The following is a 60948-nucleotide window of genomic DNA, read 5'->3' on the forward strand; positions in this document are numbered from 1 at the left end:
TTTCTCTACCGTGGACCATCTGAGCTCTCTGTCCTTAAGCTGGCGACTAATAAAACCGATAGGGTGTTCCTTACCCTTCTCATCTACTTGTGATAGTACAGCTCCTATCCCAGTGTCAGAGGCATCCGTCTGCACGATAAAAGGTCTTTGATAATCAGGGGCCCTGAGCACAGGGGCCTGGCAGAAGGAGTCTTTTAAGCCATTGAAGGCCTTCTCACACTCGTCGGTCCAAGTTACCTTCTTGGGTTTCTTCGGAGTTGTGAGGGCAGTCAGAGGAGCAGCTATGGTGCCATAGTCTGCCACAAAATTGCGATAATACCCCGTGAGTCCTAAGAAGGCTCTCACTTGGGTTTGCGTAGTGGGGGTAGGCCAGTCTTGTACTGCTTGTACTTTACTGGGTAGAGGCTGTATCCTCCCTCCACCTACTTCATGTCCAAGGTAAACCACTGAGCCTTGTCCAATCTGGCATTTACTAGCCTTTATGGTCAAGTGGGCTTTCTGAAGAGCCTGGAGCACAATCCTGAGGTGTTTCACATGGTCTTCCCAGGTGGCACTGAAAACTGCTATATCGTCCAGATATGCAAGACAGAATTCGTCCAACCCATTCAACACATGATTCACAAGCCTCTGGAAAGTGGCAGGTGCATTCTTCAACCCGAACGGCATTACCCGGAATTGGTAAAGGCCGTCTGGAGTAGAAAATGCTGTCTTCTCCTTGGCATGTTCTGCTAAAGCTATTTGCCAATAGCCAGCAGTGAGGTCAAACGTGCTGAGGTACTTGGAGGCACCCAAAGTATCCACCAGCTCATCTGTTCGAGGCAAGGGGTGTGCATCTGTCTTGGTGACAGCATTCAGAGCCCTGTAATCCACGCAGAACCTCAATTCAGAAGTGCCTGCCTTTGGAACCAACACCACAGGACTGGACCAAGGACTACTAGAGGGTTCAATCACCCCAAGGTCTAACATCTTGTTGACCTCGGTCTTAATATAAGACCGTACTTTATCTGACATCCTGTATCCCCTACTTTTGGTAGGTACACTGTCTCCTGTGTCAATGTTATGTTTGCACCAAGGTGTCAAACCAGGGGACTGTGAAAACAGGGGGGAAAACTGCCTAAGCAAACTTTTCACCTCAGCCTGCTGATCAGAAGTCAGGTGAGGGGCCACTCGGACACCCTCAACGGAGCTATCTGAAGGACCGCTCTGGAACAGGTCGGGAAGAGGTTCAGACTCCTCTTCCTCAACGTCTGACGCCAGTAGCAGTGCTGCGATTTCGACTCTTGGGACGAAAGCCTTCAGCCTATTCACGTGAAACACTTTTGGAGCCTGTCCAGGCCTTCCAAGGTCCACTAAATAGTTCACCTCACCCAGGGGCTCCACCACTGTGTAAGGGCCTGACCATTTGTCCTGTAAAGCGCGAGGCCTTATTGGATTCATGATCAGGACTTGCTGACCAGGTGTAAAGTTGATGAGGGAAGCTTTCTGGTCGTACCAATGTTTCACCAGCGCTTGCCCTGCCTTCAATTTATCACTAGCCAAGCCCATCAGAAGTACCATCCGTTTTCTGAGCCCTAGCACATAGTCAACTACATTGGTAGTAACAGGGGGAGTGGGCATCTCCCATCCCTCCTTGACAATGGCTAAGGGTCCCCGTACGGGATGACCGAACAGAAGTTCGAAGGGGCTGAAGCCAACACCCTCCTGTGGTACCTCTCGGTAGGCAAACAGCAAGCATGGTAAAAGAAGATCCCATTTTCTTCTCTGGGGCTCCTCCAGAGCCCCAATCATGCTCTTTAACGTTCTGTTGAAGCGTTCCACCAGACCATTGGTCTCGGGGTGGTATGCAGAAGAGAACTTGTAGGTGACCCCACATTCTTTCCACATAGCCTGCATATACTTCGACATAAAGTTGCTGCCACGATCTGACACAACTTCTTTAGGGAAGCCAACCCTAGTAAATATGCCGAGTAAAGCTTTTGCAACTGACTTGGCAGTTACAGTTTTCAATGGGATGGCCTCAGGATACCTGGTTGCATGGTCGACCAGCACCAGGATAAACCTATTGCCCGAGGATGTTTGCGGGTCAAGGGGACCGACGATGTCGATCCCTACCCTTTCAAATGGTACCCCCACAACTGGGAGCGGTACCAACGGAGCTTGGATTGTCGCGCCAACCTTACCAGACAACTGGCAGGAGGCGCAACTCCTGCAGTGACTTTCTACTTGCACCCCCATCTTGGGCCAGTAGAAGTGCATGGATAACCTTTGCTTGGTCCTCTTCATACCAAGGTGACCAGCAAGGGGAACTTCATGCGCCAACTGCAGGAGGAAGGGTCTAACAGCAAGGGGAACCACCAACCTCCTATGGTCTCCTTCTGTAGACTCTGTGGGCTCACTATACAGGAGTCCACCTTCCCAATAAATCCTATGCTTCCCAGGAGGTTCACCCTCAAGCTGGGAGCAGGCCTGTCTCCTTAGGCCTTCCAGAGATGGGCACTCACGTTGGCCTTTACTGAATTCGTCCCTATCAGGACCACCTTCAACTAACAAGTCTTTTAGTTCAGGATGATCGTTGGGGTCGAATACTTCAGGCATCGCCACCTCCTCGTCAGGCTCGGGCGATTGACCAACTTCCTCCACCGCAGTGGTAGGCGAGCTCGGGGGAATATTCTCTTTCCCCCGTCTTGACTTGTAGACTCCTTTCGCCTTGGGTTGCCCCTTCGGCTGGGGCGGCGTATTGGACTTGGACAATGCTGCCCGTGCTTGAGACCGTGTGTAGGGTCGTTCGGCAGTGTCTCCTACGAGCCCTAAAGCTCTGAGATCATTACCTAATAAGACCTTTCCCGGGACGTTTCTCTGAATGCTCACTGGAATCCTGACTGCTGTACCATTTAAAGTTAGATTAACAGGGATCACGGGAAACATACGGAGGGGGCCGTCAGCCAACTTAGTGGGCATCAGAGTAGCTCTGGCAACTTCCTCTGAGTCTACCAAGGTAGAATCCACTACAGTTCGACTGCACCCACTATCCCTAAGAGCTGGAGTATCCACTCCATTGATCAGCACACTGTCTTTAAAGTAGTGCTTGGTATTATCCGGAATCCTAGCATACGCCTCTGCGACTTTAGGCTCCCAGGAACCCAGGGACACTAAAACTACCTCGGCCTCTATTCCGCTGGGAAATGAGTCCGAGGAGAAGGATGCTCCTGTAATCTCTTCTTCCTCGTAGGAGGAGAAGGCCAGATTAGCGGAGTGGACCCCCAAAGGTCTAACCTTACAACGGGGATCCCCCTTCACATGGTCAGTTGCTCCACAAGAAAAACAAGCCCCAGTGGGTCTGTTTACGTAGGGAGGCTTATTGTAACCAGAGTTCTGTTTCGGAGGCGCACCTCCACTCCCCTGTGAGTTCTCTTGTGTCTTACCCTTGTTTTTCTTTTTGTGGCCCTTTTGGGAAGAAGATTTAGCAGATTCCCCACCCTCCATATCTTTGGACTTTTTCCCCTCCTCTTGCTTACCAGGATGAGTTTTGTCCTTATGGGACACTCGATGTGACACCCATAAGTCTGCTGCAATGACCAGCTTCTTAGGATCTATCTCCTTCGAATCGGCCAAATGCTGCTTAAGCTCCGGGGAAGAAGAAGCAAAAATGTGTTCCAGCATGACAAGATTTATCATGCCGTCGAAGGTAGAAACCTTATAGCCTTCGACCCAGCCAGTTAAGTTTTTCAAAGATTCAGCGACATAAGGTACCCAAGTACCACCTTCCTTTTTCTTATACTCTCGAAAACGCTTTAAATATTGGGCCGGAGTCTTCCCAAACTTTAAAATGAGAGTCTGCTTTAACATTGCGAAATCAGCCCGCTCAGCCTTCGACATTTCCATAATGGCACTACAGCCAGAATGGGGCAGTCTACTGAGCAACCACGCAATCTTATCAGCATTGTCAACTTCCTGGACCTCGCATGCATACTCAAACGCATTCAGCCAGTCCATAATGTCATTCCTCTCTTCATACACACTGAGCAGATCTTTTGGAAACCGTGGATGAGAGGAGGCCCCAGACCCATGTCCAGGACCCTTGGATCCATTTGCAACCTGAAGCTTGGCCAGTTCCAACTGGTGATCCCTATCTTTTTGTTTTTCTGCCTGTTCGATTTTTAGTTTGGCTATGCTGAATTCAAGCTCCTGCTGCCTAAACCGCAGCTCTTGCTTCTTGAATTCAAGCATAGCCTCCCCATCAGCACTGGCAGAGGAAACATTAGACATTACATCCTCCCTGTCCTCGTGGTCGCGATGGATCAGTGCAGCGGCAGAACCGTCGGTTCTGCCAGTGAGAGCAGCCCCACCACCTTCTGCACTGTCCTCGGAAGTTATAGCGTCAAGCTGCGCTTCCTGCCACGCCACGATTCTCTGGATCATTTCCAATTTCGTGCCTTGAGAGGAAACACCTCTCTCCGCACACATCTTTTTCAGCGTTTCTGATTTGGAAGCATTTAAAGTTAACAAGGTATTTGTTTCCATACTGTTTGATAGGACTATGGCCTTTTTAAAGTTATACTACAACAATTCACTACGTGTACTGGTTGGAATAACCTGAAATGCCTTAGTTCGAGCGCAACACTGGATACCTTCAGTCGTATCCCACCGCTGTACACCAATTTGTTGAGACGGATTTCTGAACTCTGTCCTGGTGGCGCAGAAGTTCAGAAGGCCAACCTAATTACTTGGAACAGGGTAACCTCTGGACGAGCCAGACCAATCAAGGTAGCGATCGCGGCGGTCAAGACTAGGTCTCAAGAGGGGTGAGGGTGACTGAAAGCCCGCAATGAGCACACAAAGCAAGAGCGCTTACAAACTGCTCCAAACAGTTGTTATATCAAAAATAGATACACATTTATTTTAAGGCCTTTAAAATAATGACCGTAGCGAGAAAATCACAATATCACAATATTAAACCAACACATACCATATCAACACAATATATATACAAATACACAGTCGCAAGCGTTTAAAGCACGAAATATGTAGTCCACCTGCCAGGGAAGGAAAACAGGCAGTGCGATAACGCTTTAGACTCAGTTCGCCTTCAGAGGCACCTAACTAGATGGAAGTCCGAGCCCTGCGAAGAGTGGAGCCTTGTGCTCAAAGTACCTGCCACGCCGGTGCCAACGGGCAAAAGGGGAAGCTCTTCGGAGGAAGTCAGGCAGTTCGGGTTAGTGCACAGCAGAAGGAGAACAGGTTCCGCAACTCAAGCGCAGCCTCCACAGCGGGCAGAAGCAGAGCGCGAGTACGGCCAAAAGGGTGCTGTTTTTACACAGCAGGGAAAGCAATGGGATACTGCAGGAGGGCGACCAGATCCTAGCTAAACTACTCACCGGTCCCCGAAGCAAGCAGACCCAGGCTTCTCCACGTTAGTTTCAGCAGCTGGCAGGTTCAGAAGAGCAGGGAACGCCTCGAAGTCGTGTAGAGCAAAAAGACGTCCCAATCGACGAAACCAGCACAGTTTGTTGCCGCAGCAGGACAACGGAGCGGCCGTGTGTATTCAAGTCAAATGTACACTCCTCCCTTCAGACTTGGGAACGCCAAGTGTACGAAGCGTGGGAGAGTGACAAGGACTCGAAATACAACACAACCTGGCGGCAGTTACAGAGCAGGACTCCCTTGTAAGCTGGTCAGTCAACTGGATGGCCCAGAGACGCTTCCGAAGGCTTACTTGGCAGGAGATGATGAAGTCGCCGGGAATAGCTGTTCCTGCTATTCCAAAGGTCGAAGCACCAGTACAGGCCTTCTGGTTCGATCCAAGGAGGAAAGGGTTTCACAGGACGACAGCAGTGCAAAGGAGGATTCCTTCAGCGGGTCACCAGCGATTCCTCGGTCCAGCCTCTTGGTTGCAGGATACTTGGCTCCTGTATTCCTTCGTTCGTGAGAACTCAGGAGATCGACATGGTAGTGGTGTTTCCAGCCCCCTCTTATCCACGGTTCCCTTCGCGCCAAAACGGAGGGGAGCCAATGGGAGATCCGCTCATCAACACACATACCATACGTGGACCAATCACGGACCACGGTGGTCCCAGGCATTCACACCACCCTAGACTCTCTGGCACCCAGGATGTGTATTGGGACCAGACATCCCAGCCCACACCCTGGAGGCACACAAACGACATGTAGAAGCCCGCGAAAGCAACCACGTTTCGCGGGAAAGTACATGCCCAAATAAGGAAGGCCCCGGGTCGCCGGACCTGGGGAAGGTGAAGGGAGCAAGACGGACAGTGGACAGGACAAAGGAGCCTCGCGGCCTGGCCATTTTGGGAGCCAGGCCACCATTTTGGGTTCAGTGCAAAAACGTGCTCAGAACGCCAAAAGGAGCTCAAAATAAACAAAACGATCGCTGCCACCATTCCAGTCCCTGAATGACTTGCACCGATCAAATACCATCCTAAAAGAGTATCTAGGGCCTGTAGAAGGCTAGAGACCCAAGAGAGCTGTAACTTAGCTTACAGTGCCCTCTTGTGTCGTGTTGCACTAAAGCTGCGACACGATAAAAGAAACTACGGGAAACCACGTTCCCCGGTACTGACTGTCTTAAGGGCATGTCAGTTTCCCCGTAAGAAAGGAGCGAAAGCCCAGAGAAGTGCGGCAGAAGGCTGTACTTCTCTGGCAAAGTCAAGAACAAGGTTAAAAACAATAGCAAAAAGTTTAGGGGTTGCCACATGGAAGGAAAATTCCCTACAATTACGAAATCTTTCCTAACAGCTACCAAGCCCAACCATCCGGCGGAGACGTACAGGTCAATGGAATTGAGACCAAATCTTCAAAACCTAACTGGCAAGGTGGGTTCTACTTACGTGGGTTACACATTACAACAGAGCCCCTCAGATCTTGTGGGCCTGGGGAGCAACACAAACCCAGAGGGAGACACATTTCAAAGTTTCATAGCATCACAGCCTTCTTTTAACAATACACCACTCCACTCCAACAAAAAGTTGTCCACGATCGCTGAGAGTTTGTCGTATGTAAAGATACCCCACAGTTTAGCAAGCCACTCCTCTCTGGTCGGAGCAGACGTTTGTTTCCATTTCTGGGCCAGGGCAATCCTCCCGGCTCTTTGCACGGCTTCCACCACTCTCGGGAAGCTAGTTGTTTCAGATTCAGAGGACAGGACGCCGAGCAAGAGTTGCATAGGGTGCAAATTCAGGGAGACCCCAACCATGACCTTAATCCAGCTCAAGAGTTCTGCCCAATAAATTTGGATTGACAGGCACTCCCACCACATATGGTACCATGTTCCCTGTTGGCCACATTCCATCGGGCAGAGAGGAGAAACTCCCGCAAACATCTCAGACAGCCTAGCCGGAGTAGATGTCAAGCATGTAGAAATTTAAAGTTGTGTTCCATCACTGCCGTATAGAGCGACCGAGCCAACGTTAATTTACAGACTGCCCCCCATGCTTCATCATCTATCTCCTTCCCCACCTTTTCCACCCAAAAAGTTCTGTCTCCCCTCAAGGTCCGCCATGGTCAACACTCTGTAGATTCTGGAAAATACTCCCTTCCTTTTGGGGGACTCAGCAATTATTTTCTCGAAGGGGGTGAGAGGGCGGGAGAGCTCCTTACACCACTTGGGGTGTCAAGATGCCCTTAATGGGGAGGTATTCAAAAACTGACAGCAGGGATGTGCCCATGGACACAGCTAAAGTCTCGTAATCAATTAAGCTATTCTCCCTAAACAAATGAGCAGCTCTCTCACGTCCCATATCTGACCATCGCTGTGTCTTGCAAAGCCCTATCTTACCCAGATCGAGGGAAGCACCCCACAACGAGCTCAAGGGTGAGGGCTAAGAGGAAAGGAGTACATTTGCCTTATTTCCCAGAGGACTGCCAATGAGGGCTGGGATCTAACATGGTGGAGGATTCCCTTAAGAGTTGACCACAAGAGGTCTCTCATCCTCTATGTATGTCAAGTAGGTGCCCATGTCATCCCTCAAATTTTTCATTATTACCCAAAGCTGTACTGCTTTGTATTATAATTTATAATCTGGAAGGCCAAAGCCCCCAAGGTCCCTAGGGAGAGTCAAGGACGCATATTTAACTCTCAGCCTTTTCCCACTCCAGATAAAACGTTGCACCATGTCTTGAAGCATCGCGAAGAAGGAGTCTGGTATGGGGGTGGGGAGAGCTGTAAAAAGATACAAGAGGTGGGGAAGACATTCATTTTTACCAATACCATTCGACAAAACCAAGAGAGGGTAAGTGGGGCCCAGTGTAATCGGTCTGCTTTAATTTTCTCAAGGATTGGAGTGTAGTTGAGGTTAAACAAGGATCCCAAGTCTCTAGGGAGTTGTATACCCAGGTATGGGGTGGATTTACACTTGATTCATTCTACCAACTGTCTTCCTACCAGCGGTACCCGGGTCGTCTCCTCCCATGGGCATCATACTCGACTTGGAAAGATTTATTTTCAGGCTGATAATCCACCAAAGGTTTGCATCTGATCCAGGAGGTGCAGGAGAGATACCAGCAGATTAAAGCATTACAACCTATGTGCCATACTGTGCCTGAGAGTTCATAAATGCCAGTGCCACCAATGTATTTCACCTTGCAACTTCACGGACAAATAGCCCCACTAATGAGTGCCTCACCATGTTAATGCTATGGCCAACGCGACTAATGTTGCCGTAACTGCTGTGCCTCACCTTGTTAATGCCATGCTTGCCAACGCCACTAATGTTGATGTTACTGCTGTGCCTCACCTTGTTAATGCCACGTACAAAGCCACTTATGTTGATATTACTGCTGTGCCTCACCTTGTTAATGCCACGGCCAACGCCACTTATGTTGATGTTACTGCTGTGCTTCACCACTCTACTGCCATGGCCCGCGCCCCACCCCAAGCCAAGTCCCACCAACTCAGTTATGGAACCCGAACCTTAGCCCACCTACCAAGGCTCATACCTTAACTAAAGAGAGGACCAGGCCTAAAACTACTCCCTCCATGCCACAACCCACAGCGAACTCTACTAGCCCAGCTCAGAATGCCCACCTGAGGTGTGCCCTTATCAATGCCCGCCCCATCAACGCCCACGCTCTAGACATTCACAACCTCATTGCCACCCACAACCTAGACCTCCTTATGATAACTTAAACATTGCTACATGAAGCCTTCGGCCCACCCTATCCCTTGCCCTACCAACAGGATACTCCATTACTAGACAGGACCACCCCGCCAAAGGAGGGGGCGTAGCAATGATAGCAAACAACTCCCTTTCCATCAGAAAGACCGACAAAGACATGAATAACAATAGTGACTACCTGCTTGTCAAACTTAATCTCTCCCACCACTGCACTATCTCCCTTCACCTTGTCTACCGGCTCCCAGGGCCCTTGGGTGACTTCCAGACAGGACAGCCCTTCCTCACCTCCTGTCAGAAAACCTGAAAAAATCAACCAAAGCTATCCTCTTAAGAGACCTCAACCTGGGCCTCAATGATGCCAAAGATTGTGCAGCCAAGTCACTAAACACTGCGCTCGAGACCCTAGGTTTCAGCAACTTCATCACTGACCCCACGCACACTCAAGGCCACACATTGGACTGCATAGCCCAACACAATTGTCCCCTCACTATTACTGGAAACGCACCCACCCCATGGTCTGCCCACCACGTCATCCAGTTCGACATCTCTACCGCAAGGAATAGACGCCATCCCACGCCACCACTTCCTCGAGCAATCTCCAGAGGTTCGCGCCAGTTCACTACGGAAAGGATACTACCCCACCTACTAGTACTGGCCTTCAGGCCTCCTTTCTTTACCGACCCCGAGATTCTCACACAATCCTACAACAATGCTATCAAACTAGCAGTGGACCCTATTGCCCCTCTCAAGCCCCGGAAAGCCAAAACCACCAGCCACACCAATGCCTGGTTCACCACTGATCTCCTTGAACTTTGCTCAAAGAAACAAGCAGCCTTATCCTACGGCAAACCACCCACTCGGACCCCGCTAAGTTGGAATTCCAAAACCGTTCTAAAGATTCCAAAAAAGCCATCATCAGAGCCAAGGCCAACTCATTCGAAACTAGGATGTCGGAAGCGAATTCAGAGACCAAAGAGATCTTCCCTATCTTCAGGGACCTAGAGACCACTACCATCCCAACCCAGAACATCACCAAAGATAAGACCTGGTGCGATGGAATCCAAGCAGCCCTAATCAACAAACTTAACACCCTCCAAACAAAAATCAAAACGACCCGACAAACCCTGTCTAACTCTCCCCCCCCCATAACACCACAGCCCACAGGAACATCCACCACGTTCTCCTTCAAAGAAATGGGGGAAAATGATATAATCAATATCATGAAATCCATCAAACCTTCCAATTGCAAAGGCAATTGCAATCTGCCCCCAGCAATTATCAAGGACTGTGCCAGCACCCTCGCCCCATTTCTGACAGCCTTCGTTAACGCACCCTTTACCAATGGGAAGGTTCCCTCCTGCCTCAAGGAAGCCTTGGTCTGCCCTCTTCTAATAAAAAACACTCTGGACCCCATGTCACCCAACAAATACAGGCCCATAACCACTGTCGCATTTCTGCTGAAAATACTGGACAAAGCAGCCTTTCTACAAGTGCAACAATTCAAAGAGGAGAACAAATTCCTTGGGCTGCGTCAATCTGGATTCTGCCCGGGACACAGTACTGAAACGGCCCTTCTCAACCTTAAGAATCAGATGGATGATGCAAGAGACTCAGGTAAACCTGCTCTACTCCTTGACCTCTCTGTGGCATTTGATCTCGTTGATCACAATGTCCTCTGCCACCACCTGACCTCAACCGTCAAGTTCTCGCCTAATGCCATCGCCTAGATCCTTGTCCTTCTTACAAGGAAGGACCATGCAAGTCTTCTCCGACCTAGCCTCCACCTCACCTACTATCATCTTATGCGGCGTGCCACAAGGGTGCTGCATCTTGCCCACCCTCTACAATATTTTTACATGAACCCTCTTCCACATTTTGGACTCATTAGGTTATCTCCTAAACTAACTACGCGGATGATACTCAAGTGCTCCTTCCACTAACAGGTGACTACTATACTGACTCCAGTGCACTCTACGCCGTCTACACAACCATACAGTCCTGGATAGCTGTGAAAGGACTGTACATGAACACCAACAAGACTGAGCTTCTCCTGATAGGATCCACTAAAACACTTAAGAATTTCAACTCTCAATTCAGCCACTTCACCATTGATTCAATTAAAATCCCAGTCTCAGACTCAGTGAAAACCCTATATATATATTCCTGTAATCCCCCGGTCCAACCTAATGGCGATAGCCAAGGGCTCCATAGCCAGGGCATACAACAGGGGGGAGATGGGACAACCCTGCCTCATCCCTCTAGTGAGCTGGAAGGGGGAGGAGACAGCGCCATTGACTGCCACTCTCGCCGTTGAGCCGTTATACAGAGTTGAGATCCACCCTCTACATTTTTCTTCTAGCCCCATCGTCTGCAAGACCTTGCCCATGTATTGCCATTCGACCCGGTCAAATGCCTTTTCTGAGTCTATGGATACAAGGTGAGCCCCAAGGCCTCTGCGTGTGGCCTCATGCATAAGGTTTATGATCTTCCTTACATTATCCGCACCTTGTCTGCCCGGAATAAACTCTACCTGATCCCCATGAACCAACAAGGGTAGCTTCTGGGACAATCTATTGGCTAGGAGTTTTGCCAGAATTTTCACGTTGGTATTCAGGAGGGAAATGGGCCTGTAGGATGAGCACTGAGCAGGGTCCTTCCCTTCTTTAGGTATGACTATGATTAGGGCCGCTAGCATAGACTGGGGAAGGGAGCCCGTTCCCAGGGCCGTATTAAACAGCTTGGCCATATAAGGTGCCAGGGTGGAGCAGAATGTCTTATAGAAGACACCATAAAACCGTCATCCCCGGGAGTGGTGCCCACTTTCATTCCACTAATGGTATCTATTATTTCCTGAGGACAGATGGGCGCTTCCATGGGATCCACCTTTTCCGGCGGGAGGCTCAGGATCGGGAGGGAATCAAGGAAATGGTCAGCGTCGGTCCCGTCTCCGTTATATTCTGAGGAATAAAGTGATTCATAGAACTGATGGAATTCCTCCGTTATCACAGAGTTTTCGACAAGCTTCGAGCCTTCGGCAGGGCACAGGACATCTACTCTATGACTGTTCCTAAGCTCCCTTAATCTCTATGCTAAAAACTTGTCGGCCTTTTCTCCCTTTTCAATGTACTTCTGTTTCAAGAAGGGCAGTTTCCGTTTCGTTTCACCGACCAGGAGTGCCTTCAGTTTCTCTTTGAGTTGTTGCATCCCATGAGCCCCCCTGTGTTAAATGCAGCATGTACCTCCCTCTAGGGTTCGGTAAGCTCGAACTCGGTCCACATATGCCTGTCCCCCAGTGAGCTGGAATAGGGCTTGGCAGCTTGTAAGAAATGAGAAAGTAACAACACACACCCCCAAACATCCCCCGGGAATTTACCCGGGAACATTTGGGACTTCAGTTTACCCCCCCCCCCGGCAGGATGGCCTCAATTTTCTCTCTAAGGAGCTTCTCCTTGTTCTCCCTCTCCCTTTTTCTCCTTGCTCCCATTCCAATGAGGGTCCCCCTTATTGTGGCCTTGAATGCCTCCCAGACCTCCGCTACATCAACTTCCCCATTGTCATTGATTTCGAAGCATTCTTTTATCGCGGAAAGGAGCACCTGAGATACCACTTTATCCCATAGCAGCAAATCATTGCATGACCACCTTGTTTTTTCTTGGGGTTTCGGAGGGACACCTATGAGGACTCTCACTAGGTTGTGGTCCGACCACAGGATAGTCTCTACCGTAAACTTGGATTCCCGCTCCTGCCTGGAGGCATGGACCAGGATATAGTCGATTCTCGAGAACGTAACGTGAACCTCGGAAAAGTATGTGAATAAGGGGTCGTGCCACTGCTCTCTTGTGTGTGTGTCCGACAGCCCCAGCTCATCGTTGATCTTTAGAAAGCGGGCGGCTACTAGTCGCTGCGCCGATATATCTGAATAGGGGCCCTCACTCTTCCTATCACTCTCAGGCCACAAGACCATATTAAAATCTCCTCCCACAATCAGGGCACCCTCGGCAAAGGACATTATTTTGGTTCTAACCCCTTTCCAATACTGGTCCTGGGCATCGCTTGGGCAATAGTTGGAGATTTCTGTGACCATGGCTCCCCTAATCTTCCCCTTGACCATCAGGTAGTGGCCCTCTGGGTAAATAAACTGCGCCTTTGGTGTGAAATGTTACATTCTGGATACCACCAGGGCAATTCCCTTTTTTTAGATGGGCCCGAAGCATGAAATACCTCTTGTATTGATCTGGCTTTCAGGGACGGCTCCCTTCTCCATGCCCAGTGGGTTTCTTGTAGGAACATGAAATGCAAATTCAGCCGATTGAACTCTCTCACCACTAGGGATCTTTGGTGAGGGGAGTTCAGACCCCACATGTTTAGCGAACCCAACGCCAGCGTATGTTCTGCATCATCCATCAGGGAGGTGCAACCATCCCATGAGCCCCCCTGTGTTAAATGCAGCATGTACCTCCCTCTAGGGTTCGGTAAGCTCGAACTCGGTCCACATATGCCTGTCCCCCAGTGAGCTGGAATAGGGCTTGGTAGCTTGTAAGAAATGAGAAAGTAACAACACACACCCCCAAACATCCCCCTCCCGAGCGCCTGAGCTGCCTGCGACATAGGAATTGCCGGTGGGCCAGGCCACCAGTCCCAACTGACCCCGGGCTTAGCCTGACACCAAATACCACCTCAGAGCCCCCCCCAATAAGCCGTACAAAACTAAGGATGAACACGTACATCCCCCTGATACTTTAAACAACTAACCAAAATGTCACCTTCTCCAGTGTACCATAGAGCTCCCGGGACCAAAGCCTCGCCACTCGGGGCCTGGCTTTGGCATCTGACAGCCTATAAATTGAAACCGGCCCACGGGCCAAAGTGCAGTTGAGTCATGACGAGATCCCAGGCCCACCTCAGGACCAAAACACATATCTTCACGAGTCCCTGGAGGTTTGCATAGCACCGGATCTCTGTGTGGACCTTGGGGGATATTCTAAGCTGTTGGCAACTCTCAGGGATTCCGGGCCAATTTTCTAAACTTCCTGTTGGTGCGGACCGCGGCGTCCCTCAGCAAAGACATCTGCTTTCTGGGATTCCGTCAACTCCCTCCCATGGATTTCTGGGTAGGTGGTGTTTGGGGCGGAATCCCCCAGGAGTTCCTGTGTCACACGCTGGATGTCATCTTCCGTGACGAGGTTCCATTTGTATCCCTCACACTCGAAGGAGAGCGAGAAGGGGAATCCCCACCTGTAGGGGACCCCTTTCGACTGGAGCCACTTTGTTAGGGGCCACACAACCTTCTCCTGTTAAGGGCAAATGCTGAAAGATCTTGATAGATAGTTATTTGTGCGTATACCCACTCTATTGGGCCCCTCTTTCTCACCAATTCCAGAATCTTTGACTTCTCTGCAAAGTAATGGAACCTTGCCAGCACAGATCTTGGCCCCCTGGAACTTGCTCCCACTCTATGAGCTCTGTCAATCGTAGGCTCACTGGTGTTTCCCTCATCAAAGAGCTTACTGACCACTGCATAGATGGCTTTCAAGATGTCCGCCTGGGTCTCGCCGTCGCGTTCTGGGAAGCCAAGGAACGTCAGGTTATTTCAGCGCTCTCGATATTCCAGATCATCCATCTTAATGGCGCACTTTTCTTCCAGCCTCTCCAGCTCGGAAAGTCTCATATAAATTTGAGTCTCCAGGAGATCTACGGATGTTCGATTGGCTTCCAGGTCCTGGATGCGTTCGGCAATACTGTCCACTTTTTTGTCCAGTCCTTCGAGCCTCTTCCCAATGTCCGCTCTGAAGCCCCAAATTGCATCCAATAGGGCCGCCATGCACTTGCTCACTGATTGCGCCTCATCTGCGACTGCTGTTGATGTTGTAGACATGGTTGCTTGCGACATGGGAGGGGTCTGGTCACATCGAAACAGTTGAAGTGAGCCGGCCAACTCATGGGCGAACCCAGTTGGGGGACCTTCCCCGGGTTCAAGTCGGGCTCTGGGTGTATGATGAGCAGGCAACCTTTGCTTCTCCCACAGGGTGCTCTCTGAGTCTTTATAGAGACAGGGGGAGGCCTCATTCCCAGGGAAAAAGAGGAGCTCTCTCCCTGGAGGGGGGCCTCTGCTTCTGTGCCCAACTCCACTGTTCCTGGTGTCTGGGACGCCTCAGCCCAACCCTCTCGTCTTATGTATGCCCTCTGGGCTGCAGGGAAGGTTCCCCTGACCACAGCAGTCCCACGGGGGGATCAGGGCGCAATGGACCTCTGCCGCGGGCTCTTTCTGCTGACTCCTCCTCTCTCTCCTGCGCCGTCAGGAGAAGCGGACCAGAGGGAGAACGCGATCCCTCCCGACTGCCGCAGTTTGCCTCTCGCTGGGCTTCTATTGGACGTCCACACTGGTCTCCCCCAGGGGCTCTATTCTGTTTCTGCTCCTGGGGATGCCCCAGAAGTTCAGTTCAGGTGGGGGGGTCGTATCCACTCTCCAGGGGATGCTAGGGTGGGGGCTCAGACACTGTTTCGGCCTCGGGGGCGGGAGCGACACAGGAGCTTTAGCTCATCTCTGCACCCCCTGGTGGCTCCCACTAGTCCTTATTTTGAATACCAAACTGATTTAAAGGAGTTGAAGTGGCGCGATAAAAACTTTCTGAACAGACAAGGGAAAGGTTATGATTGTTATCCTGAAAGCAAACATTGCCAAAGCCAAAAACAGGCAATTCTAAAGCCAATTAACAATAACCATCATTGCCAAAGCCAAGAAAGGGCAATACTAAGGCGAACTAACAATTGCCACCATTGCCAAAGCCAAGAGAGGGCAATAATGAAACATGTAACAATAACCTGTATTGCCAAAGCCAAGAGAGGGCAAGGTTGAAGCAAGCTTATTATAACCTTTATTGTCAAAGTGAGGAAAAGGCAATAGTTAGAAAATACCCCAAAAAGCATTGTCTAAGCCAAAGAAGGGCAAGTGTGCTAGAGAGCCATTGTGAACAGTTGTTTGATGTGAAAGTGGGAATACATGAGTGGTAGGAGAAAGGTCCGCCTTATAGGAAGCATTCAGGAGGAGAGGAGCATAACCTGCATTGCATGTGGCAATCACAAGGGTGGTACAAATAGCACCAATGTGTATCATGTCTTCCCAGATGAAGTAGTAACTTTTGATGTTGTGGAAAGTCCATGCCTTTACCAAATGGTTTGAAGTGAACTTTACCACAGAAGTACATGCAGTAGTGTTAGGATTTTCGTTTAGTCCTGGCAGGCGAGTATACTAGTGTAGGGACTTTGTAGTGGTAGTCCTGGCAGGTTAGTGGACCCGGAAAAAGTCAATTAAGTACTGTGTTGTGGTTAAAGGCTGTGAAGAAAAAAAGTGGTATGTCAAAGTTTCACTTGGCGATTACCGTAACCCTCTGAAGTCCTGGACGCTGTGCTTCCCCTCCTCCCCAAAGGAACTAGACCAGCAGACGAATGTACAGTCTGTGTCCCCAGGCAGGAGTACTACTGGACACACTCCCTCTGGAGCTAATGGCAAAATTATCACAGGAACTGTAGAGATGACAAAATAATAGCATGAAAAAGTACAAGTCCCTATGTATACATAAACAAGTAACAGTAGTTTCAGAAACGTCTTTACAACAGTGTCCTCATCCTTTTACATAAGCTCCTAGTGTCAAGGAACTCCAGTGAATGATCCTGATGCCTTGCCTATGGTTAAACCTAAACCTAAATACCTATTAATCATAGAATAAGAATCTCAGGCAGCAGGATGCACAGGTCCGTGGCAACGTTGTAAAACACTGTTGTGAGACACTGAGCTACTGAATCATTGTGCTTTTAAGCGTACTGGGGAGGGGAAGCGCGCAAAGGCCGGGACAAAGGAGTTAAGGGCCTTGCCCGGCGTGACATCATGCGTCACACCAGAAATGCGATGTGAGACTTAATGGTTACTGTGGCGTCGGGAATCACCCAGATACCACGGCAACCTGTACTGTGTTTTGCCCCGGGGACCCAGAACTCCTGGAGCCCATTCCAGGCATAGGTGCCCAATGTCAGGCAAGAGCAGCAGTAATTACTGCACTTGACGGCATCTCCCAGGTAAGTGCGGCTTGACAGGCGATTCCTAACAGCATTTCCCCTCCTGAGACCCATTCCCTCATGGAATTCGTGGAAGAACAGGAACAGGTTTTCAAGGATAATGTTCATGGAATCTTCTAGTGAAATGTGGTGCCATAACATTATGGTGAGATACCCAAGAACATTCCTCACCATCGTACCCTTTCCAGTGAACCAGGTATTGTAGAGTCCTACCCCGGTAATGGGAGTCTGCGATGTACTGTACTTCATATTCCTCTTGGGCCCCCACTACAGGGAGTAACGAAGACAAATCTCTGGGCTACTTATGAGATTAAACCACCATCTTCAGAAGCGATACGTGAAAAACAGGACGTGTCTTGTAGTGAGGTGGTAGCTCTAGCTCCATAGCAACTGGATTGATGATACCAGAAATGGGAAAAGGATCACTATATCTCGGCTTGAACTTCTTGGAACATGCAGGAAATGTAATGTGAGCAGTGGATAACGACACCCGATCACCCATTTTATAAAGAGGGGCTGGTACTCTCTTCCTATTGGCACAGTGCCAAGCATGTTCCTGAGCCAAAAACAAATGCTTTTTACTGTTCTGAATACTTGTCATTTGTTCCTTAACAGATGGCACCTTTTAATCGAAGGTTGTTACCATAGGAAGTGAAAGGAGATGGTAAATTTAAGAAGCATGAAATTGGGTGTCCTGTAAAGAGACATGGTACAAATCATTGTAGGCAATCTCTGCCAGGGCAAGAAGATCCGTCCACCCGTCTTCATTTTTTCCATGAGATAACATCTCCATCTCCGGTATCGGCCAAGGTTTTGATTGGCCCGGTCGCTTTGCCCATCTTTCTGCAGATGGTAGGCAGAAAAAAAGCAATGTTGAACACCAAGTCTCTTACAAACTTCCTTCCCAAAGATTGAAATGAATTGTGATCCACGGTCTGTGATCAAAATTCTGGGTATACCATGAAAATGAAAAACGTGGAGGATTAATTGACCAGCAAAAACAGGTGCAGAAGGCCCCTTTTTTAATGCTATAAAATTAGCCATTTTTGTACATTAATCTACAACTGTCAAGATGGCTGTATGCCCCTTATCATGGGAGAGATCAGTGATAAAGTCATGGGAACAAGTGTGCCAAGGACCCGGAGGAACAGAAAGAAGATGTAACAGTCTTGGTGTTGTTGTTTTAGGATTTTGGCACAAGCACATATTCTACATCCCTCTACATAGTCTTATGTAAAGGGAAGTCGCTATGGCATCTTTTCTCAAGGTGTCCCACCAAGCAAATCTTTGTTTTTTTTCAGATCTTTCTAATCCCCAGTCAGCATCCGCTGGCGTTCTTCCTTTACTTCCATTACTCTCCTGAGACACTGCACCCTGTGAATACTCCACTAATAATCTCCTCCGCTTGCGATCATAACTCAGGGGCCGGCAGCTTTCGCAGCGGTTTCACCTGACACACCACCACTCTCTGCTCAACAACACTGCCTGACTTCTAGAACTCCAGGTAAGGCAGCAGCTTTCATTGTGGCTTACCTGCTCCACCAACATCCCACCCCACAACAACTCTCCAACCCTACAAGCACCCGAGCTAAGCCAGCAGCCTTCGCTGTGGCTACACTCGCCTCACACTCAGCGCAAAACCATGCCCACCAATCCACAAAAGAGACAATTATGAGATAAGCGCCCTGGCTAGCACAAGCACATCATTAACTACTCACTGCCTCTGTCAACCCCTGCAACACTCACCCTGGGAAGCTCCGACCACTAGCAACCTCTCCACAACCCTATTCCCCATGCTAGGTCTAACAAGCCCTTGATGACTGTTACATTATGATTACTTACTATACAATTCAGCTTTAACTTACAGCCTTTCATGCCTAGGCCCCCTCCACCTACACAAATCGAGGGGTAGCTCCCTCTGTTTGCTCGTTTTATATGGAGACCCCAGCACTGCGAAACCGGGGCCGCCTGCCGACCATAGAGGTTTCTCAATTTAGGCACAGCCTCTCTTGGCTTACCATATGATGAAACATACTGCAGGGGGACATTCCGGGACTTGCTACTCAAGGATTCTCTTCTTAGCCCCTTACTCAAAGTGCACTGTTAGTATAGGCCCTATTTTGTTTAGCCTTGTGCTCAATTGCATTGTCAGGTATAGGCCTCTCTCCCACCATACAGGAGACTCGAATCCAGCTGAGCTTAGCCTTGTTCTTAATTTTCACTGTTATGTGTAGGCCTCGCTCCCAATATACAGGATTCTCAAATCTACGATACGTGTAGCTTGCACCACTAGCGTGGACACAGGCTGCAGGCACGGCCAAGCATCCATGCATGAGAGAACATGCCTATGGCTAAGCACATCCGGCCTAGTGCACACATAGCCGTCCAGACTGAAACACCTGACGTACCTCAACACCTCTATCACTAGAACACAGCGACCACCACCTGAAAGGAACTTGGTATAGCTGACACACATAAACTCTCTAAACAATAGCATTCTATCTCTAACCCTCAACAGCACCCACACATATTTCTGACTTCTCTCTGGCTGCTTAGTTGAGCCTTGCCAGTCACCTAAGTCCTAGAACGGCAACATGCACACACGCATCTCCTAAACTAATCAAGGGCGTTCAACCAAGAAAAAGCGCATTGAGGCCACACAAGTGGGGAAAGAGCGCTATATAAATAACTAAATACAATACGGCAGACCCAGCGTCTCGAGCGGCTCCTGCTTTGTCTACTCCTTCCATTTCTCCTTCCCCCAGGTGAAACTCATTCCTGAGTTTAAATATCCTGCTCGAATGTCTTGGCCTGTAACAACTAGACCGCACATTCTGATTAACAGTACTTTTAATCCTCAATGATTCTGAGTCCCTCTTCCTTGTCCAAGTACCATAAGCATTATGGGTACTTAAGTCCATAGTGGATTGTACATCAGCAACATTAATTTGTTCCATTTTACAGTTAGTTTTGACTGCTTTATGGATTGAGAGTTGTCAGACTAAGGGGGATGTTGTAGAAAGGGTTTGTAATTTAACATTGGCGTGAGGATTTTTAACTTGTGACACTTAAGAGGTGTTATATTTAATTCCTGAACTCCCAAAGCACAACCCGTATTCTGTGTAGATTTCTCATAACCTGTTCTTTGGGTAGTTATATGGGGAAAACTTGCACATTGACAGCATGCCATTAGGTATTTAGGAAGTGTAGGACTCTCATTCTCAGACGAAGATGAATACTGCGCCCCTCCCAAAGGAGTCACTTCACTGTTTAGGCTGGGGTTTAATGATAACTCTGCAGGATTCATCACATACACACGTGCCAATTTAATTAGCAGACCTACATAATTGCATAGCAAATTGCTATGCGGCACTGCTTATTTTATGCTTTGAACTGAGATTAATTGCCTTTTATGTTTTTGTCTTTTTTGTTTGTAACTGCCAATATGCAACACATACAATGATTTTGTAAAGAATTCTAATCAAGGCGGAATTTGCCACGGTATACCCGGTCACCTGGGAGCTGTGCCATGCTGGGCTGCATCAGCTCTACTAAGAAAGCTGCTGTGCAAAACTACTTGTAATCTTTTAGTAGTATTGTCAGTTGTCAGGCTGCATTACATCCTGCGTGTTTGAAGTATCACTATGCTGTATGAATATCATGTCTCATACCGCCTCCAGGGTGCTGCATCCTAGTGTGTCCAATAATAACTCTGCCCACCTTCACTACATCATCTTTCACCAGATCACCAATGACTATCTACGTTACCAGTGATGAACCAATGCTGTCATAACGCATTGTTGGCCTGCAATGTGCAATGTTTTTTTTTCCACTGCCAGTTGCGCATATTTGTGCTGCCCAGATATCTGGATAATAAATATTTGCTATGTTGTGGCCTTGCAACCAGATTGTAGAAGGATGTGAGATGTAGCATGTTATCCACCATGGGCTCATTCTCTTGGTTTTCATTGCGCTGTACCGACTGTCATAATCCTGGATCCTCAAATGAGCTGGGGTCACAATGGCAGAACTATCGGCATTCAAGAAGAAGCTGGAGCTTTGGAGGAGGAGGGTTGATATTGGCATAGCCGATGCGTTCCCATTATTAGAAGATGCTCTTGAGGAGACGGAGTATGATCTCTCATGTGTTTCTGAAGTAATTGGAAACCATTTAAATGCTCTCAGAACCAGTCTCGAAAAGTACTTTCCTGACGACAATTGCAATATGAATGACTGGGTGGTTCAGCCTTTCCTAGCTGACGTAGGAGCCCATCTCCCAATACAACTCCAGGAGGAACTAATGGAGCTCCAAAGTGACCGCCTAGTAGAGAGCCAATTCAGAAAATTGTCTTTGGGTGTATTTTGGCAACATGTGTCTGCAGAGTATCCAACTTTATCGAAATGTGCAGTCAATGTACTTTTACCTTTCAGCACCTCATACCTGTGCGAAATTGGGTTCTCTGCACTTGCAGCCCTAAAGACAAAATATCGGTCAAAGCTGGAGGTGGAAGAAAGCCTGCGGTTGGCTATTGGAAAAATTGAACCCAATATTGACAGGCTGGCTGGTGAAAGGCAGGCCCACCCTTCACACTAGTTCTCCAGTATGCCACTGTCCAACTTGCAAGTGACAGCATTGACAGTACGTTGTTGTACTTCAGAAACAAATTGTTACAGCACTTGCATAGCAAATGTTACTACAGGACAGCAATATTGGGTGTTTTCGTTTGTGTGAAATAAATACCCAACACTATTTTTAGTCGAGTCCTCTGTATTATAGCAAAATAATCGGAATGCTTTGTTCACAAATATTTGTCCTCATCTGATTTGAATCATTGCAAGCAATGATTTTGAAACAACGTGGTGTGTGGCATGCACTCCTTCGTTGGGGGCACCATTATACTCCAGCGCGCGATAACCGTTCGCAACCGAGTAACATTTTGGAGTACATGTGTATAGGGGGGGCCTGGGCCGGAGAAATTTTTCTTAGGGGGGGCTCGGGGTCAAAAAGTTTGAAGACCACTGGTGTAATGCATGGTTCAGAGGACAGGTCAGCAGTACCAGGGGAGCCTACAGACTACTTCCCCTGGTCTCGGGTGCCTCTAGAAACGTAGTGTCATTGTGTGTCTTATTTTACTTTGCAAATTGATTGAGCGTCCTTGGTGCAAGATCAAACCTGTCAATGCTTTGTGGCAGTGCATGGATCCTAAAACAAGGTACTCCTGTTTGCAATATGCAAACCCAAGTCATCAGCAAAATATGCTCGAATACAGCTGATGTATAACATCTGCAGACACTTCTGCAGATGGTCTTTGGTGTCAAGAAAATGGAACTGAGAGACAGTATTTTACCGGGGCCTGAGACATTTACAACAAATTGGCATAGAATTGTGACAATCACATTAACAGGGAGTTTGACCAGCTAATTGAGTGGGATATTGGGGCAGGAACATTCTTTATTCAAGACACCAGAAGATGACATAACAATCAGCTTGCTCATCGCAATACTATTTTGGCATTTTGAGGGTGTTCCTTTGGCTTGATGGCAAAATCCAATAGGTCCAATACGACCAAATAACTAGAGAAAGTTCAGGTAAGAAGGTCAAGAAAGTCAAGGGACAGGGTGGACTAGGTCAGAGCAAATAAAATCTTGGGAATATGTCAACAACATAGAGGGGAATTTTAAATAGAGCAACAAGGGCCATTTCAGGCATGGAGTATTCCAACTTAGGTTTTTTCAGAACAGAGGCATTTTCAAAGAGGGAGCATGTTCAGCATTTGGGTATTTTCAGGATAGGCTATGTTTTCAACTTGAGCCTGTTCTCAGCATTGGGCTGGATTACATCCTGGGTGACATTTGCAGCATGTTGTCATTTTCTGTACAGAAGCATATTCAGCTTGAGCACCAGGTAGTGAGAACTTGCACAGGAGTGCAGCAGCATGAATGTAAGGCAGAATACAATACACGGATCCTCAGACAGTGATAGGAATGAGCAGAAAAAGAAGCATAATACAAAAGAACTCTGTACACTCAAACGAAGTTGTGTTCTGGTTGGTGAACCTTAATTGAAAGACACTAAGCAGGAGTAAATGTAATGTCAGCAAGCAGGGGATCACACACGGGTGACGTGGATCTGGGGCAGGCTACATCGGACTTGATCTTGGGTATTGTCATTTTAATATGGTCATCTATTCGCCTTCAGCCAGAGCTGCATGCAAAACCCCTTTTAGAAGATATTCTCAGATTGAAAATCTGTATAGCCAACTTGTTGGGTTACACAACCATCTGCTCATTACTTCATGCACCTGACTGGGATGTTTCAGCGTGCTATGCTCACAAGGCCCAGACTTGGAAAAAGGTAGGAGTTAAGCAGAGAGTAAAAGAGAGGGTGAGAACATAGGGTGGAGCAGGAATGAAAAATAGATAGGGACAGAGCAAAGGTCATGAAAAACGAGACAAAAAGAGTGAGGCACACAACGAAAGTCAGTCAAATGGAGAACTACACAAATAGAGAGAGAAACATAGTGAAAATAACAGAAGTGGGGTGGGTAACCCAGGCAGTACGAGACATTTTTGGAACCTGCCGGTGCAGAGCCCGCACCCACCTTAACCATAACTCTCAACCTTTTGAGGCCCTAGGGCGGGTGAAAACACCCGAGTTGGCTTTTGGCAGGTGAATGCCCATTGACTTAGAATCTTAAGGACATGTAAGGGTCTTGGCGGGTGACATCCTCCAAAAGCGTGAGAGTTGAGAGGTTTGTGGCTTAATCTAAACTGGTGACTACCTGCACTTATTTTTTTCAATTTCAAGACCTAGATCCTGTTTATCAGAGAAGCACCATTCCCACGCTGACGGTCAGTATTCTAGGTAACTTCTTCTTCTTCTTCTTAATTATCGGAGGCGTGGGCGGACCCACGCAGGCGCTTTGTAAAGAATGGAATGTGCCTCGCGGCGGTCACGCGCGCTCTCGAGCTTGGTTGTAATGAGAGTCGCGTGACCGCAGCGAGGAACGGCAGTTGGGGAGAGATGAAAGGCGGCCTGAAGGAAGAGGGGCGACTGGCGAGCTCCGTGTGAAAATAAACAATTACTTGTTTATTCAGTGTGGCCTCCCTTCTTCAAGTGGCGACGAGGGGGCACACGGAGCTTGCCGAGGAGCCTAGCGACGTTCCTTTGTAGTGGAATGTGCTATTAATAGCTGTAAACATGAGGAAGCCGGTGGAGAGGAGGGGGCCTGAAGAGCAGCTGTCTCCGCAGTGCCTCGGAGCGTGGCGCTGCAGGGGGACATTCTCCCCACTCTCACGTGAACGGCCACACAAGGAAAGGCTGTCTGTCCTGGTGGGTGCTGCCCACTCCCCCTCTCATTGGACACTAAGGTGAGGAGCAGGGAGAGGGGGGGTTGGGGGCATAGCCAGAGAGGAGGCGCAAGTAAGGAAAATTCTGTGTAGATGAAAACACCATAAGAGGGGTGTGTTCAGGACAGAACATTAACGATACAGTAGAAGTGAAACCCCAGTGGCTGGTAGGGTGCACAGGAAGACTGCCTCCCAGAGGACAGTAAAGCAATGGCATAGTCTGAATTATATGGTGTGTCAAAGTAAGACTGTAATATTGTGAATAAACACTATTCATATATAAGAATCACCTAAAAGGACAGCACAGGAGACTGGCAGAAAGTATTGGAGACAAAAGTAAAGTTACACCAAGGGCGAAAATTGGAAAGTAAGCCACTAAGTACAAGAAAATGGCTGCGGCAAGTATGTCACCTCCGCCACCGTTCCTGTCAGAACCTGGTGCTCCACCTATAAGGTGGGATAGGTGGAAGAAGCTTTTTGACACGTACCTGATTGCCATTGGAGGGGATAAGTTTGCAGCAGCAAGAAAGGAGGCAATCCTGCTGCACAATTTGGGAACCGAAGGCAGAAGTGTTTATGATGGATTACCGGATCCTCCACAAGAAGGCCAGGGAGAGATGGACCAGTATTCTATAGCAGAAAAAAAGTTGGAGGTCCATTTTGAGGCCAAGAAAAATATAACATTTGAGAGACACAAGTTCTTCCAAAGAATACAAGATCCACAAGAGCCGGTGTAAAACTTCATTGCAGCATTGAGGTCTCTTAGTCATACGTGCGAATTTGGGCCGCTCACTGACTCTCTTATAAGGGACCAATTAGTCCGTTGCACAAATAACATAAAGATACAAGAGAGGTTACTATCAAAGGATGCATCACTGGAGTTGGCCATAGAAATGGCAAGGAGTATGGAACAGACCCATAAATATATGACCACTATGAAGGGAGACAAGTCAGAGGGAGAAGTGGCTGCTGTGAAGGGATTTCGCAAGACTGGCTTCAACAAAGAAATCAAATGCTACAAGTGCGGTAGTAACCGTCATATTTCCACAAGCATGTTTTGTCCAGCCAGGAACATCTCGTGTTTAAAGTGCAAAAAGAAAGGGCATTTCGCGAGAGTGTGTAGGGAATCAGGGACGGTGCAGAGCATTGAAGCAGGAGGAAGAATGGCGGAACAAGGTGAAGATTTAGAAGTGGGAAGGATCAACCAAACAAAGCATGTATTAGAAGTAACAGAAGTATCAAGCAAGGGAGGTGCACCCACCGATGTATTCATGGTTGATGGAAGAGTGGTGACAATGAAGGTGGACAGTTGCTCACCGTGGACATTAATGTCCAAGGCGACATTCTTGAGTTGCATGCAAGGAGACGTGACAAAATTAAAGGAGCATAATATTGAGCCGTATGCATATGGAAATGTTAAAATTGGAATTATAGGGATGTTCCGAGCTTCCATCAAGTACAAAGGGAGGAGCTGTGAAGCAGAGATATACGTTACTCAAGAAGGTTCTTCACTTCTGGGATGGGAAGAACAGTGGAAATTGGGAATCAGGATACAGGCAAATGCGGAGAGACCAGTTGATGTAGCTGAATTGAAGGATAAATGGGAAAAAGAGTATCCCATGGTGTTTCAGGAGGAACTGGGATTGTTGAAAGGTTTTGAACATGAAATTCAATTAAAGGCAGGGGCCAGTCCGAAGGTGCACAAGGTGAGACCAGTACCTCACGGATTGAATGAGAAACTCAAAGAAGAAGTGGAGTCGTTACTCCAAAGAGGAATAATAGAGAAGAGTGAAAGCTCGGAATGGCTATCACCGGTAGTAGTAGCAGCTAAGACCAATGGAGACATTAGGTTATGCGTGGATTTGAGAGATCTGAACAGAAATATACTAGTGGATAGACATCCCTTACCAATAATAGGTGATCAGCTATCAGTACTGGACAATGCCAAAGTGTTTTCAGTTATTAATCTTTCACAAGCTTATCATCAGATCCCGTTGAAGGAGGATTGTCAACACCTGACAGCATTTATCACGGTGTTTGGTTCATTTAGATACTGTAGGATGCCATTTGGGCTGGCGTCCGCAGCAGCCGTGTTCCAAAGAGTCATGGAGACGGTGTTGAGTGGAGTGAAAAACATTATTGTGTTCCAGGACGATGTGTTGATATATGCTAGTTCTACTGAAGAACATGATGAAGTGTTGAGACAAGTGTTAAGCAGATTGGGGGAGGCAGGGTTGACGGTGAAGAGGAACAAGTGTAAGATTTCAGTACATAGGGTGGAGTATCTGGGACATGAGATAGATGAGCAAGGGGTGAGGCCAAAAAAGAACTTGGTGGAAGCAGTAAGGTGCGCACCTGTACCCAAAGATAAAGAGCAGGTGAAATCATTTCTCGGTTTGGCCGAATATTATCATAGATTTGTGAAGGATTTTGCCAAGGTATCAGTGCCTCTCAGAATGTTGCTAAAAAAGGGAGTGAGGTTTGAATGGTCTAAGGAATGTGATGTAGCTTTTGAGTGTATTAAGCAAGCAGTGGGTGAGGCGCCATCCATAGGTAGATTTGAACCCAAGGACAAAATGGTATTGGTAGTGGATGCGAGCATGTTGGGACTGGGTGCGACGTTAGTGCAGTACAATAAGGACAATACTGAGAGAGTGATAGCATTTGCGTCTAGGACGCTAAGAGGGGCAGAGAGCAAATATTCTGTCATTGAAAGAGAAACTTTGGCCATGTTTTGGGCAGTAAATCATTTTAAGTTCTTCTTGTGGGGAAGAGGATTTGTGGTCAGGTCGGACCACAAACCACTGATTCAGATGTTTGAGAGTGGTAGGTGGGCCATGGGTTCTCCAAGAATAAGCAGGTGGGGTCTGGGACTCCAAAACTTTAACTTTGAAGTGAGCTATTTACCAGGGAAGCGGAATGTGGTGGCAGACTGCCTTTCCAGACTGCCTCTTAAGGGTGAACCTATAGAGGACAGAGTGACAGAGGAGGAGTTAGTGGTAGCAGAGGTAAAAAGTGCGGTCAGCAAGGAGGAATGGGCGAAGGAAGAGGACTCTGATAATGACCTCAAGTAAGTCAAAGGTTGGACAGTTACGGGGTGGCCAGAAAGGAAAAATTTGGATGGTAAATTCAATACTTGGTGGGAAGTAAAAAATGAGTTAAATTTATGTGAGGATAGGTTAAGGAGGGGAAGGTGCATTGTTCCTCCTCATTCCCTGAGGTCAGTACTAGTTGAACTGGCTCATCAGGGGCATCCTGGAGAAGCGGCTATGAAAAGGAAATTGAGGCAGAACTATTGGTGGCCGGGAATTGACAGGTGTGCAGAAAGGTGTGTCAAGGATTGTATAGTTTGCCAAACGAGTGACAAATGCAGAGTGGTGAGAGAGGCTCCAATAGTTCCAAATGTGGTACCGGATCAGCCGTGGAGTAAGTTAGCAGTGGACATAATGGGTCCGGTGGCAGGTCTGGGAGATGGCTTAAAGTTCGTATTTGTTGTAGTGGATTTTCATTCCAAATGGTTTGAGTGGGAGGCTGTAAGGGAGGTCACGGCAAGGGAGTTGATTGGATTCTTAGAAAAAGTATTTCTTAAGGAAGGGGTCCCGGTGGAAATTGTGTCAGATAATGGGGTACAATTTGTGTCTGGGGCAATGAAAAAGTTTCTTGCAGGATACAGTATAAAACACACAAGGACGGCTCTGTATAATCCTAAAGCAAATGGAATTGTTGAAAGAGTTAACAGGTACATAAAGGGGGGCCTGCAGATGGCCATGAATTCTAGGCAACCATGGAGGGAAGTATTAAGGATGCTGACATGGAATTATGTCACTACGCCTCATTCAGTGACGGGAGTATCCCCATTTGTTTCTATGAAGGGAAGGGAGCCTGGGACAAGGCTTTGTCCAGGATGGCTAGGAATGGCCAAAGTGGTAAATGTGGACCGAAATCAGATTATGAAACTTATTGCATTAAGTCAAGAAAGAAATAAGGAACTGTTTGATGACAGGATGAGAGTGAAGGAACGTGATTGGAAGGTGGGAGAAAAAGTGTATGTCAAAAATCCTAGACTAGTAAACAAGTGTGTGGAAAGTAGATTTCTGGGTCCTAAGAAAATATGTGCAGTAAAAAGTAATGTGGTAGTTCTGGAAGGTGGGGAAGTTTGGTCGAAAGGAAGATTGGCGAAGGCGGGTGATGAGAAAAGGAGTGAAGATGAGGAGCAGTTGAGGAAGGTGGAGAGGAATAACATTAAATTTAATGAAAAGGTGAGAGGAGAGGTGCCGGATGAAAACAGGGAAAGGACAGGTGGGAAGGTCAGAGAAGATGATAGTCAAAGGTCAAAAGTCGAAGAGGATTCTTTACACAGAGCCAGGTCTAAGCCGGTGTGGATGAGGGATTATGAGACTTGACATTATAGTGTTCAGGTCGTGTTTAAAGTATCTTTTAATGTAAATGTACACGGAGGATACTAGGTCAAGTGCAAGTTGTACAAGTCTGTCGATTTTCTGTTATATTCTGGTTCAAACAAATTCTCTGATTAATTTTAACTATAGTTGTTAAGTTTTACATTACAGTTATAAGTATTACATGATGTATATTTGCTCTGTTTGAGGGGGAAGATATGTAAAGAATGGAATGTGCCTCGTGGCGGTCACGCGCGCTCTCGAGCTTGGTTGTAATGAGAGTCGCGTGACCGCAGCGAGGAACGGCAGTTGGGGAGAGATGAAAGGCGGCCTGAAGGAAGAGGGGCGACTGGCGAGCTCCGTGTGAAAATAAACAATTACTTGTTTATTCAGTGTGGCCTCCCTTCTTCACGCTTCCCCATCCTATAGGTTCTAGGTAACTCCCTCGCCTCTTTAGACCCAGGAAATGTCTCAACAGCGATGCTGGACTACTGCAATTAATATTTGACTGTATTATTCTATCGCATTTCATAATTATTTGAAAGCATCACTGGCTCAGAAAGCACCACTGGCTCAGAAAGCACAATGGCACTCTATCTTTTAAAAGCATGTTTTAATTATGCATTGAGGAAAAACATACATTTTGCACATTTTCTGCAGCCTGCGCCATTGGAAAGCCTAGGAGTTCTACTGCTACTGTACCGCCAACATGGCGCCGAGGGCTGCCTCACTTTGTGTTGTCATAGGATATAGTAGTTTGTCCTTCTAGTTCTTTATGAGCACTGTGTTCGTTTAGCGTTGGGTTTTTTTTGACGCGCTTTGTGATACAAATCACTCCGCGAAGGAAAGTAGTCCTTTTCGGTTTTCTTCAATTTTAATCCAGATTATATGCTTTCAGTGCATAGTGGAAGTAAGAAAGGCTTTTTCATATTGTTATCTGTTTTAGAGTTGGGTGAGGGGGCTGTGGCTGCTGGGAGGATATTTTGTGTCCGGGGTGTGACGTGTAGCGGAGGACACATAGTGAACGTGCGGTGCTTTGCCCTTCCTTTTCCTCCCGTGGCTGCCATCGAGTCAGCAGCGTGCACTTGGCGGACCGAGGGCAGCGGGTAGAAGATGGTGAGCTCGCGGGGCCTGCAAGTTGGTGGGACATTGGGAATAGGTGGGCCCAGAGTGCATGTGTCAAGGAGGCGTCCAGTGGAAGGGTGACGGTGACTTGGTCTGCGAAGATACTGTTCCTTCGGGTAGGAGGAGCAGCCATCTTGCGCCCCGGGTCAGCGAACTACTTGCCACATGGAGCACTCTGGGCACAGCCAAAGTGTTAGTAGCACGGGACAGGGCGAGGCCACACAACTCTACTGCAAAGCATGGTGGTGTGTTTTCAGAAGCTTGCCGCAGGACAACTTGCTTGAGGGACTCGAGTTCAGAAATTACTTTATTTTTATAGCGCGTAATGATGGCTTCCTCGTGGGCATTTTAGTTTAATAGTATTTCCTAGCTTGCACGTGCAATTTTAATTTTGAGTTTATTTGTCTTACTGCACTGCCTCAGTATGGTTGCGTGCTAACAAGTCTTCCATTTTTAGGCGTCCACAGGAAATATATTGTGGACAGGTGTCTGCTGTGTAAGTTATGTCCAAACTAAATGGAACTAACCCTTGAGTATATCTCAAGAACTTTACGCATCCATAACCAGTCTTAATAAATCTCAAAGCACGTAAAACACCCTGAACCATCCAAGGCTATGGTTGGTTGCCCTCCGGGTCCCTCTTTTCCTTTCGCCTGATTTACTGTCTTGCCTAACATATATCAACATATCCCTTGCGCGAGCGTACTACGTTATGTTGCCCTAATTTCCATTGTGTTCACCCATTCTGACTACCTCTGCTTCAACACCCTAGAAGGGTCACAGTTCACTCAGCATTGTACATGCGCCTGGTGCTTGGAAGACGAAGTGACTAGTTCAGTATTAGATTTTTAATTATGGTACTGCACGTGGAAATGTAGGATGCATAGCATGTATGCCCAGATGTGGGTTCCTCACTGGCTGCCCCTTTGATATGCAGGTTCCATTCTGCAGTGTTATAAACCCTGGTGTAGAAGGTTTTTGTTGTCTTGCGCAATGTTGTTCTGGCTATGTATGATTGGAGGGAAGTTTTTAACTGACAGCTCGGGATAATGTTCAGCACAAGTGTTTTGAACATCAGTTGGGGGCTGCGCTTGAGTGAATCGGAATGGGTTGTTTTACTGTGGCTTTCACCCCTGTTGTGGGGGGTGGACATGGCCTTCAAACGCCCACCAGCCCAAGCAGGCCTGTGGGCCGTTAAAGGCTGTCTCTACCCCCACAGTGGGGTGAAAGCCATTTCTATGGTGAGCACAAAGCTTTGGCGAGGTGGGAAAGAAGGGGGGGGGGTTGTTTTTGAGGCAACAGGGAGCCTCTCCCTGTGGCCCCCACATTCGAAAAAGATGGCTCCACCTGTGGAAGGGCTTTGGGTGGCTTGACACAGTGAGTAGGGGAGAATGTGTATTCTCCAACTCTTCCAGCCACCTGCTTGGCTCAGCACTCTTCCTCAGGTGTGAATGTATATAGCCTAAGAGTACCTGGAACCTGAAGGTACTGTTCATATTAATTATATAGCTTATGACGGTTGGTCTGTGTCCGGAGTACCGCCTGTCTTTTGGCTACTACAGTTGCCCAGATTCTCAGAAGTTTCCAACTATCCCCTTTTTTGTTTTTTTATACTTAAGAAGGATACTTTCAGGTCCCAGGAATGCTTTGGAGGCCGGGGCTTTAATGCCCCTTATTTTTCCTTTTAGCGTGAGTAATTTGATGCAATATGGTGGTCTTGTCTTATTTCACTTCAAAAGCCTCTCGGTTTACAGTTGGTGGGTGAGGCAAAACATAAGTGGTTAATTGGCGCAGGCCAGAAGTACCAGATCCCTGAATTGTAATGTTTCTTGGTGGTTTGTGACCAAGTTACTTTTGCCTATCTGGAGGGTTGAAAACATGATTTAGCTGGGAGAGCCACTGGTCTGTTATCAGTGGTGTTGCAAGCTACTAGATAGCCATAAAAAAACACTTGACGCCTCCATTCTGTACATGGACACCATTTCTTAGTCGCTAAGAGTTAAATATCACTAGCCAGTGGCATGTGCACATTTTGAACCTCATAAGAGCACTGTCTAGCGATACCACACCTCTAACCATATTGCGGGTGGTGTCTATAGTAATAACAGCACTTTAAACTGCTAGCATGGGCTGACCTACAATGACGTTTCTTTTCAGTGCAATGGCAAGAACTGCACACACAGTATACTAGTGTCCAGCGAGAATGTCAATCATAAGGAAATTTGTCATGTTAGGACAAAACCTTGAGGTGTGGTATATGTAGCTTGGTTATTGTAACAACCAAGACTAGTGTGTGGAGTTTATTGCATCGGAAGACGGTTGTGCATGATGGCAGTCATATTTTCTTGTGAGGGTGCAGGCTTAGAGCTTGATCATGTGGTTTGTGAATGTTACTTTGAAGCTCAGTGCCATTATGGATGGTGTCGGTGGGTGTTTCTCATAATTTGCAACTTGCTTGTAATTTGTTTCTTGCAACCAAAAAACAAATCCAACTTTCTTGCGCTACTGGTAGTATGGGTGGTGATAAAGGAATTTCTACCGCGCACTATCACCAGTGGAATTGGTCCTCGGGTGGATCTGCAAACAAGGTGGGGTTAGTAGGGTGAAGAGGGAGAGGGAAAGGTGATGTCCTGTTGGCAGCTTCAGTTTGGTTTTCATCTGGGGCAGAGCTTGGGTGTGAATATCGGATAGATGGGAGTCCTCGTGTGCGGTTGTTGTGACTTGTGTGTGTTTGCCGTGAGTTAAGTATGCAGAAATGTGAGCTTTTATGTTTTGGAGCTTATAATTCTTGTTCTATGTATCTGGTTGTCCTATGTAGTAGGCATATTCTTTTTCTTTCCTGTCTAATTGTTAGGAGTGACCGTGTGGCAAGTTCACAGCTATGTTTTCAACCTTTGTACCAGATTGAGGTGTGCATTGTCCCCCACTCTCGTATTGGTGCTGTATCTTAACAATCGCCAGCTCCCTTCCTATCCATTTCCTGTCTGATACATTGCTTCCTGTGTTTAGTTTGTAGGCCAAGGTATTATTGACATATCATCCTTACCCTTCCATCCAAATCTCTGTGATCGTTCTTTGGTATGATTCTAGCAGATCTATCTAGCATATCTATCTTTCAGTTGGTAAGATGAAATACCGTAGATTGTTCTTCCCTTCAGTTGATGGGCGGTAGTTAAGGGAGACAGGGGGAGGGGAGGGTTGGTTTTCTCTCAGCATGGTTTCAGATGTGTGTGTCCCCCTCCCCATAGCCATTGTTTCTAGTTAAGGGTTGAAGAGCCAAGATTGGAGAGTTCTGAATAGGAAGTGATCTCTTGTGTTACGTAATTCGTTCCCGGTTTTTGGTGAGAGGAGGATCCGCAGAATTTTGTATGGTTTTGGTCCCAACGGGATGTGGCTGCTGGATCGGAGTGGCCTTGTTGGGTGGTGTATGTTTTCTCTTGAGAACTCTGCGCCTTGGCCGTGGATTGCTCTGTGCGTTATGCACATTGATTTGAACTTGATTAGCTGTTTTATTGGTAGCCAGAGTAGCGTTATCAGCACTGGTGTGATGTGTGCTCTTCGATGTACAGAGGTGCACTCTAGCCGCTGCATTTTGTATGCATTGGGAGTTTTTAGAAGTCGTTCTGGCAAGCCCAAATACAGACTATTGGCATAGTCTACTGTTAGTGCGCGGTACACATGTCCTTTAACATTATCAGCACCAGAGTGGTCCCTGGTGGCCATGACGAGAGCGATGACAGCAAGTGTTTTGTTCGTGAATGGTAGGATCCTTTTTACTGCTCACAGGAGAAAGAAGCATTTCTTGATTAGAGCACTTACTTGTGGCTCTAGAGTAAGTTCGATCAATGATGCGGCTTTGGTTGTGCCAGGGCATGTGATTGTCTCCTCCGTGTTTTTTTAAAAAAAAATTGTTTTTGTGGTGGTCATAATTGGTTTTTCCTGGGTTGAGTTTGAGGTTCGAATTCATCTAGTTGTAGATTTCACGAAGACAGCTTGCTTTGTATTTTGTAGACTGTCGTCAGTGAAGTTGTAACAGGTGAGGCTGTCTTTTAATGAAATTGATTAGTTGAGACAGGTAGTTGTTGAATATAGTGGGGAGAAGGACGATTCTTTTGATTTGAAAGGTTCGATCCATATGGTTTCTATTAAGACGCGGTAGTGAATTCCTATTTCTTCAAGTCTCGGACCGTAAGATACTGGTTTAAAATGTTGATGAGCCAGAATGCTACATTAACACTCGCATTGTACACGTGTAATTGTAAAGACCTTTTGATTGACGAGCTCCATAAAATTAATGTTCTTAATTATAATGGGGTGGAGGGGCGCAGACACAAATTAATTCCTACAGTTTGTTGCAATTTTAGCTCAATTGAACTTAACTGTCTTTCCATGATCCGGTTACCCAGTTGTGAATTGTATCAGCCTGAGCAGTCCTTCTTTGAACCAGTCACTGTACTATTCTGTGGCAGTATGTTTTGGGCTTTTATTTGAAGTGTAATCCCATCTGTTAACTTTGTCCCAACTAGGAATTGGGGCCACTCTAGAATGCACAGCAGTTTTTTTTTTTATATATATAAAAATATATAGGGTGCATGTTCTGTAATGGGTATTACCCCCACATTGAATAGTCTCTCAAAAGTGCCACTGTACCCAGGGCCCCTTTTTGTGATGTGTTGAATTTATTTAGCACAAATTTGTTTTTGTTTGTTTTTTTCCGTTTTACCTCCTTGCCGCTGAATTGGTCTGTCATCACTGAGTAAGTCATATGCTGCTTGTCTTGTAATACACTCCTTTCTTGTCAGGCTTGCGCCCGTCCCTTGATATCTGTGTACTCCGAAAAGGGGGAAGTATCTGGAAAAAATGTTACCTTGCCTGCTGTGTTCAAGGCTCCCATTCGCCCAGACATTGTGAACTTTGTTCACACAAATTTGCGGAAGAATAATCGGCAACCCTATGCTGTGAGCAAATTAGCAGGTAAGAAATATGCGGCTTGACAAACGGCTTTCTTTTATTTTTCCCTACAGAACTAAAACGAGCTGTCCATTGATTCCCCAGTTTGTTGACAAAATAAGATGTTGCCATTGATAGTTAATTTGAAGTCTAAACACATGCTGAATATTACATTTGCCCCGTTTTATCCTAATATTGTGCATTTTAATAAAAACACTTTCAATGTGTTCTGGTACTTCTGCTGCCTTTTATAAAGTTTATAAATCGTGTTGTTGAACTTGCCTGACCGTCTTTCCCGTGTCACCCACCCTCCGAAGATAATGGCATTCGATTCTGAAGCAAGAAAAAGGAAATATGAGACTAGTGGCCTCCGTACTTCGCTTGCATGGTGCTCGGTATCAGAAATTGACACTTATTTGTCGTTCAGTCTAATTATAAGTGACAGACTGATGAAAAACGTACTATATATTGCAATTTTTAGCCGCATTTCAGAATTGTAGCACATGTCAAAATGACACGTTTTGATTTTTTGGGTTGCAAGGGCAAAATCTGTAAAATGGATAGGTAGAACAATGCTAAGTAATTGGACCCACTTTTACAAGTGACGGTTCTCTGATCTTGAGAACCCATGGCATTAGAAATATTGCAGAAGCATGTGATGGCGCTCAGTAGCCCAACTGTTCAGCTTCCATGGCAGACCAGATTTGGCAGCGTTATACACAGCCCTACAGATCAGGAGTGCATCAGCCACGTTTACTCCCTAAATATAGGTCAATACTGCCAAAAAAATTTAAATGGGGGAGTACAACTACTCCCAACAAAAATTGGAAACGTACACATAAAACCATGTGACCTTGTTTTCACCCAAGACAGTTCCATGGATGTATTTGCAACAGTAATGCACGTAGCGCAAGTAAACATGTTTAAAGTGCATGAATAACCAGGTGCAAAGACATAATTATAAAGACATTTACGTTTTCCAGTTGAAACATATTTTGACTTGCTTATAAAATACTCATTGGAAATTGAATTGCCATTTTTTTACTGTCATTATACTATACATTTAAAATGGGCAGTAAAATAACTTATCTGGGGCAAAACTTCAAGCTACTAGCCAGCCATCTCTCGCCACCTCCGTTATATAAATACACGCATCACACCCTTTCCTACTCGCCAACAGTACACATTTTTCAGTGTTTGCAACTTGCTTTTTTAAATAAGTACAAATCAATGTTTTATTTTTATTTGTTTGCATTGGTCTTTCATTACAATAATTAGATATTTTTATTTCAGGGCATCAAACCAGTGCAGAATCATGGGGAACTGGTCGAGCTGTTGCTCGTATTCCTCGTGTGCGTGGTGGTGGCACACACAGATCTGGTCAAGGTGCCTTTGGAAATGTATCCTTTGTCTGGTCGAAAGCCATCTGTGAATTAGCACAATATTGCTTGCTGTGATGCTGTAATTTGCGTCTTACTCTGTACTTGGTGACAGTTGCCTACTGTCATATGCCGGTACAGATGACTGACGAAACCCTGTTACCTGAGCAACCTGAACATTCAAGAAGGCTAAATAATGTTGATGATTTCTTAACTTCAAGAACTAGATGTGTCGTGGAGGACGTATGTTTGCACCAACCAAAACCTGGAGGCGTTGGCACCGTAGAGTTAATATAACCCAGAAACGTTATGCAATCTGCTCTGCTTTGGCAGCCTCTGCTCTTCCAGCCTTGGTAATGTCAAAAGGTGTGTACATTTGTGGTGTTTCAATTTATTGCAGCACGTGCTACTCTGTATCCAGCAAATATGTAGTAGTATTTGACCTTTGAGCTGCCCTCTACAATGCTAGGTTGTGGTGGTCCTGTATGCTGGCAGCTTTCTGCTTTGCGAACATAACATTTCCCATCTTTCCTCGCATTGTGATGTCCGTTTTATGGATGTCAGTAGGAAAAGCAAATAATGGAGTATTGTGAAACTGAGCTCACTTAATTGTTATGAGTTTTGAGTTTTTGAAACTCATTCCTGGTGGAAGTTCTGATATCTGGTGTGAATTGAAGGGGTCTCGAATTTGACAAATGTTAAGCCATTTTTGCTAGTCTGCCCAGGAAATGTGTGCGTTTTTTCTTGTGTGTAAGGAAAATCAACGGTGGTGCACTCTGCATTTGTGAAAATTCTGGCTTAAACTCCTGTAGAAACATTGTATCAGACACTGCAGCATAACGAGGTCGGGATGTGCAGAAAGGTAATTACATCACTCTCTAGGCTTGACCAATTCCTCCGCTTTTCAGGGACATGAACCTTCTTTTTCGCTCCCAAAACATTTCCTTAAAACCCATGTCCTCGTACGGATTCTCAAACTCAAGTCTTCATGCCTTTATAGATCTACAGTGGAACATACCCCTTAACATCACTCTGCTCTCCCACCGCTAAGCTTTTGTCAAGTCGTAACACATAGCAAGTCATTTGGTTGAGTCCATCTGCTTCTCTGCCAGGTACTGCAGAAACGGTTATCTTGAGCTTCTTTCAGTCCATCCTGGGACCTGACTCCACTGCAAAATGGGATGAGTTTTGCAGCTGGTTCAGCACCTGCTCCAAGGGTTGCATGTTCTTGAATCAGGAGGTTGTGACCCCTCTGAACTCCTTCACTGCAACTTATTCTACACTATCCTCATTCTCTACTTCATGAAACTTCATTTAATGTGTCCAACTTGGGGATCAGTCCTTTCAGTCTTGCATAGCTTGTCTGTGGTGGTATGAGGAAGATAATCGTAAACAAATAGCTTTGGGTGACCAATCCTTCTGCAATTCCCCTCCGGGCAAAGCAGTCTTCTTGCCATCACTGTGTAATGTGTTCAATCTATGCGTCTATGGAGTGAGTGAGCCTATGCCTGCCATTTTGCAGCGCCCTCGCATATGACGCTTCTACTCAATGATCAGCTCGTGGATTGGGGGTTCAATACAGCACAAGAAATCTAACCGCTTTGTAGAATCCTCTTTATCCCCATGTCTCATACTGTCGTTCAGTCATTGCAGCCGCGCCCACACTGATTTTCCTCCAAGCCTGGCTGGCATCCACCAACCTTCTACTGCTCGTTACTTCTTGTGCAGTGATAGGGTAGGATAGTGGTGAGACAGTTGGTGAACTGGACGCCCTGCTAGTGTCTCCTTTTTGATAAAGTTCCTGTGGTGATTCACAAGTGGTTCCTACTATGCTCTACATGCCACCTTTCAATGCTCCTTTCTGGCATTGTGGTGCACATATTAAAACGCCATTATCTTTGTCTATCGGCTGCTTCCCTAACTATTAAAAGGCTACGCTTGCAGCAAGTATTGAAATCCACTTGTTGCCTATAACAAGATTATGGCATCAAAAATAGTATATTTTTTTTCTTTTAAGGTCACCGCATTGAAGAGATACCTGAAGTCCCTTTAGTGGTTGAAGACAAAATCGAAGGTTACAAGAAGACCAAGGAAGCTGTACTACTTCTAAAGAAGCTCAAAGCATGGAATGATATCAAGAAGGTGAGCTACTTGTTACCACAATTATTGGCTATGTCCTGCTGTTTTCCATATTACTTGCCTTTATTTTGTTACTCTGGCTTCTATGCTGATGGTATGTAAAGTATTTCTTCAGTTGGTTGACATCCATAATCATTTTAAAGGTCTTAATAAATGAGCAGTTGCATCTCTAGCCTAATCTTGTACTTGGCGGCTTCCAATTGCACGGCAAAATGGTGGTCACCGTGTAAATTGGAGTGAACTATTGTTTTTAATCTTAGTTTATTGGGATTACACTGTGTTCTGCTGCCTGTTGCATGGTCTCCAAGCAATGGCAGATCTGAATAAGAAGGGGGAGGGTCGGATTAATGGGAGGGAAATGCAAGATGGGTTTGCTGTTGCCAGACCGGAAGTCTGATCTCTGCATGCAGGGAAGTTTCTAAGTATAGAGGTGTTGTGTCCGAAGTGAGGCTTACGTGCCAGTTTCTCTACAATACATTGGCCCAGGGGGAGTGTTCGGAGGGGGTATAAAAATGCCAGGTGGGGGCTTAGTTGGTAATCTGTATTTGAAGTTAGTATTTTAGTGTTTGTGCGGGGAGCAGTCGGACATTGAAGGGCAGACAAACTTGAAGCCGAATATTGCAAATCGCAACATGGCACAACTAGGGATGAAGTCCGCACAGAGCAGTTGAAGTAACTCATGTAAAGGGCTTTACAACCTGGTGTTTTCCCGGTGCTCCTAACACTGGCCTCTTGGTGTGTTGTCCTATTTCACTTCACATTGCGGCTTTCAGGCTGGTCTCTAAAATTGGTACTCACTCCGTGCCACAATCATCTGGGGTTTGACTAGGTATGGGGCGGGGCAGTCTGGAGACTAATTGCTATTAGCATGGCACTAAGGTTATTGGCATGGGTAACGGCTACTTCAGATATGAAGGCCCAATGTGGTGTATATTTTGGAATGTTCATAGTTGTAGAAACTGATTAGGGGTGGGGGAAATTCTCAAACACCCCCGTGACATAGATCAAAGGTATTCCTGCACCGTCTAAGAATGATTAGTAATGTTAATTTGTTGAGCCATGTGGTGGCAATAAGCATGCCAGTCTTGGCATCATTAGCATGTTATGCTATTGTGTTTCATGGTCTTGGGCACCTCAGCGTAACTGAAAAAGAAAGGGGATTGAGAGGTTTTAGTGGGCTTGAGAGGGCAAAACTGCAAGAGCTTTGATTGGCTGTTGGTAGCTTGAGTTTGCAAAAAACGGTCACTGTGCTGGAACGCTTTTAGTTGGTAGACATTAAGTGTGGTTTGATGCACGAGCGTGCATGGGGTGATTGCAATTGATTTAGTTTCCTGTCTGTGTTGGAGGGGTGTCTGTATTTTGCGATTGTTTTATTTTTCTCTGGGGCCTAGGTATGCTTGTGATTTTGTTCAGTGGTTGAGAATTGGTATGTGTTGGGTAAGATTTTCATAGCAATGATAAATCTTACCCGTGTCAATTCAAGAAATCTTTGCCGCCCACCGCCTCCCCATTGGTTAATTTGTTTCCACCGCCTGGGTCCAGCGACCCGATAGCAGCCACCTGCCCCATTTCCATCTGTGGAACAGGTGTGTGCTGCCTCAGTTTGTTGCCACTTTTGCAGTGTTAAATTGCCCAACGTGCTTGCAGGCCCGTGAGCCTTACCCCCCCCCCCCCCCCCCCCGATACCCAGTGTTCACTTCCTGCTCCCCCCCCCCCCCCCTGCCTCCCCATTGGTAGAGTAATCAGGTCATAAGTGACCCTCCCAGGCCCTCTGCCCGGTAGCCCCTGCGGCTAAGGGCCCGAGGCAAAGGGCGGCTCCAGAGCGTGTCTGCAGATGTCTGCAAGAGAAGCCAGCAATTAACAGACAACAACAAAAACAGTAAGTGTGGCATGGGTGGGGGTGAAGAGCAATTACTCTACACCAGAAAGCCCCCGCCACTCTACGGTACCTTTCCATAACATAGACTGCCATTAGACCATGCATACTTAGAAAGATTTGTGACCACCAGCCTGAATTTCTCCATGACTGTTTTGGAAATCTTTCCTTGCATCCTAACATACTATAATGTTAACAAGTGTCAGACCTGGAGGAAATTGTGGATGCTAGCCAGCGTCGCATCTAGATGGGTTTGTGAATATCGACATCTGCCTCACTTAGATGGAATCAGGAAAGTTAGCATGTACCACACTTGATAGAACTCCGATAGAAATGCGAATGTTGGCATGCGCCATACCTAGATGAAACTGAATGTTAATAAGTGCTACCCTTGGATGGAATCGTGTTTACTAGCCTGCCTCACATCCAGATAGGATATTGAAGATTAACAAGTGCATACTAAGATGGAATAGAGAATGATGGCAAGCAATACATCTAGATATAGTTGCAAGGACAGCAGTGCCAATTAACCAGTCCACTAACAATTTCACCCCTCTGCATGCACTTCTCAAACTTAGCCTGCGCCGTATCTAGATATTGTGCCGGTTAGCAAGTGCTACACTTAGACAAAACTCTGAATGTTGGCATGTTAAATGTCATATAGCCCACTAACCCAAGATAAGCTCAAACTTTCTGCATACTTCTCACTCAAACTCACCCAGGTGCATCAACAACTATGATCTGTGAGTTTGCAAATAATGGGAATTGAATAGCCTAGAAGCTATTCTTTACTATAGCTACATGCTCGGTTCATGGGAGGCAAGAATGTTGGTTCAGAGAAAAGGTCGGCTTGGAATTTAAGGGCTGCGGTCATCCATTTCAACTTAGCATTTTGGTTGGGAGGCAGTGACCCCCCTCATGTCAGTAACACGCCCAATGGCCCGCTGGGACTTTTTGCATGCTTGACATCCTTTTAGGTGTTTATCATATGTCCGGGGTCAGAATCTCTAGCTGTTTCTTAGAAGTCTAACCTGTGCGAAAGGTTTCAGCTTGTGAGATGTCTCCAGTCTAAATGACATTTCTCCCTGACCTCAGCAGGTGTTGAGGTAGCACCTAAATGTCATTTTCAGAATGTTCCAATCCTTCAGGGGGGGTTCTTCATGACTAAACTGTACAGGAAAGGTAGAAGGCGGGAGTGTTGAATCCTTGCCAGGGGTTGGGGGGGGGCGGGGGGGGGCATGTAGCTTGGTGCAACATCTCCAAACATAAAGGTGATGTGCTGGCTATAGAAGGGAGATGATATGCTGACAGTAAATGTAAGGATGTCGGGGAGCGGGGGGTGTTACAGGAATGTCTTGTAAGCAACTTTTGTACAGTCTTCCATGGTAGCATTATAGATGTATTATCCCTGAAATGTCGCCTTAATTCAACATTGAACCAGAACATCTTTCTAGCTGTTCATTATAAATTGTACTGTTCTCCATTTGAAGCCAGACGTTTTTGCTAGGTAGCTTGTTTGTTATATTTGGTTAGACTTTGCTTTTTTTATTTATTTTGTTTACGTCAAAACTTTCAGGAAGAACAAAGTATTAATCTGGAATTTGGATTTGCTCCATCTTTAGCCATTGTTGGTTTTTCTAAACGGGTTGAATTTGATTGCCTAAGGAAATGAATTATGAAACTTATTTCCCCTTTATGTATTTATTGTATTAAGGTCAACCTAGTTTGGGCAAACTAAAACCTTAAAAATATATATATGTGTGTGTATATATGTATATTATATTTGACAGACAAACATTTTCAACTTTCCGCCATCGCATTATAACAATGGGACCCCCACATAATCACTTTTGCTGTGTCCGAGTTCACAACATTTTAACAAATAACAAACCCGCCCTGCCATACCCCAATAAGCTAATCAAAAATGTAAGGTGGTGTAACTGTCTTTGCAATTGCTTACAATCCATCTTTCAAAGGCACTGCCCCCCCCAACTTCTCAAACCCCCTCACAGCACCAAGACGCTTCAAAGCAAAGTAGGTCTAAATACATATTCATGAAATGGAAGCCATACACCCAGGAATCTCTGCCATCAGTGAAGGTGCACATTTTCTCCATCGCCACAATTCCCCATACTCTGACCCACCACAATTGGGCCCGGTTCTGTTTCAACCCATGGGCTAGCGTGATCCTTGCCATTGCAAGCATGTGTTTAATAAGTGCGGCACAGGCTACCTAGCATCATAGAGGCCCGCGGCTACCAACCCCAACACCACCGTCTGACGGTAATAGCACCCCAGGATGTCCTTAATGCAGCTCAGATGGTTCGCCATCAAACTGGGGCATTTTGTGATTGGTAGAGTACAGGCTCATATACCAACTGAAGCATATTTGATATGCGGGTTCTCTGATGGCCTTATATCTGGAACTTTTGCTTGCTTGAGTCCAAATCTGGCCCCACTCTTCCTCCGTTATGGTAACCCCCAGATATTGCTCCCATTTGGTCATATAGGGAAAAAATATCCCCACATGTGGCCCCATCAATAGGTGGTATAGTCTTGCGACCCTTTTGTTGACCCTTCCTCATGGTAAGCTCCATCCCAATTGTCTGCTTCTCTAGCTGTTCTGTTAGAGATGCAATGCTGAATCTGCACGTAGTGGAATCATTCCTGCCACGTCATGGCAAATTTCGTTTTATAGTCCTCCAATGGCAGTGAGCCGCCCTCAGGGTAGAAATCCATTAGTTAGTGTAGCTTGCCCTGCCCAGTATTTCCCAAAACGGAGATCTACCTTGTGCAAAATTGTGTTGTAGCCCATTGGGGGGGTACAAGGACTTAACCAGAGTTTAAATACCTTATCCTATATTGACACGCCCCAATATTTGAGTGTTTCGAGGTTTCAAGAGGTTGGGCCCCATCACCAATTGCCCAAGAACGCATGTGGAATGTCGGTGGCACTCTGCTCTAGTTTACACCAGCCCACTTGATACTCCTCTGACCAGTGCAACATTGGGGCCAGCGTTGCTGCCAGGAAATGAGGGTCATCTCAGGAACACCCAACCCTCGGGCCCGGAAAAGGATGCTTCTGAGCACCCTAGGCTTCTTGCCCGCTTCCCCCCCAGTATAAAACAAAGGATCTCCCTCTGTAAAATGTTGGGGCCGGGTCTGGATCGTATGGGAGCTCTACATGTAAAAATCGCATTAGCAGGGTAATCTTATAGCTGTTATGCGAGCAAACCAAGTTTTTGCATGTCCCACCTCTTAAGGTCCTTAACAAAGCTTTCCAAAAACCTGGATGTTTGCTGTGAATATCCCCTTAAATATTCCATACAATCCTGTTCCCAGCTCGGGGAAATCTCAGCTCCCAGTATTTACCAAACATCTTCTGAAACATTAAAGGCCTTTGATTTGGGGTAATTAATGCAGAAGCCAGACGCCAGATGCAGAAGCCTGCTAATTCCTCCAGGAGCTCCACCACCCTTGGGAGCGATTGTGTAGTGTCCTGGAAGAACAGTAATGTCATCTGCATCTAGTGCAACCGTATGTGTGTCCCCTTTAACTCTGGCCTCTTGGATCTCTGGCTCTACCCTAATTGCCTGCGGCAGTGGCTCCATGGGCATGGCAAAAATCAAGACCTCCCCATCGGGTGACACTCGGCACTCAGATTTCGAGAGTTGGCCATTGATCAGCAATTTCATAGAGGGTATCTGAAAGTTGTCGAGAATCATGTGGTTAAAACCCACATCCAAACCTTTCCAAGGTCTGCCTCAAACCCCAGTCCAGGCTATCGTATGCACTGGTGGCATCTAGCACAAGTACGGACATCTGGGCAGTCTTGCGTCCCCCATATTGCCCCACTCCCAGCCCTTATAATATCCTGGGTATGCCTCCCCATAATGAACCCAGCTTGATAAGAATGTATGATTTTTGGCAGCATCCCCATCAACCGTTGGGCCAGCACTTCAGCATAGAGCTGCTCATCCCCTTTGAGTAGAGAAATGGGGACGATAGCTGGCTTCAGTGAGGTCCTTACCTGGCTTCAGTATTAAAGTAGTCGTGGAGGGTCCCATATCCCCAGACACCACCCCGACTTCAATTAAACAAATCTTGTTAGAGGGGTAATTAAAATATTCTGGAATGTTTTGTAGTATGCACTGCCTAACCCATCTGGTCCTGGAGCTTTATTGCCGGGAAGACACCCTATAGCTCGACCTACCTTCTCTGTAATCTGGGCCGCCAAGTGGTCTGTCCTCAGGGAGTTGGTGTTGCTCTAATTACTTTAAGAATGCCTGCTGAGCCCTCAAGTTTAAGTCCCCCACTCCCTCCAAGATCTGAGGGTGGAATGCCTGGAAAATGCCCACTTTCTCAGTTCCACCTCCCCTCCCCCTCAGTAGATTGCCTGCTGGATAGTTAGGCTGGGAAATGTAATTTCTAGCCTTCTGCATCCTTAATTTATTCCTAGTCTTCTGCCTCCTTAATTTTGCTGCAATTAACAGATTGACTTCATCTTCCCTTGCATAATATGATTGCTTAGTTCATATGAGGAGTTGGACCGACTTGTCCGCCAAGTGGGCTTCTAATTCTCCTAGTCCTAATGTCCCACCATGCTCCCTGCGATCCCCAGATTCATGCACATTCTTTGCCTCCTCGATTTCCCATTCTAAACTTGCCCGAAGCAGCTCCTCTCTCAGGAAGGCTGCAGAAGGTTGCAGTTTGATCAACTCCCCTCATCACAGCCTTGCGCTGCAGCAAGATCTCCCCTCAACCTGCACCACGGCTGGGAAGCCCACTGGTGTCGCCAGAACCCCTACAGGTTCACTGGCGGACCTACGCTGTCTTCCAACGCAGACAACCAATTTCTCCACACGGTTCCATGAGGCCACCGGCTGCATACACAGCAGCACCGTTCTTTTGCAGAGGAGACTGCACCTGACCCGCAGTGCTCCGAGTCGTGCGCTCTACACCGGGGGTCCAGCAACACCACATCCTCTGATCCGGTTTGCAACCATCCGCTCCTCCTGGCCTGATGCACAGCCGGTGAGCTGAGCATGGCTGCCATGATGGTTACATGTGGGCTGAAGCTTCAGTCCGCGTTTTCGCCCTTTCCTAAACGCCATAACTTATTAAACTTCAGGAGATCACAACCACTGTTTCCGACACCTCACCTTTTTCTGTTTTAACGGGGAAATCTAACTTTTTTAGGGCATAGGGGCTCACAGAGCGGGCTCAAGCACAGCTCACAGTAGAGGCATTCAATGGCTAGCCAAGCTCCCTTGGAAGTATTTTTAAGGTATTAAGATTCCTGAGACCGCACACATTCCACAATATGAAAGGCTGCATCTCTAGCTTTTCACGGGTACGTACGTGGTCCTTGTTGAATCTAGGGGTAGCAATATAGGTTGTGCCCCAATGCCTTTGCAAGTTGAACTCTTGAGGATGTTGACTGATTTGGCTGAGGAGAATGTGCTTAATTTCCCTTTAATATTTCAGACTTATTGCTGAGGTCCACTCAGTTTTGAAAGTGTTTCGGATTAGAAGTTCCTTGTGTTGTACCTGATCTTCAACAAATTGGATATTTAAAATGTTATTCAACAGATCCTTTCATCGAACTTTTATTCGACCTAAACGTTCCTGATTTTATGAAGACTTATCTGGCATATGACCTATCATAGCATGACTGCTTAGTCATTCATTTTCAATATGTGGATACTTCTAAAAATGTAGTAACAGTAACCGATGCCTTCATAGTGGGCAGTGCTGCATATGATTTCACATTTGACATTTGTAAAAAATAAATTTACTTAAGACTGTTGGTTAGGAATGTTTTCAGAGATTAATGGTGCAAAAATGAAGCCCCCTCTGTTCCCTTCATAAATAATGGAATTATTCATTTTACAGCTTTATACTTCTATAAGCATGCCACTAGCACACTGTTGTGCCTGTGGATGACTCTTAACTGGCTAGTAATTTTTACTAGCTTTAACCCTGGTGTGAATTTTTGCGGCTGGTTCCCTGAATACCTGAGCCGTAATAAATTGCTAGTTTTGTTTTCCTTCCCCCTTCTACATGATCCTTTTCAGTCCTTGTTTCAGCTGAACAGTGTGACGATAATTGTGTTCTGATCGTGAAAGAACTTTTAAAACTGTTTAATGAAAATATGCACGCCAAAAAGAAAGTTAACCTAGTCTTCCCAATCCAACAGGTCTACGCTTCCCAGCGTATGCGTGCTGGTAAGGGAAAGATGAGAAACCGCCGTCACATCCAGCGCAGGGGACCCTGTATTATTTACAATGAGGACAACGGCATCATTAAGGCATTCAGAAATATTCCAGGTAATTGGACTGCTTCAATCGATCACAGCAATATCTCGCACAACTATGGGCACACATGGGCATGATGAGTTCCACTTCATGGTCCGTGTTTCTGAAATGCATGATTTCAGTGGAAGTTCTGACCAGAAACCTGTGATTAAGTTGGTTTAGGGAGGTGGATTATGACTCTTTAAGCTGAATGTGGAAATTTCTAACGTTATTCCTCCATGTAGGAGGTTTGGTATACAATGTATAATGTTAAGCCTCTATCCAGGATTGTGATCCTCCCTTTATCTTAATCAAATAGTCCCTTTGGGACCCAATAATTGATGCAGTAGTGCGTTTTGCATCCCCTTGAAGACTTTCAAAGTTCAGAATCTATAAAGCAGGAGCGTGTGGAGTAGATGGTCCTTTTTGGTAATGCCATATTTGAAACTCCATCTTTCCTTTTTCCTACTTCACAGGTATAACTCTTCTTAGTGTTAACAAACTGAATCTTCTAAGACTCGCTCCTGGTGGACACGTTGGGCGCTTCTGTATCTGGACTGAGAGTGCATTCCGTAAGCTTGATGAACTTTATGGCACCTGGCGTAAACCTGCTACCCTAAAGTCCAGCTACAAGTAAGATCCCAGGTCCTACGAGTGCCAATTCAGTGCTTTTTAAGAATGTGTTCTCTTTAGTGATTTTAACCATATGCTTTCATTTTTAGCCTGCCTATGCACAAGATGACAAATACAGACCTTGGCAGGATTCTTAAAAGTCAAGAGATCCAGAAGGCTCTGCGTGCACCAAAGTAAGGCTGTTTTTTGTTTCTGGCACTTTGGTGACAGTGAGCTGAGCATTGGGCATTATACAATGCTGAAATTCTCAGTACCATATATGATTTGGCAGTTTGTCCATGGTAGTGGGAGCATACCACATCCAGTACCGAAGGGTGATTTTGTGGGTTCACCTTGCACGGCCAGCTAATGTAGCTAGGTGGTTTGCAGGATTTGGAGTGTAAGAAAGTCATGGTCAAGTTTAAACAGAAGCACTTGTTCTTAATAATGGTTTGTTTTAAAAGGCAGTGAATTGGGTCTTTTTTTACTTATATTTTTTTTCTTCTCATGTAGCAAGAAAATCACACGCAGAGTTCTGAAGAAGAATCCTCTGAAGAACTTGAGGGTCATGGTAAAACTGAACCCATATGCAAAAACTGTTCGCCGGAATGCAATCCTGCGTCATGTTCCCAAAGTAAGTTGAGGATGTGTGTTGGGTGGAAATTGATCTGAACTGAACACTGGTGGTAGAAGGTGCAGCTACTGAATAGCCCGTTGAGAACCCACACTTCTGCACACAACATAGGAGTGGTAATTGTAGCACACCAGAATGTATGAGGGAAAGGGTTATGTGCCACAGGCAATTAAAACAGAGATAAAATCCAATGTCCTTGCTTGAAGGTGCCTTGTTCAATGCCAGTGCAGCAACAATTTGGTTTAATTTCTGTTTTCAGGCATTGTCACCTGTTTGACGCATCCCCTTCTCCAGGTAATTTAACATGTTTTTCAATTTGTTTAACAGGTGACCCCAGAAAAAATTGAGAAACCGGAAGAAGTCAAGGTAGCCAAGGAGCCGAAAAAACCAAAGGAAGCAAAAAAATCTGCAGACGCCAAGAAAAAACCTAAGGGAAAGGCCACAAAATAAACTTGTGACAACATTTGTAAACTCTTCTTTCCACAGAAAGACAGATGTATGCCTAATAAAGTTTCAAAGAAAAGAGATTCAACTACTGAACTCAACCTCTTCCCTAGAACTCGTGGAGGGTCAGCTCTGCCCCTGGATAACTCAGGATGGGTGAGGGTGACCTTTGGGGCTATCTGGTAGCTTTGTTACACATTTGAAAGTGGTGTGTGTTTCAGAGCCTTATGAATCTGCTACCTCTCGTACTGTGTAGTTGACTATCTAGTGATTGAGTGTAAGCCATGCAATTTTTTTTTTTAGAATTTGAAGCGTCAACTGGGGCGCTCATGTGCTTGTTCAGGGACCCATGTACCTTCATGCTTGAAATGCCCTGATTGCAGTTTTCGGAGTTTGGTGCTTGGACAACACTCTTTTTAGAGCATTCCTATTCTCCTTTTTACCTACAGGCTGCATATTCTGTGAGACCCACATGGAAAATAACCCTGTTAAAGTTTGTCTTCCACGTAATTCAAAGTTGCTCTGGTGGGACATGGTTAAACCAGTTTCATTGGGGCCGATCTAGGAGCTGCAGGGAATCTTTCCATTGTGGTGCCCTTTTCTGTCCATTACACTAATGCGCGAGACACCCCACTTAGTATATATGGACAATACTGCCACCCTTGATCCCCAAATGCCTATTTCCCCGACCCCGCCCACCCCTTTCTAAAAACATACATGCACTCGCAGTGCCCCCACACATACCTCCACTCCAAACCATACCTCAACCTTTGCTGCTTCTTCCTGCAGGGAATCCTTGCAGTCTGCTGTGTGCAGTAAACTCCTGTGCAGTCCCCAACAGGCTAACGTTCGAGGGGAGTGACCTGTCTTTGCGATGCGTTCTGCAAGTTCGACAGAATCTGCACCAACTGAGACAGGCGCGCATGCATTGGAGTAGAGTTCTGGGTTTTAGACGGGATGGAGTAGGGCCTCTCTGCCCCTTCATTACTCCTACCCCCTGCTCTCTTTCAAATCAGCCAAATCAGGAGGTGGTGGTGCCACCCGGCAAGGCCTTTGTGCCGTCATTAACTGTGAGGAGCCAGAAATGAAACTCTGGCACAGGAGCTTCATGACTTTGGCCATAGACTTAAAAGGGGGTTGAAAAATGTGGCTCGATCCCTACTCTTTTCTCTACCTAAAAACCAAACTACGGGTTATCCATTGTCAAGATGTCCAAAGCAAAATGTACTGTGGCCAAATTCTGGCTCATACATTCTAAAAATAAACGGAGGTGAAAAGGGTAATTTCTTTGGCCTTGAAGTGTATAATTGTTCAAAAAGGAAATCCACACTTTTCAGAAGGATAAAGTTCCCAGTTCCAGAGTGTGGTCCCCCATTCCCTAGGGTTTTTCTTCACTCTGCTTATGGTTGTAAGGATATTGATGCCTGGGGTTTCTTTTGATTAAGAACACAACTGGCAGGCACCTGATGTACTCTTCTGCCAGGTTTCTACTCTTTAATATAATACTTAGTCGTTATATATCCCTCACAGGAGTTCCTCCTGTGATTTACTTCACACTTTGCAACTTCCATGCCTTGTACACTTTTACCAGGAATTCTCATAACAATTCATGCAACTTGAATATGCATGGTATACTCCCCTGCCAGGTCTTTGCTCGTACAATTGCATTGCACACTTTTATAAACTTGAGGCTCTTGAATTGTCCCATTTTGCCTCTTTAAGAACCATCTCGTTCTTTCTGATATGCTTCCTTTTACTATTAAACTTTGGTAGTACTGCTGTAAGGCCCTGGCTGCCTGCTTCCCTTGGGTGGACTAACCGGCTCTCTGTAACATGCGTTCGGCTTTCCGCAGCAAGCCTGCAGCGATCTTTGGTATCGTGTTTTCTGCCTGGATTTGCTACCTCGCTTCTGGCTTCTGTGACTCTTGAGGCTCCCGCTCACCTGCTTCGGTTGTCTGCTCAAACAGCATGGAGGCTACCATTCGGTACTCGGACATGCCCGGAAGCCTTCTTTCCTGTGCTGGCATCCTCCGTGTACAGTCTCGTGCAGTTTTCTCCCCTTGGCTACTTCTGCGAGCCAGTTAGCTCCACAGACCTTGCAGCACCCCAGCGGGCCCTCAGCATCGAGAGGACTGGGCCTCTCGTCTCAAGCCAGCGTCTCCCTTTCAGCTGTAGTAATGACGGTTTTAAACTTCCTGCTTTCATGGGCAGATCCCCAGTTCTCCAGGTAGGGCCTTTCTCATACTTCCTGGGTCTTTGCTTGTTTTTATACTGGCTTTGGCCAATAGGATTTTGCAAAAGACTGCTGCATGTTATGTGGTCCTCATTCCTAAATTTTTCTCTCGCGTCTCACTCACTTGTGAGTCATTAGGGAGGTCTTCGTTACAGTACTGGCAAAGGATCTTCATTTAGATTACTAGTTTACTTCCTTGACCGACTACTTTTTGGGGAATGGTAGGATAGGTACAAGCCATCAGTCAATTAGGGAAGCCATTATGCCTAGGGTTGTAGGAAGTGGGTTTAGGGTCTCTTGGCAGGGATACCGTGTCTCACCTCATGCCCCCCCCCACAATCCCATGTGATCCTACCTCAAACAGCCACCCCCGTAGTTGGGAGCAGTTAGAGGCTGCCATTTTCTGGCCACATGGGTCAGCCCAGGAAAGAAGTGTTGACACAATCAGATTCATTACAACCAGTTATGGTGATTTCCCCTAGCAACCATGAGACTGCAAAAGCATCAAATCAAAATGCCATGAGGCGGAGTCCAGACAGGCACAGAGGGGTTTGTATTGACCCTGAAATGCATGGACAGTATTTCCAGGTATGGAGGGCCTCTATGAAAAGAACAAGACAGCACAAAAGCAGGAACCTGCTGAAAAAGGTTTTTAGACACTTGTCTAGTTCCACCCCGTGAAAGTGGTTAAGGGTAGCGGGCACTCTGCAGCAGAAGCCCCCAGTGTACATTACTGTGAAGTGGGAACGATGTCTGCATTGCGGTTTGAGGCCGAAATCTGCTAGATCTGAATTTCCACAGCTTGTGCATCTACCCATCAATGCTTCAAAGAATGGTATATGAAACATGTTAAAGACATCTGTTATCCTTAATGGAACACCATTCTTTCTCATTACGGAGGCAGGTGAGTGGAGCAGCGATGCGCGGTGCCCATTTTGGGACAAAAACACTTTAAAAAGTGTGTGGATTCCCTACCAGCCCCAGCCACCATTTCCTGGTCTCCCCCTCCAACCGCCTCCCATCCTGCCCACGGGCAGTGATCGGCTGCCCCTCATCTCATAACCAGCCCTCCCGGGGCAGCCCCTGCGGCCAAGGGCGGCTCCCACTATGGCAGCTCCAGAGTGTCTGCAGGTGTCAGCAGGGGAAGCCACCAGACACCGAGAAGCACAAAGATTAGCCTGCACCAAATATAAACCTAATGTGACTGCTAGCATATGCCACACTTAGATGGAATTCTCAAGCTTAGCCCGCGTTGCATCTAGATAGAAATGATTGTTAGCAATACCACACCTAGATGGAATTTCAGAAATGTGATTCTTAGCATGCACCACAATTAGAATTATGAACCTAGCTTGCGCAGCATCTAGATAGAAATATGACTGTTAGCATGTACCGGACCTAGATAGAATCCCACAATTGCAAGGACAGCAATGCCAACTAACAAACCAACAATTCCATCCCTCTGCATACATCTCTCAAACTATAACCAAACACAACCACAAGCCTTAAACGCAGCAATCCGCACAAACTTCACAACAATGCAACAACAAACTTGCACAACAGCACACGACTACGGACCATAAAACACCCCGAGCACAGCCGACGGACCCACCGGGCTGAGGCTGCCAACAGCACATCACTGCTCTCTTGCACTTTTCCAGCTTATTCCCACTAACCCACCCCCTTCTCCCCTTTTTCAGAGCGCCAGGGGACCACTTCGGTGGTGATGGTGCGCGGTACAAATGTCCTTTAACATTAACATGAAAGGACTGGGGAAAAAGGCAAATCTAGACCAATATTTGCTTTAACAAAAAGCAAGATGAATAGACTTGGTTGTACACAAAAGATAACGGATATTCTGTTTGGGAGTACCACAAGGATATGGGACAATTTAGACCCAGGAGATGTTACCATTGTGAGTAGTTTCTCCCTGAGGGCTGCACGTTAGTAACTTTTTGGTTAGTGTTCCCTTTTGTCAAGCCACCCCCCCCCCCCTCCCTCCCCTGGCCATTTTTCCTTCCCTGTCCGGCACCCTCTTAATTATAAGTGGATTGGACCTTTTGGAGTGATCAGGTGAACATACTAGGAAACGAGGCTTGCTGTCTGCTCAGCCATCTTTTTTTTAGGACTGCACGCCCATAACTTTTCCTTCCTTTTCTGGTGCCCTCTTTTTTTTATTTTTGTCTTTTTTTTTTTTTTTCAATTCCTGCGCCTGTGTTCCCCTCCTCCCCTCCCAAGCGGGTTGGTCGTCTGGTGTGGTCAGGTGACCAGAAGTTCCCACTGAGCAGCTCCACTCTGGTTTGCCTGGGACACCCGATGCTGAAACCTACAGCGACATACAAGCCAAGTGGTGTGGGCATTTAAAACTCAACCACTCTTATCTATCTTGTGTGTATATACTTCATCTAGCCTAGTTGTGTTAGCGGCTTTCTCCAGCATGGGGTATGGCATGGATTCACATGCTCATGAATATTCCCAGTCAGGCTGGGAATCCTCAGTAATAGAAAGTTTCACTTTCAAACTGTCTTCTCCTATAAACCAATCCCTGAGCTCTGGGTCATAACTGCACCAGCCAATGACTACCCTCTCCAGCCATCTTCAGATTTTTACCGCTCCTTCGAGTGTTGGTAGTCCTCGTGTTTTGCTCAGAGCTTTTCTATGTTTTTGCACTTTCTTGATAGTTTCTATTTTTGTCAAGTAGCGCCAGTGTGCTCTTTTGTTCCTTTGACCGGAAAGCAGGGATCCTTTTGTCGGTGTCTCAATTCCCCTGAAGTGCAAGAATTGTAGAGCTCCTTATATAGAGTTGCTATATTGGAGGCAGTGCTCCTGTGCCCCAAACAATGGGTAAATGGGGGTGTGGGATTACTACGATATTGGCCCCCTAGTACAAAAGTGTTATGTTCTGTTGTATCAAAGTATTTTAAGAGATGTAGTCCACCTCTTATGCATTTGTGCCATTAGGTCTCTATCACAGTGGGTGCCGACATGTGTTTTGACCACTTAAGGGTCTTTATCAATGCAATTGTGATTTAGTCCTGAACAATGGGTTTAGGTGGAGTGTTGCCAGTTGTGGTTCAGTGCACTGAATAGTGCTTTGTAACGGCGTAGTGCCCAATGTCTCGTTCTCGTTCCGCGGTTATGAGAACAAGACCTCACTCGGTCACTAAGCCACTGTTGAGGACTAATCACAATTCCCTTCATAAAGAACCTTGAGTGGTCGAAGCACGTGTTGGCACCCATGTTGAAAATAAAGACCTAATTGCACAAATACCTAACGAGTGTACTACATCTCTTAAAATACTGTGATACAACAGAAAATAGGAATTCTCCATATCTATCACCTTTGTACTAAGCACCAATATCGTAGGAATCCAGCACCTCCTCCCCCTGGATATGGGGGATGACAACAGCGGTGACATTTCTCTGCCGCCGAGGCCTTCTCCTCCCTCCCCCGACTAAGCGGGGTCATTCCACACCATTGTCGCCATTGTCTGAGCACTTCAGCTGATGCCTGAAGAGAACAAGGAGGAAGGTTTCCCTTACCAACGACGTGAGGCCAAAAGGAAGACCATTCTGGTGGTACCTCTCCTGGATGACGTTTGGGATGAGGGGCTGGCACTGATGAGAAACCCAGCCTCTGTCACAGCAAAGAGGGATAGGCTGGAGAAGAAGTGCCGGAGTCTGCAGTATCTATGGTCGCAGCTTCCCCAAACTCTGTGGTCTCGGCACAGCGATGGTCTTCTAATCCCTCATCTTTAGCATCTGTTCCCCCCAGACAGCGAGGGGAAGCAGTTGGACGCCAATGGTAGGAAAGTGATCTACTCGATGGCGTCGACGGTCAAGGCAGCAAATGCACTTGTGTTCCTAGCCTAAGTCAGGGAGCTGTGGTATTAGATGGCCCACTGCTGGAATTTCTACCTGATAAGCCTGTCGAGGCACTTGAAATCCTCCAGGAAGGCGAGGCGGCATCGAACCATGCCATTACTGTGGCACTGGCCATCATGGACATGGGGTTCTGACAGATGGGGGAACAGTGTCTGCCTCAGTCCTCGTGGCTAGTTGAAGGCCACCAACCTGTCAAGAGGTCCAGACGAGGGTACTGGACATGCCCTTGAACTGGGACAACCTTTTTGGGAAAGCTGTTAACTAATCATTGCAGGCCATGAAGACTGACAGACGGCCTGTGCCCTGGGCACTCTTCAGCATCGTCCATCCTTTCGTGCCTCCAGCGGAAAATCGGGCAGATCATTGAAGGGGTTCGGTGGAGGGTCCTCCTTGTACTTTCAACCTTCCCGGTCCACGACCTAAGAGGCCTACAGGGGCCGCTGTAAGGCTTTCGGTGGAGGTCGCTGATGGTGTTCACAAGGTGGCAAGTTTGAACTGGCCAGGCTGTTGGGCGTCCACCCATGCACCCCGGTGGGAGGCTGGCTGGCAGGCTACGTCAGCGAGTGGGGAAAATATCTCCACAGACTGACTGGTGCTGGACACACTCGTCCATGGACAATCAATTTCCAGCAGAAGTGGCCCCGGATACCACCAGTGGTTCTGCAGGAGCAACACATCCCTCAGTTCCTGCATGAAGTATGGGCCATGCTAAAAAAAAAATAAGCTGGGCATAGAGCTGGTTCCAAAGTGACTCTGGGGCTCCGGAGTCCACTCCAGATAATTTAGTAAAGAAAACCATCGCTGAGTCACTCAGCAGGGAGCTTCGCCAGGATCAAGTGGACAGCCTCTTCCTCAAATAGGGCACACCCTGGATTAATCGGTTTGCAACAGCGACAGATTCCAAATGCCAGATTCGCCAGCAGGTTCCACCAGCCAAGGAGCATGGGGGTGTGTCCTCTTGCCGTGGGCAGGCTTGTTCCTGTACATGGTCCCCTGTTGCGAGTCATGAATCAACTTGAATGTTGCTGCAGTGTTGCCTCCGGTTGAGCTGCTGGTGATCGTGGAACTGCTCGCCAGAGAAGGAGGTGCAATCCTACATAACGACCCAGGATTGCTGAACCGGAAGGCCTGGCTCCTGCAGCTTTAGAGTTCGGAGGGTGTGAGCTGCCGGTGGACTGCAGGGAGGTCCTTGCCAGAGCGTCACCGATTCTTCAGTGATATGGGCACAAGTGGAAAAGTTTTGCAATGTGGTGCCAGATGCAGAAGACTAACTGAGGGTCTCGGCTCTGCAGTCTTCTGTACTTGTCCTTGGCTGGCGCATGCCTCTATAAAGGTGCATCTAGCGGCGATCTGCTACACCAGGTGTCCAGGAGGGTCTTCTCTTTGGTCCCACTGTCTAGTCAAGGAGTTCCTAAAGGACTGTTTTGATTGATCCTGCTGGTGAAGGCCCCAGTGTGGGAACTCATTATGGTGCTGATGAGGCTCGGGCCCCTCAAGTTCCTTTCGTGGAAGACTGCTTGTCAGGTCTGCCCTTTTGAAGGAGTGACAATGGCCCACCAGACCCCCTAAACCTGCAGGCCCAACAATCTTTCTTGCTACAAATATCAAGCTGGCAAACCCAAGGGGAAAGGTTAAGTGGAGAAAATAACAAATGCAGAATCTTCTCCTGCTCTCTTCCTGACTGGAATCTTCAGTAGAAGACCTATAACAGATGACCCAGATTACTCCTAATTTGCAGCTATCTAACTCTGTCTGCAACTCAAGCTCCCCTCAGTACTGCTGTCTATGCTGTAAAGCTGATGGGCTTGTGGATGATCTGACTGCTCACAACATTGTAGATACACTCAGATCTGTTGCTTCTCTGCTGCTTCTTGCGTAGATTACTGTACGTGACTGGGCCTTTTGAATTAAACAAGAATTAGGAAATGTTAGCTGTTTGGCACGGAGCCGACGCACTTTGCGGTTCTCCTTTTACTTGGGGCTAAAGTCTGTCTTTGTAACGCGGATGCAACTTCAAACAAAGAAATTGTCTTTCAGCTCCCCAAGGGAATGCATATTGCCAAACGCTACTGAATACTAGTGTTAACGGATGTGAAGTAACATTCGGGAAGTGTGCATGTAGCGATTACAGGTGTCTTCTAATGCGCTTGGAACGTAAACTTAGCGCCGTGACTCCGAAATGAAAAATCACTCTACTTTAGGTGAACTGTTATGACATTAGTTAGTTTAGTAAATCAGCCACGACACGGACTGGCCGCAAGCTTGTGTTAGTTAATCGTGCAATGTGCTTAACTGGTAGTTTTCGCTCGTGATTAATACACGGGCCAAGTGAGTGGCTTCTGAACAAGTAATTACCACTGCGTTACTCTGTACTTTACTGATTACACTGTGCTATCAAGATCCTTGCTTTTCTAAATTCTGGAAATCTAGTCTTTACTTCAGATTAAAAAATGAATGCCCTAAGCTTAGTCTCTTGCTCAGGTTTCTTTTCTCAGCTGCTGATGGTTTTGGTCATGGATAGAACTGCTTCCTTAGCCTTCTCAGTGTCTTGAAGTCTTAAAAATATTTCTCATTGAATACGTTTCCTACAACTGGGAATTTTAACTTTATTTACAGGAGCTACAAGGGCTATGACCTGCTCTGAAACAAACGTTGATGAAAGGCAGTTTAGAATTCTACGAATTCCAAATTACATCACAAACAGCCTTAGCCAATCATTGCTGTAGATTTGACCCTCCATTTTGCCTGGGGAAACAAAGGCTTCCTGAGGGAAGAACATTAAGGAAACATTTCTCCAAACCAACTCAACCACCCAGCACCAATGTAATCCTCCCTTGCTACTCCTCCAGAGTGAATGCTTGAAGTGCTGACTATAGCATGGACCCTTGACAGTATGGCAAAGGAAATGAGAAACTGACACTGCTTTGCTTGTGGCCATCACCTCTGCCAGGAGGGTAGGTGAGATCCAGGCCTCCTTATCTGACATTTCACGACCTGAGGGTGGTGCTGTGGACGCACCCCTCCTTCATGCCAAAGGTTCTGTCGGAATCGCACCTCAAGTCTTTGGTGTTGCCTGAGTTTTTTCCAAAACATTTGTCGCCAGTTGAAAGCACTTTGCACTCGCTGAATGTGGCTTGTGTGTGGAAGTTCTATGTGGCATGCCCCAAGAGTTTCCGGAAGATGTCTCAACTATTTGCGAACTTTGATCCTGTGAACCATGGGAAGACCTTGTCCAAGGCTTCCATTTTCAGGTGGCTCTGCGGCTGCATCACACACTGTCACTGGTTGGCAAACTGACTGCTTCCCGCCCGTCCGAGAACCCATTCCACCAGAGTGATTGCTGCAACAACATTGTTCCTGTCTGGTGTGCCCCTGCTGGACATCTGCAGCGTTGCTATGTGGAGGTCCACACACACCTTCTCAGGATTATACTGCGCCGACCGGGATTCCAGAGAGGAGTCCAAGGTCGGCCAAGCGGTGCTATGCAACCTTCGCTTGAAGGTGAGCCTGTTCTGGAGATGAGTATTTGCTTCTGGTTGTGTATTGCTATGTATTTATTCATGAGCATGTGAATCCATGCCAAACCCCATGCTGAAGATGGAACAAGTTACTTACCTGTAACTATTCTCCAGCATGGGTCTGGCTTGGAGTCGCATGCAAACCCTCCCTCCTGTGGCTCTTGTTGGTCATAGTGCCACTTTGTGCTACCAAATCTGAAGATGGCTGCTAGAGGAGGGGGAAGCCATTGGCTGGGAGCAGTGTGAGCCAGAGCTCAGTGATTGGTTTATAGGAGGAAGACAGTTTGTAAGTGAAAGTGAAACTGGGTTTTCTTTTACTGATGATTCCCAGCCTGATGTAATATTCATGTACATGTGAATCCATGCCAGACCCCATGCTGGAGAACAATAGTTACAGGGAAGGAACTTGTTTCTTCGTTGCACTGCTCAAGTTTAATTGAAGTGAACTTTCATTATACTGATTGAATTCAAGGGAGTTTTAAACATTGGGTGCATTTTCCCCACTAATGTGTACTTTGAATATGTTAGATGGACTTTGGGGGTAGGAAATGTGATGCACTAAGATGGACCTTGAGCGGTAGGATCTGGGACGATTGTCTGTCATGGAGTAATCCATGTCCTGCTCCCATTTACTCTTAGCTGCTAATTCCCCACATTGATCGAGTTGCCTGTAGGGCAGTGTATAATCTAGCGATCTTATGTCCCCCCCCCCCCCTCCTCCCTAATGTTAATAGGGTCTGCATCAGTGAATTTGCCTCTGGTTCCTTCGGAATACTATCCCATAGTGCAGCGAACCTCGGACATATCCTTGCATATGCTAAAAAGTGACCTGGCAGCATGCCATATGTCGATTTCCACTGCTTAAACGTCACTGCCCGGCTTCAAAAAGATCCCTCAATGCTCTACAACAACCTCCTATCAAGCGCGGCCAGCCCCACAGACTTCCAGGATAATATCAGTTGCACGTCAAACCCTATGGGCAAATCGGTGCTGTAGGGACCTTCCACCTTCAGCTGATTCAGCAATTTCCCCATAGCTCTTGTATTACCATGAACATGATGGAAGTCCTGTCAACCCCCTTGGGATGGCTTGCCGGAACTGTGCCCCTCCCCAATAGACCCTTAATTTCTCCCTCTGGTGAGGAGTCCCATCTGGCCACTGATTGCAACTGAGCCGTGAAAAAAGTACCTTTCAAAATCTGGTAAATTCAGTCCCCCATCCTCACATCAGCGTTGTAGCGTCTTCGGGGCTACCCTACGCCTCCCTGTTTTCCATAAGAGCTCGCCTATTTTCTCATCTAACAATTTAAAGAATACTTTCTTGATCGTGTAAGGAATATTCGTGAAACATTTTTTGTAGCCCAGGGAGCACCACCATCTTGCACAGTGCTACTCGACCTTTCAAAGAAATGGGTTGCATCTTCCAGAGCTGGATGAAATCGCAGATGCCTGATAGCGTCCTTCCTGTGTTATAAACACACGTGTCTTCCACTGTATTTGCCCCCCCCCCCCCCCCCAGTACTTAAACGATTCCCCTTCCCATTTGAGACCCCAGTCTGGCAAGTCGTGTACTTGCCTCTGGCACAGAGCCACCATGGGGAAACAGTACTGATTTGTCCCTGTTGATTTGAAAGCCTGATAGCTTCTTAAAATTGTCTAGGATCTCCAATACAATCTAATCATTCTCCAAAGGGTTGTTAAAGTACAATAATACGTTGTCTGCATATAAAGATGTTATGCAGCACCCCCTCCTACCTGAATCCCTGTTTTCTTAATGTCTATCCGGCAATAACGAGCCAGCAGTTCTTACGCCAATGAAAAAACAAAATGGGTGACAGCGGGCAACCCTGTCGTGTGCCTTTCTAACCCCCATCGTGAAGACACCAAGTCGCCAGTTCTGACCTGCACCATAGGACCTGTATATAGAAGTTTCAACCAATCCTGCGTTCGTGCTGCAAAGGCCTCCAGAACTTAAAATAACCACGCCCACTCCTCCGAATCAAACACCTTGACCGCTTCTAGCAATGTAATGGCCAATTCCTGTCCTGACTCATGACATGATTGAATCGATGCAGGCTCATGCTTGTATTTTGCACCTCTATAAAACCCCATTAATCCGGATGTAAAAGGCCAGGTAACACCCTAGCCAGCCTAGTCGCTAGCATTTTTCCCAGGATTTTAGCATTGACATTATCTTGAATATTGTGAGATAGGCCTGTATGATGCGCACTCTGTCGGGGTCCCTGCCCCCCTTGAGTAAAACCACAATAACCTGTCGCATGGTTTCCAACAGAGAACCTGTCTGGAACGCAATGCCATAAACCCTTTAGTTGGGGCACCAATAGATCTGCAAACATCTGATGCAATTCCACCGTAAACCCATCCAAGCCCAGCGCTTTATCACCCTGCATGGATTCGGTGGCATGCAAGATTTCCTCATCTTCAATAGGTGCCTCCAGCTCCTCCCTAAGGTCATCCACCAGTCAGGGCAATTTCGCTAGAGCCACCCGATCCTCTGCTTTCTGTCAATTATAGGTACCCTCACTGGGTATACAAGTGAAACACTTTATTTTCAGTTGGAATACCGCTATATCACCATTCTGATCTCGAATCTGGGTAATTAATGATTTTGGGTGTTCTTGCTGTATAAACCAGACTAATAGACGACCCGCTTTATCTCCTTCCTGATGCAGTTTAGCAGTATATTGGGCATATTCAAATTTCAATAAGAATCCTGTGTAGTCTGATGGGCATTCAATTTCTCTGCCAATTTTTGTCCTACAGGGATCCTTTCCCTAACTCTTCTTGTAAGTGCTGAATTGAACGTTCTACCCCAGGGAGGGAATCCCCTAAAGTTTTTCGGACACCTGCTATCTTTGAGATGCACAATCCCCTCAGTGTCACCTT

General features: G+C 46.7%; 1 protein-coding gene and 2 non-coding genes across 3 annotated transcripts; all 3 read left to right on the top strand.

The window, feature by feature from the left end:
- The first annotated feature begins 29855 nt into the window (after positions 1 to 29855).
- RPL4 (ribosomal protein L4) lies at positions 29856 to 48494 on the top strand. Its single transcript, XM_069625011.1, has 10 exons — positions 29856 to 30067; positions 34879 to 35050; positions 36320 to 36426; positions 36633 to 36771; positions 38423 to 38547; positions 46620 to 46749; positions 47193 to 47349; positions 47439 to 47522; positions 47842 to 47962; positions 48290 to 48494. Exons 1-10 carry the CDS (start codon positions 30065 to 30067, stop codon positions 48410 to 48412), a joined length of 1161 nt encoding a protein of 386 aa, XP_069481112.1. The 5' UTR covers positions 29856 to 30064; the 3' UTR covers positions 48413 to 48494.
- On the top strand, positions 36476 to 36575 carry LOC138505381 (small nucleolar RNA SNORD16). Its single transcript, XR_011280172.1, has one exon. It is a non-coding gene; the product is annotated as a small nucleolar RNA SNORD16 (small nucleolar RNA).
- On the top strand, positions 46806 to 46875 carry LOC138505377 (small nucleolar RNA SNORD18). The gene has a single exon (XR_011280168.1). It is a non-coding gene; the product is annotated as a small nucleolar RNA SNORD18 (small nucleolar RNA).
- Positions 48495 to 60948: the final 12454 nt, after the last annotated feature.

Source organism: Ambystoma mexicanum, chromosome 11, assembly GCF_040938575.1.
Source record: "Ambystoma mexicanum isolate Mex_15411 chromosome 11, UKY_AmexF1_1, whole genome shotgun sequence".
In the NCBI taxonomy this organism is placed as follows: domain Eukaryota; kingdom Metazoa; phylum Chordata; class Amphibia; order Caudata; family Ambystomatidae; genus Ambystoma; species Ambystoma mexicanum.

What these genes read in the sequence shown, in the direction of transcription:
- RPL4 (XM_069625011.1), top strand. An exon ending in ACCCTAAAGTCCAGCTACAA is followed by an intron (nt 47,350 to 47,438) that starts GTAAGATCCCAG and finishes TTTCATTTTTAG; the next exon opens with CCTGCCTATGCACAAGATGA. An exon ending in AAGGCTCTGCGTGCACCAAA is followed by an intron (nt 47,523 to 47,841) that starts GTAAGGCTGTTT and finishes CTTCTCATGTAG; the next exon opens with CAAGAAAATCACACGCAGAG.